This window comes from Strongylocentrotus purpuratus, unplaced genomic scaffold (genome assembly GCF_000002235.5).
Source record: "Strongylocentrotus purpuratus isolate Spur 01 unplaced genomic scaffold, Spur_5.0 spur5_scaffold_10, whole genome shotgun sequence".
In the NCBI taxonomy this organism is placed as follows: Eukaryota; Metazoa; Echinodermata; class Echinoidea; order Camarodonta; family Strongylocentrotidae; genus Strongylocentrotus; species Strongylocentrotus purpuratus.
In genome coordinates, this window is record NW_022145595.1 from 11,623,494 (window position 1) to 11,679,839 (window position 56,346).

Below are 56,346 nucleotides of genomic sequence, written 5' to 3' on the forward strand. Positions count from 1 at the left end.
TTGTTTTTCAATACAGATCGATCAATCGATCTTATTTACTGGGTGTAAGCCACAAATATGTTTAATAAAAGACAAATTATGTACACTGTATTAAGAAATTCGAACATGATTTTTTAATAATTTTCTTTAGTGTCATTGATCAATCAAGATTAGATACAATATTTAACAATTAACATGCCATATATATTGAATGAAAATGGGATTGTTATAGTTAGTTCAAACACTTTTTGAAAGAGAAACATGCAGCCAATGAACTTACTGTAATTTTGAAACGATTTTAAAACAATGTGGTCCAAAATATTTCTCTACATGTTATTTTACAATGCCATTAATTTCATCAATTTGCTTTCTCTTCTTCTTCTGCCTCTTCTTCTTCCACTTTTTTTTCGTCTTCCTCCTCTTCTTCTTTCTTCCCTTCTTCACCTTCTCCTACTTATCTTTTTTTTTTTTTTTTTTTTTTTTTTTTTTTACTTCTCTTTACCTCTTCAGAGGGACTTTATTGTTCCATTTCAAAATACATATATATCATTTACAAAACAAGTAAAATGAAACATATGAAAAGTATATACAAGATCAACATCATTTCTTAAAATGGTCATTTTTAACATTTCTAATACTTTCTTAACTTCTTCATTATCGAAGTATCTTATATTTTCTTTGCATTTCAAATAACATTTTATAGATGAAAATAAATTATTTATTAACCTCTTTGGATTGGTTGGTATTTCCCCAAAGTTCCGCTTTACGTAGTCTTTGTATATCACCAGTTGAGCATAATTTATCAAAATTATAAGTAAAGTAAATTTTATCTCTTTTATATCCAAATAACATTTTCATATCAATTTTAATTTCTATTTTAAAGATGAAATATATAATTCTTGAGATAATTTTCCAGAAAATTCTTAATTTCTTGCAACGAAAATATAAAATGTTCAATAGTTTCTTTTTCACGACAAATTTCCCATTCGTTAGACTGTACGATTTTCCATATAAAGAGATTGTCTTAAGTTGGCAATATTCTATGAATTAATTTGAAATTATATTGTTTGATATTATTGTCTCTTATCTTATTAAATTTAAACTGAAATACATTTTTCCAAACAAATGTTTCTGGTAGGCCTAGAATATTTTGCCGGAAATGGAAACCAATTGTCTATTTTTTCCTTTCTAGCATTAAATTATAGTAACCTTTCGCTGTAGTACATTCAACGTTTATAACTTCTAAAGTTGTCTCAATGTACATTGTTCAAGTGAGACTTGAAGCTTTGTTTAAACATAAATTTTGTGACCAATATTTTGGGAATGTTTTTTTCATTTTGACATTTTTAATAAAAACAACAGATTCTTTACATCAAAATGGTTATTGAATAGAGAGTTATCTATCCATGTTCCTTGATTTATAACATGTTTGATTTGAAAAAATCCTTCTTTTATCCACGACGGGAAATACAGAGGTTTATTATGAATTACAATATTACTATTATTCCAAAGTATTTCATTGGGAATATCTTTTACTTCACAATTTATTTACATATCGAATTTCTGACCATGTGCAAAGCAAATCCATATAAAACATTTCTTTTTTACATATCATTTTCATGCGTTTAATATGACAATTATACTATAAACATAACGGCATCCCGCCAATTCTTTCAGTCCAAAATGAAAATAATGTCTTCCACATTGCATCATCTGCATTAAATATATATCCAAGATAATCTAAGTGAATTAGCTTTCAAATCAACCATACCAAGCCCCCCCTTCTCTTTCTGACTTGATACAAACATTCCGTTTTACTTTTTCACGTTAAGAATTCCATATAAATGTATATATAGTCCTATGTAAAGCCGTGCATTATGAATAGGCATTGAGACAGCTGTGCCTAATTAGACGAGCTGAGGAATTATCAAACATTTTATCATTATTATTTTTCCATAACAGGTCAGTCGTCTCATTTTCCACATCTTAAGAATATTATTGATTTTTTCAACTCTCCCCTCCCAGTTCTTCCTCCTTACATATTTATCATTTTTTTACCAACGTGAACACCTAAATGTTTAATTGGTTCTTCTGTAAATTCAATATCATATTTTGTCGTATCTAATTCTTTCATTTTCAGTACTTTTGTTTTATTCCAATTAATCTTTGGACCTGCAAAATATTCGAAATCGTCTAATTCCTTCATAACATTATCTACTGATTCCATTGAATTAACAAATAATGTGGTATCATCTGCGAATTGTGTTATCTTTACTTCGCTAACCCTCTGAACTTCTATATCTTTGGTTCATATTGCTCCGATTGTCTCATTTTCGCTCGCGTGAACATTGCCAGCACAAACTACTGACCTCTACCTCCTACACGGATCATCGCCCATTCCCATTCACTATACGTTACGTCTTAAAAGGATGTATTGTCTGACCGTTCATGAATATTCATGTTTTTGCTTACCTCGGCAAAATGTTTGCTTTTACTAAATTGAAAAATTACGGTGGGGGGTTGGATGAAATGGACAAAATGAAATAGGCAGAAGTGATCTATGATAATTCATGCTTTTTATGTTTCGTGTGCTCGACCTATAATCTTCAAATCGCTTGGAAAACTGAGACCAAAGTTAGACTTGTTTCACATGTGTATTATAGGCAATGACGAGCTTGCAACCTATTTTGAAAAATTACGGTGGGTGAACTTTCAAAAGTCAATGAGACATGAGGGCTCCAACGAAAGAGCTAGTGATAACGAACGTCGGGGTGGATGTGCTTTTCGTTTAAACAAAAAAAAAAATGAATTTTTAACAATTTTTTTAAAAAACGTCCATAGGCTAACATGTTAGGCTGCTGACTCTGACCCTGCTCTGACGATAGGGGGCGTTGTGAAATGAGACTAAACGGAGCAATATGGTAATATTTATCCCTCTTATTTTATTGTTTTCTAGAATTTTATTTGCTAATATTTCTGCCACTAAGATAAATAACGAAGTTGATACTGGGCAGCCTTGACGAACGCCCTTTTGAATATACAATCTTTTGTGTATAAAGCTTTAATCCATCCTATAAAGGAAACCTTGAAATGCATACGTTTCAACGTCTCAATAAGAAATGAGTGATTTACATTATCAAACGCCTTTTTGAAATCTAAAAATAAAATGATACCGTCAATATTTTCTTATTTACAATAATCAATAACATCTTGTACAAGTCTTATGTTTTCACTTGCCATTCTACCCTTTACAAAACCTCTTTGATCGGCCGAAATTATACTTGGCATATTTGGTTGTAGCCGTATTGACAAAACACGTGCTGCAATTTCAAAGTCTATATTAAGGAGAGAAATCGGTCGCCAATTATCAGGAGAACCCTCGTTGCCCTTTTTATACAAAAGACTAAGAATAGATTGACCTTGTGCGAATGAGAGCCCTTGCCTCTCATACCCTTTTTTAAACTATTTATCACCATGTCCTTTATCTGTTCCCAAAAACATTTATAAAATTCAACACTTAGACCGTCACTCCCAGGTGACTTATTTAAATTCATAGTAGACAATGCTTTCCAGCATTTCGTCTCTTTTAACAGACCTTCACAGCTCTCTGCTTCCTCTTCTGTCAAAAACTTTACATTTATGAAATAATCATCATAATTTGCTCCACTTTCTTCTGTCTTACTATACACCATCTTATTAAATTGTTGAATCTCTTTTAAAATATCTTCACTCCTACTTATCATTATTATATCATTTTCTTTACTCTTTATTCTATTTTTCTTTTCTTCTCAAATTCACTCTCCTTGTACGTCTCTAGAATGTCATACTATACTACTCCTTTTTCGCCTCCTATATAATACCTTTTAAATTCAGACCTACTATAATATTGTGTTACTCAGTTAAGGAGCCTATACACATACAAGCTATGCTTTTTATTTAGGTTCCTCACATTTTACATTGTTTTTTACCTTGCCTGTCTTATCTATATATTTCTAAATTACGTACTTATTTTCCGTACATTATATTTGATTTAAAATTTCTTATTTTTTAAATATTTTTTTCTTGTGTGAAATCTAGTCTTCTACGCCTGTATTAAAAAAAATTTAAAAGAATTAAAAGCTAATATTCTAAGCAAATAAATGTCCCTTAATTTGGTACCTACGGCAAGCATATGTTATTTATAAGTTTTTCAATTACATAGTATATTACAATTTTTTTTTGGCTACTTGAAATCCTTAATTGAAATGTCGAAAATACCCGCCTCTTTTTGCATAGAAAATCGGCCACGGCGCTGGTCTACTATATATGACATCACGTCCGGGAAAGAGTACATTCACGTACCTGGATGTTCCATAGAAAGCATTGTGCAGAGAGATACGATTTTCTGCTTATTTTGTTTCAAAGGCTGAAAATCCTAATAATTCCTAATTCTATGTACAATTCTTTACCTTTCCCTAATATTTCATAGTATTAATATCAATTCCCCTTTTAAAAATTCTGACATATACATGCCAACGATGTGCTATTAGCCGATATTTTCACTATGTAATTTTTGTTTGGTGTTGAAATCGGCCCAGGCACGGAGTGAACAGTAGCTGTCTGGTTAGTGGACCCATGCACAGTTCATTACCATACAGCGATCTCCCGATGGTTTCTTCTTCCTTTTTCCCATGTCTTTCGCCTTCGATCCTTGGCCCTGAAGATCCTTCTTCTTCTTCCATACTGTGCATTGTGCGATTTACCAATTCTGACACCGGTATTCACTGAGGAGCAGGTCTTTGTTAGTTGGTTTTCTTAGCTGGTAACGTCTCTTTCATTCTCTTGCAATTGTCGATAAACATATACTAGCGCACGTACGTCCCATCACAAGCAAGCCGCGCCTATACAGCAGCGGTCTGGTCTTACCTCCCGATTCTGCTCGCTTCACGAACGTTCGTGCAAGAGCCGCATCACTCGCGGATGAATATCGTTCGATCACTAGACGTTGTCAAAATATTATAAAGGAAGCGCGCTTGCATGATCTCGTTCAATTTTGATATTTTACAACATAAAATGTTTAACTGGTACTGTATCCTTTTTTGAGGCAGTCACACACATCCATGATAAGTACTATCATAGTTCTAGGCCTATTCGTTTTACAAAACTGCTCTAGCTGTACCTTATCTGATGACAAGATAATGCATCCGCCTATTCATACGTGCATGATTTAACCTTGTTTGCCTAGCAGTACACTCGTCTTAAATATCTACCAAATAGGTGAATGTGAGGATATAAAAAGAAATGAGCGACTGGAAAATGTTGCTTCGTTATTCTTCATTCAAATGAAAACAGAAAATCCATCAAATATACTCATTAACAACAACAAATCAAAGCTCTGACAGGATAGCATTTACGTAGGGATATCACTGCATTCACTCTCACTGAGCCCACGAGTCCCGTTCGTGACGTCACGGATAGAGGCCCGACTCTACATGCACTTTCGGGTTTCAGACTTAGCTAGTTTGGTAGAGTTTACTCGCATAAATTCACCATTCTAAACTTGTTTTTGTCAGTTGGACACCATTTAGTGTTATTCTGGGGGTTAAGAACTTTCTATTGATGAAATTATCTCAATATTTGGGATTGTCTTAGAATATCAACTTTAAATATAAAATGTGGAATAAATAAACTTCAATTAACCAACCAGCATCGGGTCATTGACTGTCCTCGGCATACTCGACATTCACAATAAACGACCCCCATCTTGGACCTGGTGTCCCCCATTGCCTACACACATTTATGATCAGACACCATTCATAATGTGCATTGCAACACCCATTCACAACACACAATGGCCATAAGTTTTCTGTGCTGGTTGGCAAACTTCATAAACTTCCTTTTAAAACTAACTTTTAAGAGCCACCCCTTAATATCTGCATACACCACAACATTCAGTGAAAATTGTGTTTTTATATCAGAGCAAAATGTTACGATGAAAATTGGTGATCTTGGTCAATTTTGACAATTTTCTCGGAGAAAGAACGCATTGTAGTCTTCGAAATTAATTGGATATAATGCAGTAGTGTTGTTAAAGGCCACAAATGGCGCAATAGCAATATTAGAGCCAACACGGACAGGCAGTGATGGGTTAAAGCTCGGTGGTCTCCAATCCCCTACACCTACCCTATGTCCCACTTGCAGGCCCCAAAAATGAAAAGGTTGAATTCCAACAACATTTGAAAGATCATACTAAGTTAGAACTTCCCTTTAAAAAAAGGGGGCTTGAAAATGTCTTTAAGTGGGAAAATAACGACTATTAGTTGTCAAATCGACTTAAGAGCTATAGAGCCAGTAAGTAATAGTCTGATTTTCAGACCATTGTACCGAATTGTCGTACATTTTATGCTGCGCAAGATTCAATCAATTTAATTTGGACCATTACAAGTAGTGGGTTATTGATGTAGACAAATGTTCATGTACTCCTGATTTTATTTATGTTATTACCAAAGAAGAAAAAAGACAGTCAGTCACTCAATAGTGTCTGACAGTGAAGTCTAGCAAGTAAATGGGTTTCCTTGCATAATTTGAATATTAGGACACTGCTAACATTTAAATTTCACAGATAGGCATACATGACATATTCATAATTCCTGCAAAGTTCTACAGAATTTGATGTTGGCTGCAAAAGGGACATAGTATCTTTAACAGATTCCTGCATTTGGAATATATGTAGAAGATGAAATACTAAGAATATCCAACCATTTGGATGTTTCGATAGACGTTCTTCTGTCATAATCAATATTAACAGGCCTAATTATGCTCTTCTTTCAGCTTCACCTTTTTTTACGACGTAGAGCTGTTTTTGGCATGAGCCTCCAACCAATATGCCATTGCTAAGTCACTTTAAATCTGCTAAACTGTGATATGCGGATAATATTGGCACTCTCAAGTTGACAAAATCAATTATACCGGAATCGACAAAGAAAAAGGAATAACCCTCATGCTGTCACATAGGCGTATTTAATCTGACATGGACAGTCAATGATAACAGAATCGACAAATCAATGTTATGAGGGATACTATATATATATATATATAAATATGCTTCAAAAGATTGTCGGGACTTGAATAACATGTTTTAACGGAAGTTGTTTCTCTCATTCTGAGATTTTGGGTGGTACTTTGTCAACAAATCTAACTGAAATGGCGATGCTTTCAAAGAGGAAAATATGTCTCGTAATCTTATTCCTGGTGATATTGATTACAAGTTTACTGTCTCATCCTCGGGTCAAGCCGGTTCCCGTCTCACCTCCCTGGTCAAACCTGGTTAATAGCTCAAATCACTCCGATGGAGTGATTCATAGCCTTATAATTAGTACAGATAACAAAACTAACACGTCTGAGGTAGGAACTAATCCACCGTGCTATAAAGTGGTTTATATTTGGTTAGACGAACGTGATACCTTTCATGTCAATCTCCTTTTCGTGCAAGTTGGTCGGTTTACCTGCCCCGGCCTTTCATGTGGTGTACAGATTGAATATGGACGAAATTTGACTAAACTTGCTGCTAGTGATGTCGTGTTTCTGTTTTACAAGTCCGACTGGGATTGGAGCGAACTGCTGAAGCATCAATCAGAAAGGCAAAAATGGGTTTTCTGGACATCGGAGAGCCCACGGCACCCCCCCCCCCCCCCCATCGTGTTATCCCACAGCCAGAATATACCAATACAACGTATGATTACATCATGACATATCGGACGGGGGCAACTAACAAAGATGCTTATCTGTCTGATGGTGGATATGGTAATTTTGACAGGGTAACACCTTCGGTCCAAGAGAATGACACCAGGAACTGGGCGGCGAATAAAACCGATATGGTCGCTTGGGTATCTACTAACTGTCACTCTTCTACGCTGTCCTATAATCGTACAGGCTTTGGTCGTCTTATTAACAAATCTAAAAATTTAAGCGACCAATTCGCACACACACAATGTATGGTATTCGCGCTCGCTCAAAGCAGATTTTAACACGTGAACCAATGGGTATTTCAGCAAGATTTGACTATTTTCCCAGTAGCTGGAATTTTGCCGGGATTTTACTGATTTACTCTAGAACTATTACATACGTTAGGCATTTTTCGTTTATTTACGGGAATGGCTAAAACCAATATTGCTCGTGATCGTGAAGGTGATACTCAATAAGTGAGGTGTCATATGAAAGAGCAGGTTTTTTTCCATATTCCCCACAGGGGCCCACCCCCAAAATTTTTAAAAATATCTTGCTTAGAGTCAGAATAGAAATAAAATCTCAAAGATACACTCATAAAAGACAACCGTGCAGATAAACTAGAGAAAGGCCGAGGTGGTGTCATAAGTTGACACTTTTTTTCGGCATATAAAAGTATTAATGACTGCTTTAATATTCGAGAAAAAGTTGTTTTTATACGCTCTCGGGAAGGTTACAATTGGGCTATTGCCCTCGGCACGCCTCGGGCAATAGCACAATTGTAACCTTCCCTTGCGCATATAAAAAACAACTATTTCTCTCAAAGCAGTCATTAATACTATACTAGTGTCCGAAAGGGACACTAGTGCGTGCCACAGCCACTGGGTCACAGCATGGCGTATATTCTTTTATATTTTGCTTGCCCAACAAAGCAGTAGTCGCCATATTGTGTCCAACTCGAACCGGGTTCTTCTTCTTCTTCTTCTTCCAGTAAAGTACAGACCGCCGTTGGCGTATTATCGTACTTGTGCTTGTCGAGTGCCCAGATGAATAGTGCAAGTAAAAAATCCCACTACAAGTTGATACTATGTGCGGCTAAAAAATAGGAGAGGCTTAACGAAGCCTCATTTGTTGCACCCCCTGCTTGAAGATCACTAAGGAGGTGCTGTCGACTATACTTTGGGGGAGGGAGTTCCATAGTCTGATCGCATCAGGAAAGAATGTCTTTTGATATGTTTGGGTTCTGGCTAAGGGTACTTGGAACTTGTCTGGATTCCCACGTGTAGATGGCCCAGCGGTTGGAATGAGGTGTACGTCAGCTGGAATGTCAATTAGTCTGTGGATTATGCAGTAGACCATACATACTCTCTGTTGTGCCCTTCTTTCTTTAAGTGTGGTCCACTGGAGTTGCTTTATCATATCAGTTACGCTGCTTGTACGCCTAAAGTCTCTTAAGGCAAAGCGGGCATAGCGACGTTGTATCATTTCTAGTCTTGTGATGTTCTTCTGGGTAAATGGATCCCATACCACAGCCGCATACTCCAGTACTGGAAGGACAAGTGTTTTGTAGCACAACACTTTTGTCCTGAGAGGGCAGTCTCTGATATTCCTCTGCAGGAAGCTGCTAACGGAATTTGCCGACTTGGCAATGACATCTACATGGTGATTCCACTTCATGTTTACCTGGAAGTTTACACCAAGGTATTTGGTTTTCTCGGTTTCCATCAGAGGTGTTCCATGGATGCAGTAGAGTGTTGAGTTCTTGAGTACCTTCCTCTTATTGGTAACATGCATAACTTGGCATTTATGCGGGTGAAATTGCATAAGCCAGTCTGCTTCCCATACTTGAAGAGCGTCCAGGTCCCTCTGCAGTTGTTCAGTATCTTCCTCTGTCTTGACCTTTCTGTACAAAATGCAGTCATCAGCGAAGAGCCTCACCGTAGACTGTGCTGAAACATACTCTGGGAGGTCGTTGGTGAAGAGGAGGAAGAGCAGAGGTCCGACCACGCTACCTTGCGGAACCCCTGAAAGAACAGGTGATGTATGTGACGCTACTCCTTCAAGCAGAACCCTCTGGGAACGGTTGCTGAGTAGACTATCAATCCACTCATGGGTATTTTCTCTGATTCCATAATAGTTGACTTTGTACATCAGCCTACCATGGGGAACCTTGTCAAAGGCTTTCGACAGGTCCAAAAGAATAACATCAAGTTGTTTGCCATCCTCAATACCTTTGGCAAGATCATGCACAATTAGTAATAATTGAAATGTGCATGAGCGCTTCTTACGAAAGCCATGTTGGGCATCATTTAAAATGTTATGGTTGTCGAGATGATCAAGAATACTACTGCAGACAATATGTTCCAAGGTCTTGCACACAATGGATGTCAGTGAGATTGGTCTGTAGTTTTCCGCTTTACATCTCTCTCCCTTCTTGAAGATAGGAACTACATCAGCTTTCTTCCAGTCATCGGGAATGATGCCTTGGTCGAGTGATGCCTGAAAGAGGATAGTGAAGATGGGTGTAAGCTCCATGGCAAGCTCTGGACCATCTGGACCAGTAGCCTTGTGTAGCTGCAGAGTTGATAGCAGCTTGTACACTCCAGCAGGATCGATGTGGATTTTGTCCATGTCTGGATAAGGGCTTTGTCCCTTGTCTTTGATGGTGTTCATATTTTCATCCTCGTTAAGGACAGATGCAAACTGATCATTCAAGATGTGTGCCTTGCCAGATGGTCCTTCCACTTTGAGCTTTAAGAGGTGCTACTCCAGTGTTGTCATTCCTCTTGCTGTTGATAAAGCTCCAAAAGCGCTTAGGATTTGGCCAAACTCTCCTAATCAATGGCACTGGTGCGTACGTCCATGTGGTGCCCTCTATATATACCCAAGCATGAGCAACTTTAAAGTGATATAAACGGATGAACCTTTCTGCCTGGTGTACTTTCGTACAGCGCCATCTCATGGTTAACTTACCAACAGTGCGCGGCTTAGCGTCAAATTTAATTTGGTACAGGGCTTCCTTAGGATCTACTGAACGATATTAGGGTAGGAGCCGGCGGCAAGAATATCATATAAGGGTGTGGGGCGGGGGTGTCGCCTCATAGCCCACAAATAATGTATATAGGTAATATAGCATTGATTTTTTGTTGTACAAACGTCATGGGGCCCCCAATCACACTATGAACATGACTGACAAAGAAAGCGGACAAAATATACAGTTCCTCAGGTAGACAAAGGAACATCCCTTCACTGCTATTATGTACAAATGTGTAGAACAGGTGTCACATGCATATTCACCTTTTAACATAATAGCGGTGAAGGGATGTTCTTTTGTCTACCTGAGGAACTGTATATTTTGTCCGCTTTCTTTGTCGTCATGTTCATAGTGTCACACATATATGAATATCTATGCCGGGGGCTCCTACCCTTCCATCGTTCAGCAGGTCAAAATGAAACCCTGTACCAAAAATGGCGTTTGTACAACAAAAACATTCAATACTCTACTTTGTCAATGTACTCTGTAAAGTATAATAATATGTTCATTCAAAATTAAAATATCCATTCATTTGCCACTCATCAAAAAGACCATTTTCATCAACCCAATGTAAGACTTACTTCTTTCACTAAATTCATTGAATATTGCTGGCGTGAAGGAATGGAATCAATTACCCACTTCTATAAAATTATGTTTAACTCTATCCTGTTTTAAAAAGCTTTGTCGCAAATACCTGTGTGAAAAATGGTAACAATGCAGTATTTCGTGCATGTAAGGATGTGATTATATTTAAAGGTCTTTGGTGTATGCATATACAGTGTGTATTTTTGTGGGTGAACGCGCGCGTGTGTGTGTGTATTTTAACAGTGAATTGATACTTAATTTCTGATGTAATTCTTCATAGTTTACATCCTTAGTTTTTCTTGATGAAGGATATAAATCGAATGTGGCACGGGAGTGGCACTTCCCGTAACTTGCGCAACTCTAATGACTATTCAGAAATCAAATGCAAAAATGAGCGCACTTCCCTTCATTGTTGATTGCTCGTTCTTAAATGCTAAGCATATATGTAAATCAAATTGTTATCTTATAGATGTGCTTAAATGAAAAATTTAATTGTATACTGAAGGTACGTGTTTTTTTTTAATGGATGATATTAATCTCAATATTGCACTACCAATCATCTCTATTAGCCAATAATAGGAAGTGAAACTATAATTTCACCCTCCATTCGACTTAGGTGAATTATATTTCCCTTTTGTTCTCCATATACATGTTTGCACAAAGGGACAATAGGCCTACTTTGAAGCATGCAGAACAGATTATTTCTTTTAACACTGATCATACTTTATTCAACAATATATTCTTCCTACGAATTGGCTTAAGTCATATCATAAAACCTTTATTTTTCCACATCCATTACCCACTTCCGTTATCCCAACCATCAATATCCTTTGATCAAAGGTGTACCTTTAATTGCTTGTTATGAATGTACTATTTTCAATTACTTTTGAAATACTATTGTCTTTTGTGCAGTATCCTTTTACTGCACTTATGGAGTTATTACTTATGTAAATTGCACTCAATTCAGCCGCTAGCCTGCCATGTACAATGCTTTTTTTTTTATGCCACAATAAATATAAATGTCCTAGGCACTCTTTTCGAGGCACCTGTAAAAGTATGGCTGGTCTCTCAGAAAGTAGTGCTAAGCCAGTCACAGAGAATTTATGATTTCAACTGAAGCCTCTCAGTGCATCGTATATTTGATTTTTATTCACATTTCATTTGGAAACTTTCCATATTTGATCAACATAGTGGATGGTGGATTGATTGTTGAAGCGATAGATGCGGTTAGCAGCGTTTGTGTTTATAATGTGGATTCACCGCATTCAGTTTTTTTTTAATTATTGGCTGCGAATTGAATCATATTGAAAAGGATGCAATTCATAGTTGTACACGATAAACATGTACTCTTTATTTGTAGGTAGGTTTGATACTTCACTGTATTATCTTATACGGAATGTCTACATATACAAGTTTAGGCTTTGTACTAAAGACACAAACTTGTATTAAGTTAGAAACATAGAATAGTATGTAGCTTAAGTATATACATTTACCTGTATTCAATCATTCATATATATACATATATATATATATATATATATATATCCACAAATTGTTCAATGTTAAGATACTGTTATTTAAAGGTACCAGACATGATTAGCGTTTTGTGCTAGTTTCTGGTCCCCATTATTCATTCGAGATATTTGTTAAATATACATTTATTATTGTTAGTATTGTTAATTTACTGTATTTGAACGTTTGGGTAATAAAACTTGAACTCAACTCATCTCATGAGTCTCAGTAGACATATTCTCTCTCTCTCTCTCTCTCTCTTACATAAAGAATATATGAATATATAAATATATGGCCGTGATTAAGACAAATTGAACAATTTATCAGTATTGAACAGGGGAAAGAAATGGGGAGGAAATGAAGCATAACGAACATTTAAGATACCTACTACATGTTCATTCGTGATGGATACGAATGCAGGTAGGCCTACATTGAAATGTGAAATAATTAGTTGTAGAGCGATGATACATCAATTCTTTGACGTTGATCGATTCGTTCAAATTTAAATGAATTTGGTGACTTTTCGGTTACAAACAGCAGGCTTCGATATCTACTCAATCTATCAAACAATACAAAATCTATAGCTGTAGTAAATACACAGACAAAGAAAAAAAAAAGGGAAAAGCCAGAATGACGACATTGACGATGATTAAAAGGTTGGATAAAAAATAGTTAAAACAATTTGTTCTGAGGTCATATTGTTACACCCCAATAAACAGAACACTAAAAAATAACCTCTTTTGGGAGTGTATTTTATGTGATTTTAAGTATGGTGCCTTTTGAACTAGATTTAAACGTTATCGACACGTGCCTTCATTTTAAAAAAAAAGGTACTCCTGTTCACGTTTTCATCTCACCTAAAAACCACCAATTTATCACGCGACTGGAGTAACGTGATTCCACTTACCTCTGTAAATCAAGTGTTTATGACCAAATAACCACTTGACCAAGCACCGAGTTTTTTATCCGTTAACCGATGGTGGTGATAAATAAGTAATTATTTGGTCTTTTAAGCACCTTTATCGATTGGTTTCACAGATTATCCAAGGTTGATGGTAATAATCACGTTACTTACACCGGCTAATCGTTTATTGCTCTATCCGTGAATCTCTGGTTGTATTAAATTAGTAATTCTGAGGTGTCTTACACAACTCTTTTGAATGGTTTCAAAGTTACCGTAACTTTCTTGCTGATGATAACGTGGCTCAAGCCGATTACTATCTAAGCTGTGAATCCGTGATATTTAGGTGTGATATTTAGGTGTGAAAATTAGTAATTATTAGGTGTCTTAAAACACCTTTTTAAATGGTAGTCAAGGTTGCCATAAGTTCTGCGATAATGATCTCGTGACTCAAACGAATTATTAATCTAAGCTGGGCATCCGTGATCTTTAGGTGTGAAAAATTAGTCATTATTAGGTGTCTTAAAGATAAAGACCAGTTATGGTCATGCGATTGCATTGTGAAAGAAACGTTGTGGAATCGATCAGAAAAGGTTGATCATCTAGCATATAAGTATTGGTGTCAATGGTGTGTACTGCAAGGTTCTGGAATCATCAAAATGATAAGAAATTTGGCCCAGTCTTCGTAAAGTTACAAGCCCTGTACACAGAAAGATGTATATGGGACTACGCACACGTGCGCGACACGTGCGTTTATCTCTCACAGTCCAATAGATAAACTAATTTACCAAATATATCAATTAGTAGGCGGTTTCCCGGCAAATTTTTTTATCATCATGTATTAATTAGTCAAAACATATTCTTTCACATGATTGGTAATAAAGAGCTTCCATTTCATATTTTGAAATTGGGGCGTTTCCAATACTGGTCTTTACCTTTAAAACACCTTTTTAAATGGTTTCAAAGTTACCATAACTTTCTTGGTGATGATCACATGGCTAAAACTGATTACTAATCTAAGCTGTGAATCCGTGATATTAAGGTGTTAAATTAGTTATTATTAGGTGTCTTAAAACACCTTTTTAAATGATGGTCAAAGTTACCATAAGTTCTGTGGTAATGATCTCGTGACTCAAACTGATTATTAACCTTAGGTGTGAATCTGTGATTTTTAGGTGTGAACAATGAGTTATTCTTGGGTGTCTTGATGGTTTCACAGTTACCATTTAAATTCCGTGGTGAAAATCCCGTGACTGTTGGCATATTTCTATTTGCACCAGTTGATAACTGACTGTTGGCATATTTTCATTGTACAAGTTGATAACTGGTCTGTGTGCATATGTCCAGTTGCAGCGGTTGATGACTGACTGTTTGCATATTTCTAGTTGAACCAGTTGACACCAATTAATTTGCATATTGAATATGGGGTGCGTGCAGATCTAAGTTTTTTTTTAACAATTTATCTGAATTTACAGCATATTTCTTAATTACTGATGATTTATTTATTTGCAATTCATTTCTAAAATACTACAAATATAAATTACCAGTTATTAGGACATTTCGCTACTTCGTATCAATTACAGTTAATTAAACATGAGGGAAACATTAACTATGAACTAAAATAATCTCAATAAAATACAAGTATATGAAAAAAATTGCAATTAATTAAACTATGTAAACCTACTTATTACCAATGCCTTTACATTCGAAATACAGACGTACCAGTATTGAAGTGTTGTTGCCGTTCAACTGGTTGGAAGTTTTACCAAAAGGTTCTAATGGCTCAGCTAGACTTGTTGAATTCTAACTGGCCTGGATCAACTGGATCCTTTAGCCCATTTCAATTTCCAGGGTTACCAGTTGGCATTAACTGGTTCATCCACTGGACCAGTTGCAACTAGCTTTAAGTTCTTCTGGGATGTTTGCACCCCCTGTGAATGTATTTTAACACTAACAAATTACAATATACATTATGTTAAAAAAAGAAAACGTCTCTGAGGATTTTGTAAAATCATTTATATATAAAATAAAAAGCAGGGGACCCAAAAAAGAAACTTGAGGTACTCCACACGTGACGGGTAACATATCTGAACAAAATTCGCCGAGCTGCACAAATTGCTGTCTGTTGCTAAGACAACTTCTAAACCATTCGAGTTCAGGTCCTCTAACCCTATAAGAGAGTTTGTGCAACAAAATATTATGGTTCACCGTATCAAAAGCTTTGGAATAATCCAAAAATATACCAATCGTATGAAGGTGTATATCAAGTGCCGAAGATGCTTTTTCTGAAAGACATAAAACAGCATGAGAAGTTGTGTGTTTCTCGCGAAAACCAAACTGAGAATTCGAGTTTTTCCAAAATCTTAGAGAAGACAGTAGGTAGAGAAATTGGTCTATAATTACCCGTTTCTACAGGGTTCCCTTTTTTAAATATAGGCACAATTTTAGCTATTTTCATTTTTTTAGGAACACTTCCATGCATTAAAGACAGGTTATAAATGTGAGTGAGAGGTATGACTACAAATGAAATTACTTCTTTTATCAAATCATTAGTTATACCATCATATCCAGGGCTCTTCTTCCTTTTCAAGCCACTTACAACATCTATAACCTCAGAATACACTACAGGAACAAAAAATAAAGTCTTTTCATTTGGACTGGCTAAATAATTTCCATGGGTTTCCTGTATATCAGGTACGGAGCTAGACAGAGTAGCACCAATGTCTTGTCTTCAGTAAGGCCATCCTTCCAGGTGAGTTTTGTAATACTCTGTAGTTTAGGATTGGGTTTCAAGACATTTCAAATAACTTTCCATGTTCCTTTAACATTGTTACACGTAGACTGGAATTGAAAATGATAATAGCCTTTCTTTGCTTGGCGCAGAGCAGAAGTCAATATATTTCTATAATTAGTATACCTTAACTTGGCTACACCAGTCTGCTTTGCTTTGTATCTACAAAACAAACGGTTCTTTTTATTTATTGACCTAAGTAAAGAATTAGTGACCCATGGCATTTGAGGTACTCTTTTCTTTGCACCAAGGGAAAGCATCTGTCATAAAATAACACAATGAATTTATCAAAAGACTTATCAACTTCTGTTTCACATAAAACTTCGTCCCCTTCAACAGTTTCCAATTCTCTCTTAAATTTTGCTATATTTCCTTGAGTGAATGAAAAATAAAAGGAAAAAAGAACAGAAAAATAAAACAATGTCTCAAGAAAGGAAAAAAAATGTGACATAAAAATTATCTTTCAGTTTTTTGCTTTTAATTTAAAAAATCGATAGCACATAATGACAACCACCCCAACTCCTAGAATCCCGTGGATTTTCCACGGGTCCTGCTAGTACTAGTAATACTTGTCATATGTGCTCTGATCTGCCTGGCTGGTTTCTTTGGACATTTCTTTGGACATTTTCTTCCTTTCAGGGGAGACATTATTGCTTTCCATTTTGCTTGAGGTCCAGGACAACAGAGATCGTGGGATCATTCCTCTGAGTGGCTCGTAGTTCTTCTGTTGTTAGTTGGGGGCAGTCCTTTTGAACTGTGAATATTTGCCACTTGAGCAGAGATCGCTTCTGAGCCTGGAAGAGCCAGGTTCCAAGGTACATCCTCATTCACCTGAACCCCATGGTGTACTGCCTGTATCACTGGTCTGGTGATTTCCTGGCCTGGTGAGTATCCCGTCATGGCTGGAAGAGTGAGGGGTTCTCGCGATAAGGTATCAGCATCTCCGTTACTCTTCCCTGGATGATACTTGATGCTGAAATGAAAATCAGCCAGTTCACCAACCCACCTCATTCCTGTGGCGTTCAGTTTCGCAGACGTCAACACATATGTTAGTGCAGGGTTGTTGTCTGTGTATACGACAAAGGGAGAAGAGTAGAACAAATAGTTCACAGATCGCCCACTTCAATGCCAGGAACTCCAGTTTTCCGGAATGAAGATGGTAGTTCTTCTCTGCGGGGGTGAGGGAACGAGAAGCGTATGCTATTACCCTCAACTTACTGTCCTGCTTCTGGTATAGCACCGCTCCAAGTCCTTCACTACGAAAGGTTTTTCGAAGTCCGGGTAGGCCATGATGGGAGATGTGAGAAGACTGTCTATCAGAGATGAAAGGGCTGATTTATGACACTCTTTCCACTCTATGGGTGTACTGGAAGAAAGGGAGTTGGATGACTTTTGTTTGGTGGATCTCTTCTTGACAGGCTTGGGTTGAGTCTGATTCACTGACAAGAATTGGTACAGACATGCAGCTCTTCGGGAGAAGTTAGGAATGTATCTGCGATAGTATCCCACCAGTCCAGGCACCTTGTGAAGGTCTCCCACGGTAGCTGGTGTCTTATCCTTGAGCATACGAACTGCTTCCGTATTGTTTGGGTCAGCCCGATGTATAACAATATTTATTACAATTTTAGAAAATTTTATCCACCAGCATGTTGTTCAACACTATATATTCAATTTTATGCCCAAGGTCACTGCGGTGACTGTTCGGTAACGAGCAGATGGTCGAGGCAGGCTTCAATATTCTATAATACTAGAAGCTATCTGGAGAGTACTTCAACAGAAAGCTGGATAGAGACACTCCGTCACATCAAGGCGAGCTACGAGAAAGTACACAATCATCTAACAGAATTCTGCTCGAACACCGCATCGAAACCAGGTAGGCCATACAGGTTACGTTATGTTATGCCGGTTGCACATGAGACGTCTTTCTGATAGCGTCAGTTTGTAATGTATTTATAATGATATCGATTATTTAGGAGCGCTTAAACAAAAAGTACACTTTTCGCCTAAAAAGTAACAGAATGTGAAGATGGAAACTTAAAACTCATAAATTGGTGAATCATACTTTATTACAGAGGGAAGAAGTATGTTCTAAGTGATCTTTTGAAAGTGGTATTACGTTTTCTCGGATGGAAAGGGGAATATTGTTCCACGTTTCCGAAGCAGCCACTGTAAAATGTTTTTCGGTATAGTTGAGAGTCTGGATTTAGGAATAATAAGTGTAAATTCCGTTGTTGAGCTTAGTTCTGCATTTATTCACCTCTTGTGAAGCGGGCTTTTAGTGCACATTAATCAGGAGCTTTGCTTTGGCAACTCTGACGGGTGAGATGGCCCAGTGATCTCGTAATCGGGAAGTCCCGGTTTCTGGATGTATAAAATATTTTTACAATACTTTGCAATACTTATATTTAGGTTGAATGTATGATTGAACATTTTTTAATGGAATTTATAAACTGTTAAAGTATTTTAGTACAAGGCCAATGGGAGATGACCTCACAACATACGTCATGGAGTTGTCAATTATTTTGTGTTTGATTGATTGCATCTTCAAAAATTCATAACTTTCTAATTTTTAATCGGTTTTTGATCAAACTGTCACTGACCCGTTCCTCTCATGTTCTGCTTTTATCAAAACAAACTATATATCAGGGTGGACTACCCCTTTCAATGAGTTGGGTAAAATGTTACAGATATGAGGTAAACAAAAAACATACATGTTTGTTGGGGAAGACTTTTTAATAATAATAATAATATTTAGCTTTTATATAGCGCTTATCACAAATGTCTCAAAGCGCTTTACGAATATACTATTACCCCGGTCATTGGATTCAGTGCTTGCCTGCACACACTGTGTGCACAATCTCCACTCCATGTGGAGCATTCCAGCATTCCATTCCAACACTACGTAATGACTAACCAATTTCGGGTACATTTTACCAAGTAAACGTGCTCAAATTATAATGGCTCATACTCAAGCCTGATTTTGAAACAATTAATATTTTGAAAGCAATTATTAAATTTGAAAGGTAGGTTTTAAGGTAATATGTCCATTTGCAGGCCAACAAAATAAAAAGGTTAAATTCCAACGGCATTTGAAAGATAATACGAATGTAGAACTTCCCTAAAAAAAAAGGGGGGGGCTTGAAATTGTCGTTAAGTGGGAAAATAACGACTTTTAGTTGTCGAATCGACTTAAGAGCTATAGAGCCAGTAAGTATTTTAGATTTTTAGACCATTGTACCGAATGGTCGTACGTTTTATGCTGCGCAAAGATTCAATCAGTTAATTTTGGCTATTACAAGAAGTGGGTTATTGATGTAGACAAATGCTCATGTACCCTGTACAGCTCATTTTATGTATACCAAAGAAGAAAAAAGCCAGTCAGTCACTCAATAGTGTTTGACAGTGAAGTCCAGCAAGTAAACGGGTTTTCTTGCATAATATGATATTGGCTGCAAAAGATACATAGTGTCTTTAAGGATAAGCTTGAGTTCTGGTAAATATAGAAAATAAATGCTCACAGAATCCAACGAAACTTACACTGAATGTACAAGATTACAAATAAATGTTATGTGCAAAATAATTCTGGTAGAAAATGTATAGTGGCTGAGTAATGAGCATAATTACGAAGATAAGGAAATCTCCTGCAGGATAAACGATAAACATTCAAGAATATATCATAGCTATTTTCTCTCAAAATACGATTCCCATACCAGAGCTCACTGAATTAGCCTTAAGTTAGCGTGAGTAATGTTACAAGGTGGTGTGTCAAGTACAGATCATTCATTAAATTCAAGTTCTTGATATTTTCCGTGTCATGATAGCAATCTAAAGGCATTGCATTCTCCTGCTTCTATTCTTTGAAAATGAAACTATGCGTTGAATATTAATCATCGTATTGTCAAGGAGGGTGGGGGTAAAGCCATTAAGGCACTGGCAGTCACGTGTGACGTCCTTTTAAGGCACTGGCAGTGCCTTAAAAGGACGTCACACGTAGCAGTCCACGTTGTCTTCGCGCAAATCTAAAGGTCCCTAATATGATTAATGTAGACATTCCGAAGCCTTCCGCCTTGCATTTATTAGAACAAATCGCAATTCCCGTATTTTCTGGCAGCCTGTCGTCTCGAAGCCCGTTATTTTGGGCTCAATTTGTTTCTTCAGTTTCCATTATTAGTAAATATTGTCTGATTTTGGCTTTCTGTACATTTTTTATGAGTGTTAAAAGGAAAGTTTCAGTAAGTCAATATTATATGCCGACATTCTTAATTGTGTTGCAATGTAACCGTAGCTTTGACCAAAATGCTGTATTCCATGTTCATTCTATTTTCCTTAGACTTTGAAAATGGCGTCAAAAAACATGATTGCTCTACTCTTTCTGATTGCCTTGGCCGTGGCAGCAAGTGCGTTGAATGTCGAGGAAAACGGGCCCCACAAGGGAAGCAGTAAGCAATTCATTTCTAATATTGTCAACCAACTACACGAATACGATTACAAAACAACTGACCAAGCAATTTTAAGAGTCGTATATATATATACGCTTGTGCGGTCACCTATTGAAATTTGCCAACATTTCATTGATGTTTCGACATAATCCGAAAGATTTGAAGAAATTTTGCGCTGACAAGAAAGATACTTTCTATCACTTTTTATCCTTGCCGATGATTTTTCGTGATAAATTCAGCTACCAACCAAATTTTGTTTTATTTGATTTGTTGATTTATTATTGTTTCGATCATTTTCGTCTTTTATTTGTTTTAGTCGAGAAAGATGAGATCGACAATTCTAATGCGTTGAATGTCGAGGAAAACGGAGGTGACGACATTCCCCGCAGCCGGAGAAAATGTAAGCAATTCATTTATAATGTTGTCAACCAACTAAACGAATACGATTACAAAACAACCGACCTGTAATTCCAAGAGTAGTCTAGAAATACTTGAGCGGTTACCTATTGAAATGTGCCAACATGGCAATGATGTTTTTACATAATCCGACCAGATTTAAAGAGAGTTTGCACTTTTAGAAAGATACTTTCTATCACTTATTTTCCTTGCCGATGATATTTCGTGATAACTTAAGTTACCAACCAAGTTTTGTTTGATACGATTTGAGTTATTGATTTCTTATTGTTTTGATCATTTTTTTTTTATCCTTATTTTTGTATTCAGTTTGTAGCAAGCAGGGTGGAAAGGCAGGGAAAAGACAAAATTGTCCTGGTAAGTCAAGTCAAGTATGAACAATTTGTCAAAATCTAAAGAAAATGCATAAGAAATAGAATGCCCCTGCTATGAATGATAATAATCCACCTCTCAGTTTTTCGATACAACACCTCTATCACAAGTTATGAAAATGAGAAGGTCAAGGAAGACAAACTCGAAAAGTCGGCAAGATATATTTCTCTCGCTGTATACCACCTCTGTTACCAGCCTCAAATTGATCAATGCCATTGTTAACGTAATGATTAGGTTAATAATATCAATACTTTTAACGCTGATATAATGACCCGTGGATGTGCAGTACAGACATTTAATTTTAAAAAAAATATTTACGATGGTCATGAATACCAGCATTACTTCAAAGGAGTACTCAACAATCATGACACAAGATGGCTATTAAGTGTGCGTGCATAATTTCGATCAAAAAGACTTTGCATAAGATTTTTTTTTTTAAATGATGTAAGGCATGTTTATTTCCTACAAGTCAGGCTTTTAAGTGTGCATAATTTCGATCAAAAAGACTTTGCATAACATTAAAAAAAAACATTATGTAGGGCATGTTTATTTCCTACAAGTCAGGCTCAAGCAACCATCGTTGTCATTTGATTGATGATTTAACAATACGATGATTAAAGGTAATACAAAGTTTTGGGACATTTTGAAAATTGGGTGGATAGTGATTCTTTACAATTTTGATATGTTTAGATGTCCCTGTGGATATTTTATAAGCACTAAAAAAATTAGCCCCTTAAACACTTCGGTTTTCGAGAAAAATTGAATATAAAAATTTACCGGTGCTCCCGGTGAATTTTGATAAATTTCAAATAGCGCCGATGGCCGTACAATGGTAGCTGCGACCATGAAAATCTCAGAAAATGTACTTGTGATATATAATTTCCAAACGGGAATAGCTAATCGGTCGATTTTAGTCAAGAAAACATTGTTTCATAACTAAATTAATATCTTGACCTTGAGAGGGAGCTATACAACATAAAGAGTTTATTATTTATAATTTCATAACTTTAGACTCGATTTCAACCGCGACAACGATCAATGAATATTGTAAGAACGCATATGCTTCCAGTATGTTAATTTGAATAAAATTCATGACCCCATACCAAAACTTTGTAATACCTTTAAACAACTAAGCACGACATTGTAACTTCCTCTGTTTAAGGATTGCCTTTTCGTATAGAAGGCACGGAGTAATTTCTGATTACCTAAAGTTACTCATATTTTAGAGAATTATTCAATCCATATTTTTGCAATAAGTATCTTCATAATTTTTAAAGGGTTGGGTAAATTTTTTACTCATAATAGGGGGGAAAAGGAGCCATCCATGTTTATTTGGTAAGAGTTTAAAAACACTGGGTAATGCTTGACCGAGGTTGGGTGCATTTCATCCAACAAACATGCATATTCCTATTTTGACCTCTTATGTGCTAAATTTTTACCCAACTGGACACTGCTTTAAGAGTGAATATATACACCTCTTCATTATCCCGCTAGCAGAATCACACCATATCACATAACAATACTGTTTCTGAAATGCAATCGGTGCATGCACATTGTCAGTGATACAGCAACAAAATACCTTAGAATTTGTTTTAATATTTGTTTACTAAATCTTTATATTCTCTCTTTTCTTTAATTCAACTGCAGGGAAATAGTAGCATCGAGAAGCTTGAGAAGCATACTAGCTGGATCTTTTCCATGTGCCTGTGGTCAGACGTCTTGTCTGTTTCTTGAGACTTTTGTCAAATTGATGCGAGAAAGAAAAAAAATCATCGGTGATCAGTCATCACTGACCTTAAGCCTAGCCCCAACGAATTCATAACCTTGCCTCTAAAATATAAAATTTCAATAAATATGTATAATGAAATTTGAATCTCGTTTTAAAAGTAAAGTATCAATATGCCTACATGTAGCCCAATATAGTTTTGTGTTGACAACAGGTTAATCAATTCACTGGAAATGTTATTGTTTTGATATAATGCACTGAAGAGTTCATTCTTGAACATGTGCTTAATAATTATGTAGAGAAAAACGTGCAAAGGAAACCATTGAGGTGTATACATTAATAGAAATCAATGATCTAAACAGTATGTTCCGATTGTCAATTTTTTTAATCAGCTGCTTTATTCTCTGACACATTGTGCACAAAACTGTCTCATTAAATGGAATGACGTAATCATGCTTCCTCGTGTTATTTATTCTTGTTCATGTCGTGAGAGGGGGTAAAACTATATGTAAAATAGAAAGGAGAGAGAGAGGGAGAGAAAGAGGGAGAGAGAGAGAGAGGGGGAGAGATACATTGTAGACAGGGAGCAGGCATATCAGAGAGGTAGAGAGAGAGAGAGAGAGATTGTAGAAGAGGATACGAGAAAGAGAGAGAGAGAGAGAGAGAGAATAGAGGGGAGGGAGGAATAAACATGGAGCAGGCATATAAATAGAGAAAGATGGAGATCGAAGCAAGCCTGTATAGAAGATACGAGAGAGAGAGAGAGAGAGAGAGAGAGAAACAGATGAGGCTGGGAGATTATGTTCAGTTAAACACAAACATCTCCAGAAACTATATATATTAATACCCGTCCATTGGTCTCTCTCATTACGTTCTGTTAATGATGGTGATAATGGTTCTTTTGATTCAAGGACGTAATCATCAAAAGATATAACAGATGAAACTGTTGATATTGATTGTGAATTAAGCAGACATTTTTTTTATGAAGACAAAATTGCTTCAGTGTGTGTGTGAGTGTGTGTGTGTGAGAGAGAGGGAGAGAGAGTGAGAGAGAGAGAGAGAGAGAGAGAGAGGGAGGGAGAGGGAGAGAGAGAGAACTACTTGTACATCATACGTGTACACGTCAAATGTTAGTTGCGTCTTGGTCTTTGGTGGCGTTATCACATCGATTAGAAAAGGAAATAGTCCAGATGAATACATGTTTTTCTTTCAAATTTGAAATGTTTCTTCTGAGAACCATTCTGAGCGTCAAATTCTCGCCTCCATACTCATATTGTAGACCCATCTTATAAAACAAATAAGAAATGTTTTAGCTCGTGCATTAGTGATATGAGACGGACTCGACAAGTCACGTTCATTACATGTTCATTCGAATTTACATGTGGTCAATCCTCACACTACATTAGCCCAGAAATCAATCAGACACAGAGGTCCAGATGTATGGAATTCTTTACCTAATGATATTCGAAATATAAAATCAACAAACTCCTATAAAAGAGCACTCAAATGTATTATCATTTCACAGATGTAAGATATTAGTTACATTATAATCTATATATCAGCTCTAATTAAATCTAACATAATTGTGTCACTAGGCTTAACGAAATCCTTTGTTTTCTTTCTTTTTTTAACTTTGTAAAAAGTGTAAATAGTTCACTACAAAACTTTAGGAATTTTATTTGTCATATATTATATATTTGAAAGGTGTTGTAACGATTCAAGCTCTATTTGCTTATGTTTCATCACCTTTGTGTGTTCATTCTTCAAACTGTATATTAGTCGCAAATTGTCTTTGATAAAACAATGTTATATTCTTTCTTTTTTTCATGCGAAGTTAATTCAAAAGGATTGTAAAATTGAAAATGATTTGTTATATTATATTAATTTTTTATGTGATGTTAACTTCAATGAATTGTGAAATTGTGAACATGCATAAATAAAAAATAAATAAATAAATAAAATTATCCTACTGTGACTTAACCTGCGTGCAGTGCACATACCCCAATGTACTCGCAAACATGTATTATTTATAAAATCTATGACCATTTTTATTATTATTATGTGATTATTATCATTATTATTATTTTAGAGAGAAAGGTAGAGAACGCTAGCTACATGGAGAGAGAAAATCAGAGAAAACTGCCGAACACACAGAAAGACAGATAATACAGGTGACAGAGAGAAGGGAAAATAATCTTTAGAGAATATCATTACCATCATCAGTAGTAGTAGAAGTAGTAATAGTATTTTATTATCATTATCAAAGAGAGATGAGGTGGAATAATTGGCGACATAAAAAGAGAAAATAAAGCTATTGCGAAATATACATAGAGAAAAAGAGAGTTCTGTGGAGTCGACATGAAAAAAAGAGAAAATTGCAACATAAGAACTGAAAGAGAAAATAACAGATACTAGCAGGGGCGGCGATCCCGGAGAGGACACGTCCCTCCCCCCCCCCCCCCCTCAATTTGAAAAAGTGCAAACAAAATGTATAGCAAATACTGACTTAAGACTGCAACATGTTTAGGCTCTGGAGGGCCCAAGAGTGCAGCGTTTAGACTAATAAAAATGCAAAAATCTTCTCGCCCGGTCGCTACGCCCTCTCTCGCATAATATCCTTCACTTTGCCCCCCCCCCCCCGCCCGGTCATGAAAAGAGATCACCGCCCCCTGGATACTAGAGAGTGGAAGGTACAGATTATTTAACTTTATCCCATTCCAAGTTTAATATGTTCCCATGAATATCGCTCTTCCTTCTTCAAAGCACATCAGTCTCCCGTCTCTCTTAATATTTTTCTCTCATATCTCATTTTCGCTTACTCTCTCCTTCTCTTCATTATCCCCCCCTTTGAAACAAAGACGCCGAGTGAGTTTTCATTATTTTTGTTGAAATCAAAATATATTTAATCAGGATGACAAGAATCTGATATAAATACATAGTCTGTTTTACATCATGGTCCAAGTCCCGGTTGTATAAGACTTAGCATTGATCGTAAGTTTGACATTAATGGTAACTTCCATGGAAACCTTGATAATAATAATAATATAGCTCGTTCTTATATAGCGCTTTTCAGGACCGGAGGCCCTCACAAAGCGCTTTACAGATAAGTATATTATTACCCCGGTCATTGGATTCAGGCTTACCCGCACACAATGTATGCACATTCTCCACTCCCTGGGGAGCATTCCAGCCAGGCGTCATTTTTACATGCGCACACTTGCTAATCTAACCACATAAGCTTTCGCATCCTACCGGGTAGGCATTTAACACCTGGGTGGAGAGTGGCAAATGTAGATCAATGTCTTGCCAAAGGATATTAGTGCTGCGGCGGGACTTGAACCACGGACCTTGTGATCCACAGTCCGGCGACTTATCCACTCGTCCACAACACCTCTACTATCCATTATAGTAGTAAATATTGATGGCAAGATTACCATCAGTGGTAAGTTTCATACACTGGGGCCCTGAAGAAATATACACGTGAAACACAAAATCTCAAATATAAATTAAAAATAAATCATTTTTTGCAGGAGACTATTAATCAAGAACAAGAATGTTAAGAGAAAGAGATAGAGAAGTAATGAATGCAATATTATTTCATTCTTTCTTTGTTTAATTTTAATCAAAGATTTGTATTCATTTGTACCGTGTTTTTTGGATAATTTCGGATACAACCTCAACGATACATTGTTTACTTTTCAGGCAACATGTAAATGCAGATTAGAAAAAATAATAATAAAAAAACAACTTTCCAGACACGACGTGTCATTAAATACAACACATACAACTTGACAAATAGAAAACCTTCTTAAAAATACAAAAACCAGAATAATTCAGATAGAATGGAATGGAATATTGATACATAAATATATAAATATAGAAAATCAATATCATATCAGTATAAAAAGTACAATTTTCACAATAGTTTTAGTCAGAAGGAAAAGAGAGTAAAAATGTATAAAATGACATAAATTGCGTAAAACAACTGAAGCACGAGTACCGTATTTCAAAATATATTAAAATTTTAGCTGCAAGCATTTTATCTTTACGTATTTACATACCTTGATGGTTATTATTCCTCAGACTGAACTGACATTACTCTTTATGAACACAAAAATAAGTAAATACAAATATAATTTTTGTTTAAAAGTTATACCTACTCTGTTTAAAAAAAAAAAAAAAAAAAAAAAAAAAAATGAATTTTCACTCTATTTTCACTTTCTTGGGAGTGACGTCCGTGATCACTTGTTTAGGAGTGAATATCGATTGATTTTAGAGTGCTCTCTAAGAAGAAAAGTGTGAATGTTCACTCTATTTTCACTCTCCAGAGGAGCGACGTCAGTGATCACTCGATTTTTTTTTAGAGAGTAACAGGATACGAGAAATACAAGAAGCTGTACCCATTAGTAGACCATTTCGGAGGTAATCCAGCTTGAATAAGACAAAGATCACACAGAGCATTAAAACATGGAGAGGGTTTTGCTTTGTAAATTTGAGGGAAAAGTTTTACAGAATAGCTTAATAAAAATAAACATTTGACCACGCAAGTATGCTTCCCAGACCACTGTTTGTGAAGAAACAATGAATAAGTTACAACAGATCTTTCAAAAACGACCAGAACACATACACAAAATCTAAATCCCACTTCAATTTTCTGAGTGCAATCAATAATTTGCTCATTTACAAATGAAAAAACTGTGAATTTGAAAGTCGAAATATACATCAAAAAGTAAAGAGCAAAAGTAAAATGCAAACGTAAAAAAGAGAAGAATCAATAAAAAAAAAGTATAATTAAGCTCATAATCAAATTTACCCTGTTTTACGTCCCCTAAAACAACTTGCATCGAGGTCGCATACTCACACAGACGGATCTCCTGATCAATTGTCTATTAAAAACATGATCACAACTACTTCAAGATATTTAAACATGGGCAATTTCAATTGCATATATACTGTAGACATCTACACAATAGAAATTAGGTTCTGCTCCTGGAAAATGTCGTTGTAATGTTCGCCTGTTCCAAAAGCGAAGCACAAGGCTGTTAAAATTAGTTTAGATATATTAAAATGTCTTTGTAATCATGATTTGTAATTCCCTCAAAAATTCCCTTACAAATGTCTTAACAAAGACACGTGAACATATTACAGAAATACTGGATCATGTACGTCAGAAAATTAATTCAGTTCACTATCCAGAGCAATTTAGTACATTATGGTACATAAACAAACATTCAAAGGCATACAATGTACGATTAAGCCTACTGAGTCTGATATACTATTACAACGTGAAACCTCTTTGTAAGTTCCAAGCGTGGCGGGAATAACAATTTCAGAGAATTTTCAATTTTGAAAACAAAGAACATTATAGACAGTTTAATGAAAATGTATGAATAAATGATATGATACCTCTTTGATAAAACATAGTTACATGGGTGTCGATCCCGGGGGATGGGGGGGGGGGGGGGTATATCCCCCCATTATTTCAGATGGGGGATGGCCTGTACAATCATCCCCCCCCCCCCAATAATTCACCATAACAAAGAAAAAAAAAATTAATGATGAGAGCCCGATGAGAGTAGTTCATGGTTATAACTCGCAAGATGACCATCAATATACACATTTTGCTATCTCATTTTCAGAATACATACATATTTACGAAATAAATGAGACAACCGTATATGGGGGGGGGGGGGAACTGAATTAAGACAAGGACACGATACAACGAATCGTCTTCCTTCTCTAATAATTTAATAAAACGGTAACGCTTTCGCGCTTCGCGCGAGATGAGCGAAAATGAATATAGACAAGGATTAAGAGTAATAATTTATTGAACCGTCAAAGCTTCCGTGCTTTGCGCGGGAGGGCGGGGGGGGGGGGGTTGCACTCTTACTTAGTCGGTAGTCAGTGGATTAAACCATGGACTAAAGTTAGTCCGCTTTCGAGAATACCACCCTAAGGCCTACTTTGACTTCTACATGTAGGAGAGAAGGTGACAACCTGGAGAAGATCATTACCAAAGGTCATGTTGAGGGTCAACGAAAACGTGGTAGGTCAAAAGTTTGATGGGCTAATGGAATAAAAGATATTACTGGCATGAACATCTACACAGTTCATCGCTATGCCCAGGACAGCAGTGGTTGGAACGTCATCATCAATAGGGTCACTAAGGGTCAGTCATGACTCGTACGATGATGACGACGAACTTGACTTCAACCCTGATTACTACGTCAATTAAATTCATTGCACATACATTCATCAGCCATGACAACGTAACAGCTTTATAAAAGCAATATATTTGGCATATTTAAAAAAAGACCAAGGATAAGCGTGTTATGTAGTTCAAACTTTACACCATCTCATTCAAACATAAAACCATGATAGTTCATATCACACACTTTTTAAAGCCCATCTGCACTAGTTTGGTCAGGAGGGATTAGAACACCCAGCGTGGTCACTGACAGGTGGTTATCTCATCAAATCAGCTCTCATCCAAAATAAGAAAAAGGGGACCATGGGGGACCAGCGGTCACCGATTAGGCATTTTTTGCTATATAGAGGGCGCAAGAAGCTACAAGTAGTGCAGTCCCGCTTTAATATCTGTATCCAAAACATAAAACCATTGAATTCATATAGCAATAATTGTTAATATCCGTATACTTTTTTATCCTTTCAAATCTATGGTCAGGTTTCTCAATTTAAAAAGCAAAAGGGGGGGGGTGGGGGGGGGGGGTAGTGAGCACATTTTTTTGTTTTGATCCTCAAAAAAATTTCAATTTGCACCCCCCCCTTGAGCGCCAGGGGGGGGGGGGCCCAACCCCCCGGGCCCCCCCCCCCCCCTGGATCCGCCACTGTAATACAGTTAATATTTAAATTCAGTTTGAATTGACTGCACTTTTGTACATTAGCGACTCTGTGTCACAAATCTTCAAAGCTTTTAGTTTCACTCCATTAGTCAATCTGAATATTTTGCACCTTAGACTTTTACCAACATTGGGCATAGCATGACCCTTTGAAAATTGAAACAATATATAATAATATCATTTTGAAAGTTCATAATAATAACATGAATATTCAAAAACTATTACTTGAAACTGAAAGTTTAAAATCTACCATTATTGTAACATTCATGTTTTTTTTTAATCCAATTACCTGGAAAATATTAAACTGGAAACTGGAAAGCACTAAGGTCAGTTATTGCAACTGGAAACACATCATATAAAAACAAATCAATAAATTATTATCATGATTATTATTATTGAATATCTTAGATTTCAACCTCATTAAAAATTCAATAGAATGTAGTGGAAGCCAATAGGCATGGAAGATCATAAATATCAGACCAGGGAGGTGCTTCACAAAGATCCTACATGTAAGTCAAACTTAACTCTAAGTTGGACTTAAATATTATGGAGAGCCATTTGTAGCCTTAAAATGAATTATATTCAAATCACAAATAGAAGTATTTTAGACTTTTCATAAATTACACAATACACATCAAGAACATGAAATCTCCTTGATAATAGAAAATATGAATGATTTGAATTAACATTTTGTGCCTTTTAAAATAACTTTTACAAAATATTTTCGAAGATGCTAACGGCTTTCCATAATTTTAAAGTCCAACTTAGAGATAAGTGCAACTTAGGATCTTTGTGAAACACCCCCAGTACAATATCAAACTGGAAAGCACTATTATCAGTTATTGTGACTGAAAAGGGATCATACACTTTTAAAAACAAAATAATTAATTATCATGATTTTTAATATCTCTACTCTCGACCTCTTTAACAATCTAATACTGTAGTGAAAAACAAAAAGCATGGAAGTTCATAACTCCCTTCACAATCATATATCAGACGTAACAATCACATGTGACCCATATTTACATGTACATCATTTGGTCTAATGATTATTGACTTTTTAGGCCAATAGTCATTTGGTCTACTTACCAATGGGTTTTATCGCCAATAAGTCTACTACCCATTCGGTCTATTGCTCATTGAGTCTAATTTCCAATAGTCATTTGGTCTACTTACCAATGGGTTTTATCGCCAATAAGTCTACTACCCATTCGGTCTATTGCTCATTTAGTCTAATTTCCAATAGTCATTTGGTCTACTTACCAATGGGTTTTATCGCCAATAAGTCTACTACCCATTCGGTCTATTGCTCATTTAGGCCAATAGTCATATGGTCTACTTACCAATGGGTTTTATCGCCAATAAGTCTACTACCCATTTGGTCTATTGCTCATTTAGTCCAATTTTCAGTTTGTCTACTACCCATACGATTTCATCATTTAATCATAAATAAAAATAATCATTGAATGATTATTAGGCCTTATGGATGGCAGTTTCTCTAATGCCCATTTCATCTACTATTCATAAGGATGTGATTAAAAATAGGAAAGTTATGAATTTTTGAAGTTGTCGTTAAGTTTTACACAAATTGGCAACACTATGACATATCTTGCAAGCTCTTCCTCAATTAGCTCTGTACAGAAAATTTCATAAACTTTCATATTCTTAGTTATTGATGACGGGATACATGTGTTCCATACAATGGCTGTAAAAATCATACTGGCAGTAATTATATTTAGGGTGAAATAAAATGTATTATTTACATTTTGGGTTGGAACTTATGTGATACTTCACAGAGTTGCCAATTTGTGTTTCACTGATGACAACATTAAAAATTCATCACTTTCTAAATTTTAATTGCATTGTGCTCAATCTTCCACTGACCTGTTCCTCACATTTTTCGGCTTTTATTAAAACCAACTCAATATCAGGATGGACTTCCCCTTTAATACAGAAACCAACAGGCACAAATTTGCAATGGGTAAAATTTGGATCATCAAAGTGTGTCACATGTCACACTACATAATGAAAGCACATAGGAAAGGATCTTTAAAGGGAAAGTTGAGTTCTGGGAAGAGGTGAAAATTAAATTGTGAGCATTATCATTGTTATTATGCAAGTGTGGAAGAACCAAAGATAAAAAATGTTCTGTGAAAAGCATGGCTATTTAAATGATTTCATATTATAAATATGGCATGTAACAACATAAAAATCGGAATGGATTTCCATGGCTCATGTTCATGTAGCCCCATATATTCTGTGTACAGTGCTTGTAACTTTACCAAGACTGGGCCAAAGTTCTTATCATTTTCATGATTGCAGAACCTTGCAGTACACACCAATACTTGTATGCTAGATTATCAACCTTTTCTGATAGATTCTGATACCGTTTCTTTCACAATGAAATTGCATGACAAGAACTCAACTTTATCTTTAAGCCCATAGGAAAGAGAAGCATTCAGTAATTAATTGGGTTGGCACTCCCATACACATATATACCTCAGTCACATTGACGAGACTGACAATACACTTAACAACAATAAACATTATGGCAAATGGTCAACAGTCGGTCCGTTTGGAATCGGCTCGTCAAACTGACCGAGGTCACACCAAGAGGACATCGAGAATGACCATTAGACATCAGACTGACCAAGGTAATACCAAGAGGACATCAAGAATGACCATTAGACATCAGACTGACCAAGGGGCAATTCCACGGTAACGGAAGGACATTCAGACAAGATTTTTGAACTTCAAGTTCATACTACAAGAACTGTTTTATTAGTAAAAGATGTGAAACAGTACAGATATAATACCTATACAAGTGCCTTTAATTCTCCCAAAAAAAATTGTCATTATAGTTGAGTGGTATAAAAATATGCATATCAATTACCTCGGTAACGGAAGGACATAAAAACGGACATGGTTTTTCCAGTTAATTAGTTTTTATCCAAACTCTGTGAAGTTGATGAAGCTTTCCACTTGACTGATACACATTTTGTTCCCCATAGTTTAATATATACATCACCTTATTTCACATTAAAATATATACATTGGTATGTTAATTACTCCATGTTTTGTCCGTTAATGTCAGGTAACGGAAGGACGGTAACGGAAGGACGTAAGGATATGTACATAAACATGTACAGTATATTACTGTCAACAATACAAATACAAACTATGAATTTGTAATGAACAAGGTAATATCATTACACATGAGTACTTTTCTCATAATTTCACACCCACATGTACACCTACATGTATATAATTTGTAGATACAGAGGGATTAAAACTTAATTAGATGTATTTACATAGTAATTAAATCATGTGCACCAGTTACGTTGAAAATTATTCATTTTGTTTAAAAAAAATTGCCATTTATAGTAGAGAAATGGCCCTATCTGAGTAAAAAGTGTAAATTTACAAAAAAAGAAAAAGAATTACAGTGACTTGATGTGAAAATGTATCATCAGCTTAGGAAATAATGCAGTTCACTTTATACAATTGTAAAAGTGACATAACTGAGTTTTAAACATCCAAACAAAGTTGTATTACAACAAAATTACAAAAACAAAACAAGTCTAGGCATTTCATCTGACATCTGTCATCTTAATTTGCTTCTAAGATAGTTGTAGGGAAGTGAAATCTTCCCCTCTTATCAATTACTGGTATTGGAAGTATCTCCAAAATTTGTTTCTGGCTAACCACAGCATACTTATCAGTATGATCTTTTGCCTTAAACATGAGGCCCTTTGTGTCCCCCTTATGGAGATGCATTACATGGAAGTCTTCATCATTGATTCTGATAACTTGGGCAGCATATTTGAATTCTTTTTTGAGCTTGTTTCCTCCCAAGTACTGAACAAGAACAAAATCTCCAAGTTTTGGGATAGGTTGCTTATCAGGCGATGATGATGGTCCAGGAGAAGAAAGTTCAGTTGAAGTGAGTTCAGAGGAAGAAGGCGTAGGTCCAGATGTGGAAGGTTGAGATGTCGATGGTCCTGATGTTGAAGGTCCTGATGTTGAAGGTTCAGGTGGCTCAATATCCTGGTCGTGCTCGATAGCTTGAGATGATCCAGTAGCTCCAGTAGGTGGTGTATTTTTACAGGCTTTCATTAGTTCAAACTCCTTGTATGAGTCTGAGGTGGCATACACAGCATATGAAACAATATGCTTCCTCAGAGGGACAACTACATGAGTATTATGAGTGTTTGGCAATGCACTGACATTAGCCCACCTGGCATCAAGAACATCCTTCCTATCATCTACATCTGTGGCAGGGACGAACATCACTTTGATTTTTGTTGTATGCTTTTTAGCTTCTGTAGCGAAAGACTTTGGATCTGTGATGAAAGCCCCTGTTTTACACGCAGTAAACACCAGGCGTTTGATTTGTCCCCCAATGCCGTCAACACTTCCCTTCCCATGGCTTGTTGCGAAGAAGTTCCATGATGTCTGTATGCTATACATCTCACTGAAGTATGTCAAGTTTTCAAATAGAAACCTCTGTTTGAACTGACTTGCTGCACCATCTGAAAAAAAGGATACTGTTTCCATTTCAGGGCAAGATTTCTTCAACTCCATTATGATGTGCTCTAGGAATGTGGCCACTTGGTATTTCCCATGGACCAAATCATCACTCACAATGGCAAATGATTCTACCTTTCCATTACCAATGTTAGCACATCCTGTGAATATGGTTACTTGTTCATGGTTCCAGTGACCACTTTGAATTTCATCTTGGTGGATGATAGAGTAGTTTTCTGCGAAGTCCACCTGTACAACTATGTGGCGTCCATCGGCTTTGTCTTTCTCTCTCTCAAAATGGGCGCTCTGCTTCCTTTTTATGAAGGTATGGATGAGAAACCCGGGTAGTTGCTGGCGAATACTTTTTATGCATCCACTCAAGGTACCTCGCTGAATGCTTTTCGTTGCCTTTCCCTCAACAGTAATCCACTGGATCCATTCAGCCTCATCATCAGCCTCTTCTGGGAAGCAGTAGGTGTCATCAAATTTGGAACGACAGGCAGAACATTTCCCAAACATGCAGTTCTCCTTTTCCTGATCACATACCACTGTTGCAATGAAGTCACGGAAATGTGTTGGAATCTTCCTTGCAACAGACTTGTCAATACACTCCAACAGAAGCTTGATGTTTTCATGATATTTGCAGATGCAAACATTATGGGGGAAGTCACGTGAGAGGAAGACATGGCAGGGCCGCAGGGAACAAAACTTTGATAAGCCAACAGATTGATCAGGATTTTCTTCAAGGTATAAGTTGTGGCATTCTTTTAAGGTCATTATAAGAAAGCGCTTTTGGATGTACTCTTTTGTACCATCTTCTTTCCTTGAAATTACAACATCTTTCCGGTTTGGACTCTGCCAGGAAATGTCATCGCGGCAGTAGAATGTTGAAATTGCCTCGCAGAGTTCATCAGTTACTTTGGTGGGGCCATTTTGTGAATAATCACTATCTTCTGTAGGAACTGCGAATTTCCTGGCCAGTGTTTTGATGACCCTGCTCCTCTTTCGTGGACTGAGTGGAAGATGCTGTGATGCACGCTTCACAGCTTTCCCCAAACTTTGAGGATTTTTGTAGCTCTGCTCGTTATTGTTTGTAGTTGCTGGTGTTCCCTTGTCATCGTTTGCCCTTACCCGTCTCTTTCTTTCTCTTTCCTCTCTTCTTAAGGCCTTTAAACCAGCTGTTGACAAGCTTTTCCTCTTTTCTTTCTTGCGGACTCTGTCTTTAGCTTTCATTTCTTCGTGACTGCCTTTTCCCTTGCACCGTTCTCGATATCTTCTTTGCTTTTCTGCAGCTGACAGAGGCATATTGACATTCTGTAAAATGGAAAAAATATCTCAAAAATTTAAAAGGTTGAAATTAAAAAATGTACAAAGAATTTGTTTAATCAGACTCATCTAGGCTCTTAATGTGACAAATGCATTCCAAGTATACATGTAGGCATATATGTGTCATTAAATATGATCACATTTGAACTTTGTTGTTGCCCAGACATAGTGACTAAAGTCACATACATGTAGAACCTGTATGTTCTGAAGTCTTGACTATAAAATGGTTGCAATGAGAAAATGATATTACCATTTAATTACTCTAGATAATATTTGTCTCAAGATACAAAAATATATTGGTATTTTACATCAACTTGAAAATAGAAATAATTGATACCAGCATATAAAATCAAAATATAATAAAAACATTCAAACCAGAGGTAATGCACTATTAAGCATTATGATTACAGATTTTACAAGTTAGGTACTCATCAAAGAGAAAGGAAAGAACATACACTTACCAGCTCAGAGGCAGTTGGAGTGGCTTGAAAAAAAAATGTCTTAGCGATAGCTGCCAAATGCTCCGTAAATCTGCTTAATTACAGTATTAGTATTCATTGATTGTAACAAATACTGTAGAAGAATGAACTAAATATTCAGTACTTAAGAAATCAAGTGATATCAATGTATATTAGAGCAAAAGGAGTCACTCTACATCATCTCAACACAAGCTCTCAGGGTGTGGTCAAGCATGCACAAAGCACAGAGCTGTATGTATTGAGCACTTGCTTTCTGGATCGAATAGTTGGTTCTTGATTTATTACACAAATCACCTGGTAAACATACCACAGATTTATGTAGATTTATCCAAAGGATAAGTGCAGCTACAGAAACATTTTTTTCATCTTCCTATTTTAGGCTCAAAGCAGCATATGACTACATGTAATGTCCTTCCGTTACCACTATTTGTCCTTCTGTTACCAGCTTTGGTAACGGAAGGACAATTTTTAATTCATTTTTATTAATTAACGAAGGAGGATTTTTGGACTACATGAACACTAAATGGTAGGCCTACCTAAACTTGCTTTGCATTGTAAATTTTAGTGTTTATCAACTACTCTTTTTAATACAATATTGAAAAAAGACCTTTTTTAGGTAACGGAAGGACATTTTTTCAAGGAGGAAATAAAGAAGTCACTGAAGTGGAACAAACAATTGAAATCAATAAAAAACATGAAATTCTTCATTTGTTATATCTTATAGGTTATAAACATGATTGTTATGACATGTGCATGTTACATGTTATGTGTAGGACATCAACACTTTTGTGTGATAATTTTTACTTTTGAAGACTTAATTAGGGTAATTAAACAATCATAATTTAGACCACAACGCTCTCATTAAAGTAAATTTTTTCCATCAAATCTGAAAAATATAGACTTCATGCTTTCATTTGAAACTAAAATTGTGTTGAAATGATGACTTTGAAAGTTAAGGTGTCATGTCCACTTTGGCATGGAATTGCCCCAAGGTAATACCAAGATGACATCAAGAAGAATGACCATTAGACATCAGATGCTGTTTTTGATCCGTTGCAGTAGTGCCACCCTTTTCACTCAACGAAATAGTAGATCCTATCCTCTTGATGTGACCGAGTAAACTCTCCCTGTACTTGGAAAATGTATACCAGAACGCCCCGATGATGTTCATGGATATGCCCATCATCATGTACGTCGTCAAGGTAACGCCCCCAAATGCAAAAATGCCGATGATCGTTGTCCCAACACTCTTGACCACACCTACAATACTTGTTGTGAGGGCAGAGTTCATCGTGGTACACAGGAACTGGGAGTAATTGAGGACGCAGCCGGCGGTCACCACGAAGACAAGAGTCAGATAAACCTGCATGGTCGCTGATTGAAAGAACATGAAACATTGCTGGAATTCGGATGTCAGGAGGGAGAAAACGACGAGGAATGGAAGACAGTTGATGCTGTTGACGTAGAGGATGCCGTTAGTTGACATCTCGTCCTTGAGACCGAGTCGCTGAACCAGGGTGAGATAGATCCCTTGGAGGAACATACTACTAATACCAAACAGGTACGCTCTCGGTTCAAACCCTAAATCTCCAAACCCTATAAAGAAAAGAAAAGAAAAGAAAAGTGAATAAATAATATCTAACTCCTATTTCCCAATGTCATATCTGGGGGGTGTTTCACAAAGATCATATAAGTTGAAATTATCTCTAAGTTGGACTCAATAATTATGGAAAGTTTAAAGTTTTGTAAAAGTTATTTTAAAAGGCATAAAATGTTGATTCAAATCATTCATCATTTCTATTATCCTGGGAGATTTCATAATCTTGATGTGGAATTTATGAAAGCTCTAAAATACTTGAAGTTTTGCTTTTGAATATAGGCTACAAATGGCTCTCCATAATATATAAGTCCAATTTTGGATCTTTGTGAAACACCCCCCAATTGAAATTAGCACTAGTTAAAATGAAAACAAAAAGGATTGGGACTCTTTGGGAGGTAGTTTACTAGTGACATCCCTCTCATAAAGTCCTATCTCACATGATTTGATCTTGGCTGCAGTTCCTTATGATTCCTACCAACAACAAGTTCAAAGTTTTCAGCCATCTCAATGCCTTTTTAGTCAAAATGCTTGTTCAATCTACCAAAAAATATAATGCACAAACGAGACATGCTAGAATTCCATGTACTACTAGTACAAGTCAAATTAAATATATCACAATAAAGCATACTGTAATCATTGCTATGCTCAAATATTTTCAGTTTTAAAACAACAAAAGAATTTAGTGCGAGGCATTGAAAGAAGAAATTAACTATAAAAGCCTTGGAGGATCTATACTCGATTATGGCAAGGTATCACAAGAAATCATATCACTTTTTAGAAACCCATAGTATACAAAGATGTAACTGAAAACAATAAATGGAGGGGCTCCGTAGAAGGTAGAAAATAAATTCTTTGAGGTACATGTAAATGAAGTGTGAATTACTATTATTTTGTTATCATCTTTCTAGTAAAACTCTCACTATGAACATGACGTACAATGAAAGCGGACAAAATATACAGTTCCTCAGGTAGACAAAGGAACGTCCCTTCACTGCTATTATGTAAAAATGTGTAGAACAGGTGTCACATGCATATTCACCTGTTCTACACATTTGTACATAATAGCAGTGAAGGGATGTTCCTTTGTCTACCTGAGGAACTGTATATTTTGTCCGCTTTCATTGTCCGTCATGTTCATAGTGTCTATGGAGTCTCTTCTTTCAGTGTTTAGTAGGCCCTATGAAAATATTCTTAATTCTGAGCACAACTGTATACATACTCCATACATTACACTTATCAAGTATGTACAGTCACTACAGTGTATATAAATAGTTGTGAGTACTAGTTGTGAGTATTAAAGGTAAAGACCAGTATTGGAAACGCCCCAATTTCAAAAAATGAAATGGAAGCTCTCATTACCAATCATGTGAAAGAATACGTTTTGACTAATACATGATGATAACAAATTTGCCAGGAAACCGCCTACTAATTCATATATTTGGTAAATTTGTTTCTCTCATGGTCTGTGAGAGATATAGGGTAGTCCCATATACATCTTTCTGTGTATAATGCTTGTAACATTACGAAGAATGGGCCAAATTTCTTATCATTTTGATGATTCCAGAACCTTGCAGATGCTAGATGCTAGATGATCAACCTTTTCTGATCGATTCCACAACGTTTCTTTTACAATGCAATCGCATGACCATCACTGGTCTTTACCTTTAAATTAAAATGAAAGAATAATAGTATAGGCTAGCTCTATCAAGGTTCCCTGTTGGCTGTTGCTTCCATGCATTGTGAACTTAAATGGCAAGGTCAATGTAATCAATAGGTGACTTGGCATGATGTGCCTTTATTTTTCTCCTGGCTTATATTTACAAAATTTCAATCACTGCCAAAATGAATGGCCAATTTCATCAATCATACTGTACAGTAGTTGCTATTTTTATGATTAATTATGATTATTCATTCAAAGAAAACAGGGATTTTTGGCTTAAATTTAAAACTTTCAATTTCTGCCAAATTTAAGGCCAATTTCATTAATCAAACTATCAAAGTTGCTATTTTTGTATCAAATTGATGATTCATTCGAAGGAAATATAAATACTTAAATCCATTTAAGATCTTATGATCAGTGATTTACATTTGGTAATTAAGGCATTTATATGAATCAATCTAGGAAAATTCTCATGCCAAAATTATTGATTGTTCTTGTGAAACATAAGATACATAATCATAATCAATCATAATTATTATATATCATTGATTCCAGACATACATGTATTACTAAATATTTGAACACTATGGTCGTTTTTCCTTGCCTCTCTACACGGTCACTCATTCATTTGCCATCCATGCAACCAGCGCTCAAAATACACGGGGGCGATGGGCGATTCGCCCCCGTGAGCTCCATAATCGCTCCCGTCAGGTTGCCCACGGGGGCGATTGCAAGATAAAAAATTGCCCCCGTGGAATTATAAAAAGAAGATTATCTTTTCTTATATAACTTTAACACAATATTGAGTATCAATTTTCAAACCTTAAACCAATGAAATGGAACTTAGATGGCGCTTTCCCTCCCATCTCTATGAGTATTACCGATACAAACAACGGAAGCTCGCAGTGCACAGCTACATGTAATGCGGCCGTCATACTGTGCCGGTAGTACCGGTGTGCACGCTGACGCCCAATATCTGCTGGAGCTGGAGACGATCGCGCAAGGACTGAAACATGGAGAAGTTTTTCGTTGTGAAAAGTGTGAATCCTCTGAAATCTGGTTGTTCTAAAAGACCAGCAAATAATGTAACTCGACCAATAAATCAATATTGAGAAGAAGATCAGCAAAGATGTTGCAGGGGCGGATCTAGGCGGTTTAGGGGGTTTAATCCCCCGATCCCCCTTGGGCTGCCAAGTGAAAATGTGATGTGCATAGAAAAATGCTATCATGTGTCCAGACCTACACAGTAGAAGTAGATTTCAGTAGATGCCAGGAAAACATCACTAACGGGGGTTCAAAATAGCACCAAAAAATCAGGCCCTCGGTTGGGTACAGGGCCAGAGCCCCGGAAGCCCAGGGATTTTAGGCGTTTAATTACGGTTAATACCTTATTTTGTTGTGACACTGGCAGTTAACAATTTTTTCTTACTTGCTCTCTTTCTTTCCATTTCTCTTTATATACTATTTTAAAAAAGTGGAGGGGGGGGGGAGGGACCTCAAGGCTCCCAATCCCCGCCGTTCCGCGGGCCCTGACGGGTAGGCCCCTAGGCATCTCAAGAAGCATATTTCTTGTCTGGCTGTAAATTTAGGAATTTGTCCTTCTACAACAAACGCATAAAAAAGTATAATTTCCTAAAAAATCTCGGAAAATTATGTCATTTCAGCATTATGTGTAAACCACCGTTATGGAATCAGAAATAAACCACGTTTGAATTTTATTTCCCCCGAGCCCCCTCCCCAATCAGTACGCCAGTGCCCCCCCCCCCCCCTGATTTACACTTTGTTGGCAACTGATCTCCCCTTCGTTTTTTCTTCCTCTTTTTTTTCTTTCCCTTTCTCTCCTCTTTCCCTTTCCTTTCCCTTCCTTCTCTCTCTTTTAGGTTTTCTATCTCCCCTTCTTTTCACCCTTTTTTTTCTTCTTCCTCTCTTTTGGTCCCTTTTAGCTCTCCTTTTTTCATTTTCCTTCCTTCTCTCTCTTTTTTTTTAGCGGGGGCGGGGGGAGGCGTATGGGCTATGGTTGGAGCGTTGGATGTGTTGAACAGCGTTGGTGTATTATGTGGATTTATCATACTCATATTCTGAATATTTTCAGCGAATTGAATAATATTGAAAGGGATGCAATTCATAGTTGTACTCGATAATTCTCACTTAACATATTCTCTCTCTCTCTCTCTCTCTCTTCCTGTCTTGCATAAAGAAAATATGAAAATAATATTTTGCCTTGATTAAGAAAAATCGAAATTTTATCAGTATTAAACAGGAAAGGAGGAGGAAATTAATCAAAACAAACATTGAAGAATCCAATTCAGTGTTCTTTCGTGATTCATAAGAATGAAAGTACATTAAAAGGTGAAATAATAAATTGAAGAGCGATGATAAATCAATTCTTTGACGTTGATTGATTGAATAAAAAATAATGAAACAATATGGTCTGAAGGTCATATATCTTCGAATATTAGAAAGTTTCATCCACCATTGTGTTGTTGAACACTATTTGCAATTTAATTTTAATGCGGTGACTTGTCGGTTACGAGCAGAAGGTCATTTCAGGCTTCTATATTCTATAATACTATCAACAGATATCTGGATAGAGACACCTCGTCACATCAAGCTACGAGGAAGTATATCATCATCTCACAGAATTCTACTCGAACACCGCATCGAAATTCTTTTCACCCCTTTTTTTTTTCTTCTTCCTCTTTTTTGGTCCCTTTTAGCTCTCCTTTTTTTCTTTCCTTCCTTCTCTCTCTTTTTTTTTAGCGGGGGCGTGGGGAGGCAACAGCCTGGGAGGCAAGGCCCTTTCGCACCCTCCCCCGATCTCCTTCTTCCCCCTTTTCTTTTCTTCTTCCTCTTCTTTCTTTCCCTTTCTCTCCTCTTTCCCTTTCCCTTCTTTTCCTTCTCTCTCTCTCTCTCTCTTTTGCCGAAGGGGGGGGGGGGCAAGGCTCGCTCACCCCCGCTGGATCCGCGCCTGCATCTACATTATATCTACTAACGTTAGACCCTAATAATGGATCTAGAAGATTGATTGACCTGGTCTCAGTGATGGGTAAACTTTTTTTTTCTCAATTACTTGGTCTATAATCATGAAAACCGTCTAATTTTACTTTAGATTTTCAAACAGTAACAGTTACGATCTAAATTAGGCCTAAGGCCAAGGGCTGTGCTCAACATTTTAATAAAAAATTTAACGTTAAAGTTAGACTTAACTTAAACTGTTGTTTCTCTGTGATACAAGTGGGATGGGCACACTTTTTTCAACAGCAAAAAAAAAAATCTTTCCCCTTTTTTTTTCCTTCTTTTTTTTCCCCCCTGGATCCGCCACTGATCACGGGGATAAAAGTATACAGCTATGTAACAAGTAAATTTCTAAGAGGGAAAATGCTGACTTAAATAAATGATAATGATAAAATACCAAGGAATTTAGGAGTTTCATGGGTACCAACTCAATGGAAATTTGTATTAAAATAAGAGCCCCCGTCAGCACTAAAAGAGCCCCCGTGAGAAGGCTCACGGGGCTCTTTTTTGGGGGGAAGAGCCCCCGTGGACAAAAAATTAATTTGAGCCCTGGAACTCAGAGCAGGACAACAGGTAACAATTACAGAAGGATTGCTTTGTGCAATAAAATGGCTTGCAACATTACCCATTTCTTGTTGTGAAATTAGAGCTACATGTAAATATGACACTGAACCCTTTTTCAGTGCAGATCTATTGCACTAAGAATCTAAGATTATTCTTGCATAGGAAACAGTTAAATAATCTTGAAGTCCTTAGGTGTAAATCTACATGTACATGTACAATGTACAGTGTGCATGATCAAATCCTCAAAAAAGTTCTGCAATTCAAGTTTGAGCATTGATATCTCTCTTGTTGCTATATTGACATTGATATCATTGACAAGCCTGTATAACAATGCATTTTGTAACATTTTCCTATGACTTGGCCCCATGTTCAGGTGTACTATTGTAAAGGGCAATAAAACAAGCTTTTCATTGATAGCAAAGTATAGTAAAATAAACATGAATAGTAACAAGCAATACTCAAACTTGAATTGCAGAACTTTTTTAAAGGAGTTTATGATAACTATATATGGTAAACAGGGAGATTTTTTAGTGTGGCATTTAAAGAGTTAAAGCCCCTCTGCACTAGTTTGGCTAGGAGGGATTAGATCACCCAGGGTGGTCACTGGCTATATATATATCTCATCAAATCAGCTCTCAATTAACATAAGAAAAAGGGGATCATGGGGGACCAACAGGCACCGATTAGGCATTGTTTGCTATATAGAGGGCGCAAGTAGCTATAAGTAGAGCAGTGGGGCTTTAAATGTAAATATGGACGAATGAGGAATGAAAGACTTACCAGCAACAATACATCCACTAGTTGTCAACACTACAGCTCCAATGGTAGAGGCAGACGGCCATCCTTTCTTTAGTATACACACAGCTAAAAAGATGTAGAACAATGGCCCAGTCCTCTTCAAAACATTGTACATTGGAATATTCATTCCGCTGAGTGCGCTCAACGCAAAGGTGGAGTTCAGGACGTAGAAGAGCGAGGGAAATAAACAGAGTCTAGCGTTTTCCCTGGTGTAGTTCGGCAGATTGACCTTACCCAGGAGGTGCACAAGTTTGAGGGCTGCCACGGTAACGCCCATCTGGGCCAGCATGATGATCTCGGGGTAGTTGAAACCGTAAGTATTCATGGCCAGTTTGTTGATGAACGACATGGAACCCGAGCAAACCCCGTAGAAACAGGCCGCGGCTAGACTCATCCTGGCAGGTCAGTCTCTCAAGACCTGTAACATTAAACAATGTGTATGACATTATTAAAATTATTCTGGTTTTGGAGCAACTTCAGAACACCCTGGCCCACCACAAAAAAAATATACCAGACATTCGTAGGTTAGCCAACACTTCGTCGCCTGGCTGGCAGGAGGGCGTTAGCTCGAATTTCAGGTCAATAATGAAACTTTAAGCAGAAGGGCATTAGCACTAAATCGCCTCAAACTTTATAAAAACTTACTTAGATCTATTTCCGAGAAAAAAATTGTGGCTGTGTTCTACTACAACATTTTTATTAATCTTTTATGTTTCAAAACCAATTTTTCAGGACCGAAAGCAGTTTAAATATAAAACAAATGTTTAATTGCGAATAATTCAAAAAGTAGTTTTTGATTCGCTCGCGCGCTCACGCCCTTCTGCCACCTGGCCGACGACTTCTTCAATGTAGGTAAATCTAAAGTCCTCCAAAAAGTCCAAGAAGATAGATTAAAGGCCGTCTGTACTAGTGTGGTCAAGAGGGATTATCGTCTGTTGCACCTCTTTGGACTTTTTAAACAGAAGGTGCAACGCATTATTGCTCCGTTGAGCTTCAGTCCAGACTGTTTTTAATTTTAGCTCCACATAAAATTCTTGTAATTTAGTTGTGGAGCCTTTTTACTTGCACTGTGACTGTAGTATTGGCACTTGACAAGCACAACTGCACAAGGTACGCCAACGGCGCGGCATTCTGTACTAAACTGTTTATTACTGGAGGAAGAAGATGAAGAAGAAATACATCTTACCTTGATGAATCGGATTGGACTTTGGAGCTGAGCTGAGCTGAGGCCGAGCTGAGCACTCTTAGTTGTTGAGCGCTTGACACCGTCGTCTCACCCCAGAACGTCTCGCGTACCACTTTCTAGTAGTACCGTATACAAGTACACGTGACGTGGCAATAGAATTAGAAAGTGATTGTCAGCCGGTCATTTCAAAACAGAAGCCAACAAGTCTAAGCGAAGATTCTCAATGAGAACGAAATTCAGAAACCGAGTTAGGTGACAAAAACCATGCAGATTATAAAATGGAAGATATTACAACACATTAGACTCACTGTAGCTCTTGTCATTCAACGGAAGACATCTAGGCCAAGTAATGCTAAATGCTTTTTATATTTATTCCCAAATCTTCGTCCATAAGTTACCATGCATGATCATGAACAACATCCGTTTACCGTTACCGGATTAACGTAACGGTACATGCGTGGTATAGTCTAGTATTACTAACCTTTGTTCATTCGTACACTATTAGACTCTAGTTATTATATTCAAGCCGTATTGTGAGTTCAATTGCAACTTTATGATGATATTTTCCATTAAAAAAAAATACTTTTATACATGAATTTTGATATTTTCAGAAATATCACCCCAAAATCACAATCGAACGATTTCCCGCATTTTAAGGTCTTAAAAAAGCGACTAGGTCTAGTCGTTCAGATGCAGACAGAGATCACCTGATAGTCGCCACTGCACAGCTGATTGAATAAACGCGGCCGTGGTCAACAATACAACTTCCAGCAGTTTGTGCACGTCACCTGTAAATGCAGTATAATCTTTAACATGTATGGGTACCAATGAATCATGGCAAACGTAGATGTCAGGTAACTATTTAGTCTCGTTTATTTTTAATAACTTGTAGAACTATTTGGTACTTTGTTTTACTAGGTTAGACATTACATTGAAGCCTTCAAAATCATGCGTAATACTTTAGACTAGTAGTAGTAGCTGTACAGTCTAGACCGAATGTTCTGTCTCTTTTGAAGTTTTGACTGTTTTGTTCGTTAAGCCTCTAATTTGGGTAGGGTCGGCTCCTAACGAACGAAAGAGACGGAAAATTCGGTCTATCGGCACTGAGCTGACATAGATCTGTCAACCTTCCCCATAGAGTTGGCTGGCAGTCAGTGGGGCACGGTTTAAAAATATAAGAGATAATTGTCAGAGGTAAAAATGGCAAAGGTATAGGGCCTAGACTATGTCAGAGGTAAAAATGGCAGAAATAAAAATGGCAGAGGTAATTATGGCAGAAGTAATTATGGCAGAGGTAAAAATGGCAGAGGTAAAGATGGCAGAGGTAAAAATGGCAGAGGTAAACATAGCAGAGGTAAACTGTCAGAGATAAAAATGTCGGAGGTAAAATGTCAAAGGTAAAAATGGCACAGGTAAAATGTCAGAGGTAAGAATGGCAGAGGTAAAAATGGCAGAATTAAAAATAGAGGAAATAATGGCAGAGGTAAAAATGGCAGAGGTAAAAATGACAGGTAAAAATGTCATAGAATTTACACACGTTTTATATGCATTGCTTACGTATCTTCTCCACACATATTGCGTTCAGAGTGCGCGTACAGCTGACCCCTGACACAATGATGTCATAGACGTCAGGTCGGTTACTGTAACTCCCTTATTAATCAAGATTCTGCATGTTTTTTGATATTTTTGTTCTTCAAGCATTTCGTTTTCCTCCCAGGCCTCCCCTACATGCATCCCACACAGACCACAATATGCATGTCTCCAGTCTCCACTAATCGAAAATACTACCATCAACAAGTATAAATGAAAGGACTGCCTCCATTTTAGCGAGGATGGTGTGTTATTTGCCCAACGGAATAGGCGCATCTGTCTTTCTCAAACTATCTTTTTCTATTTCTTTAAATCTATCTCTTTCTCTCTCTCTCTTTCTCTTTCTCTCTCTCTCTTTCCATATACATATATTAAGTGTACCGGTATATCTATATGTATCTCTCTTTTATCTCTCTCTTTCTATCTTTCCTTTATCTCTCTTTTTCTATCTCTCTCTCTCTCTCTTTCTTTCACTCTTTCAGTCTCCATAGTTTTCATTCTGTCTTCCTTGAAGTTCTTCCCTCCCTACATCTTTCCTCCCTCTCTACATTTCTCTCAACCTAGCTCCCCTCCAAATCTCCCTCCCATGCATTGTTTCCCTTAATCCCTTTCATTGTTTCCCTTAATCCCTTTCTCTTTGGCAATCAGGAAAAATCATTATGAAAAATATTATTTTCACCCAGTCCAGGTAAAATTGCAGGATTTGGAATTCCACTTCTAGATTTCATAGCGGATGTAGATGACAGATTACTTGATAGGTAAGTTTCCATACACAGTCGTCTGACACCAAATCACAGTGAAATTACCGATTCAGCCATTTTTAAATTCCCATATATGCGTAGCCGTAGTGATTACAACTTTAACAAAATTAACAACTTTTTTATTTTCCGTTGGATTTCGTTCAAACTCTGAAATTTCCATATGCATATAGGTAAGTGATAACAACTTTTGAAAATTACCAACTCTCTTTTTTGGGGTCCAATTTATTTGTTCAAACTCTGAAATTCTATCTATGATAACCGGTACAACTTTGAAAAAATAACAACTCTCTTTATTATTTTCTGTCCGATTTTGTTCAAACTCCCACCAGTCTTCTCTTCTACTCATTCTGCATTCTTTTAGTAATATCGAGGTTAAATTTTCTGTTGAATCTGTTTCATTGCCTTTAATAGATACGGTCTAGAATGTGACAGTTCAAACCAAGCCACCGAAGAACAGAAAGTATTATACGATGAGCTTTCACGTCATCCTAGAGTACAGGTCATTCCGGGAGGAGCTGTCCCCAACGCTCTTAGAATTGCCCAGGTATGCTGTCTACGGTTGTTTATTTATTTATTCATTTATTTCTGACATTTATACAGGGTGGCACATTTCACCAAGTATGGTGGTCTTCCATGAGGTCCTGTTTGGTAACAGTGCTATTCAATAACAATCATTAATAAAAACAGATGGCAGCAACAAAACACAATAGAGAAATAAATACCCACATATATATATATATATATATATATATTTATATATGTGTGTGTATATACAGTGCGTCCCAGAAAAAACGAAACCAAGAATTATCAATGTTTTATCATAACTTAATCACAATTATAATTAATAAATGACACATATTTGGAAAGCTTAGATCTTCTTCTTTCATTTGATCCAACTCAACTCATATCTCACGCATGAGTGATGAAAAGCAATTTGAAGAGAGGAAACCAAAAAGTCATTTGGCGGGCGGTATCTGAATTTCAAAGATAAAATCACATTTCTAAAAAGTTCATTTTCTGCCCTTTCATATGACACCTCAATCAGGAAAAATGAGACAGGAATAACAAAGTTCTGTTTGTTTAATGCTTGAATTTCGATGATTTGATTAAATAATTTTTTTTTCTCACTGGCTGCCTGTCGTAGCGACAAACGAGAGTTGACAAAAGACTGAACTCCGTTTCATTGACGATCAGCCATTAAGTACTTTGGGTCTAGAAAAGCTTGTTTAAAATTCACAATTGATTAATTTAATGTAAATATCAAGTTTAAGGTAATGTTACCCAGTCACTTTAATGTTGGGTTTTCCTTAAAAGGCCTGTCTAATCATGTCTCCACACAGTGGCTTCTAGGTATTCCTAACATCACCATGTCATTTGGATGTATTGGAGACGATGCGTTCGGCAAGATACTGACCGATAAGTCACAATCAGAAGGAGTGTACGTCCAGTATCAAGTCCACCCCACGCAACCGACAGGAACATGTGCTGTACTTATTACAGGACAACACAGGTGAGGCGCCTTGATGAAAAGTAGTGCCACGAAAAGACGCGTCTGGAACTCAAAAGGCATACATGTAGTTACTGATATTTGCTTAAAGGTAATAAAAAGTTTTGGGAAATTTTGAAAATTAGGTGGATAGTGAATCTTTACAATTTTGATATATTTTGATATCCCTGTGGATGTATTATAAGCACTAAAAAAATTAGCCTCTAAAACACTTCTGTTTTCGAGAAAAATTGAATATAAAAATTTTATTGAATATAAAAATTTACCGGTGCTCCCGGTAAATTTGGATAAATTTCAAATAGCGCCTATGGCCATACAATGGTAGCTGCGACCATGAAAATCTCAGAATATGTAGTTGTGATATATAATTTCCAAACGGGAATAGCTAATTGGTCGATTTTAGTCAAGAAACATTGTTTCAAAGCTAAATTAATAGCTTGACCTTGAGAGGGAGCTATACAACATAAAGAGTTTATTATTTATAATTTCATAACTTCAGACTCGATTTCAACCGCGACAACGATCAATGAATATTGTAGGAACGTATATGCTCCCAATATTTTAATTTGAACCGAATTCATGACCCCATACCAAAACTTTGTAATACCTTTAATTGAAGTTGTTCTTTGTCTGTTAGCAAACTTTGCAGCAACCCAGCATCTCTCATCAGATTTCAATTTATTTTGTCTGTCATTCATTCAGATGTCTTTTGGCAAACTTCGCAGCAGCCAAGAATCTCTCATCATATTCTAGGCCTGATAAAACCCCGATTTAAATCGGTTTCCCAATTTTTTTTTTTTTTTTTCCTGATTTTTTTCTTTCATCCCGATTTAAAAAAAAAAAAAAATCAAAAAAATTTTAAAAAATTTAAAAAAATAATTTTAAACCAATTTTTTTTTCTTCCCTATTTTATCCTGATTTTCCTGATTTCCCTCTTATTTTCTCTATTTTTCCATATTTTGCCCTATATTTTTCCCAATTTTGTCCCAATTTTCTTACTCGAAAGGGGAGAATGTTGTTAGATGCCATTTTCCCCCGCGAATCCTCTTTTTTTTTTTACTCAAGGGGGGCGTGGTTGAGGGGAAAACAAAAAACCTATTTTTTTTTAGTGCTCACTATCACCCCTGATATTCTCCTTTCTTGTGGTCTGTCATTCAGATGTCTGTTAGCAAACTTTGCAGCAGCCAAGCATCTTTCATCAGATTTCAATTATTGTTGTCTGTCATTCAGATGGCAGCCACGCATCTCTCATCAGATTTCAATTTCTGCTGTCTGTCTTCCAGATGTCTATTAGCAAACTAAGCAGCGGCCAATTTGAATCTCTCATCAGATTTCAATTTCTTTTGTCTGTCATTCAGATGTCTGGTATCAAACTATGCTGCAGCCAAGCATCTCTCATCAGATTTCATTTTCGAGGATGAGACTTGGAGGCATATCAAAAGTGCTTCATGTTTCTATCTAGTGGTAAGATGTGTGAATTCTTCAAAAACTTTTTTTTTTTTGTTTTATCCTTATTTTGCAAGAAGTATCCCATAAACTATTTCAGTGCTGAGGCCAATTTAAAACACACAATTTGTAACATTAAATACTTTGGGTCTTGAAAAGCTTGTTTAAAATTCAAAATGGATTCATTTAATGTAAATATATTAAGTTTGACATTGTACACTACAGGGTACATGTATTTATATCATTGAGTCTGCACAATGAGTGAAATAATTGCAAAATGATTGTGATATGCTCTTGTGTCCCAAGAAAGAAAAGCCAATCAGTTGCAGATAAGCATTGTGCTAAATGAGTTATGCAATAAAGTATACTACTACTACTACTACTACTACATGTACTACTCTTATTATCATTATTATTATTTTTGTGCAAATTTATACTCATTATTCCTGAGGTAGCTAAGCGAAACGTAGGGGTACGTAAAAATGCATCCGGAATACCAAATGCCAAATACTTGTGGTCACTGACAGGTGGTTATCTCATCAAATCAGCTCTCAATTAACATAAGAAAAGGGGGATCATGGGGGACCAGCGGTCACCGATTAGGCATTGTTTGCTATATAGAGGGCACAAGTAGCTATAAGTAGTGCAGTGGGGCTTTAAACCTCATCAAGATGCATTTACCAGCTCCATGTCCTAACGATGTGGTTTTACCTCTGTGTGATGAAATAATGTATTTCAACAATAATAATAATAATATTGGATATTTATATAGCGCACATATCCACCCTGCAAGGTGCTCAAAGCAGTCCAATTTAACCCCGGCTCTGCTGGACTACCGATTTAAATGCTCTCAGCATTCAAGTAATTCCTTCCTACCGGTACCCATTCAACACCTGGGTGAAGAGTGGCAAATATAGATTAATGTCTTGCCAAAGGACAGGTAGTCAAAGGACATTACAATAACACAGTTTGTGTTCCGTACACGTCTTTTAGTGCCACTGCTATCTTACTATGCTTTTTATTTTCCTTTTTTCCATTCTAGGGTTATTTCATCCACACATACCCATCCATAAGCAGGGAGTTGGCCGACTTTGCGCGAAGAGAAAACAAAGTATTAACAATGAACCTGTCTGCAGTGTATGTGTGCGAACAGTCATCTCAACTCTTAACGCAGATGATAGAACATGCACAATATGTCTTCGGAAATAAAGCAGTAAGAAATAGTTTCTTCTTTTTATTTGTTACTTTAAAGGCTTGTTCAGGGCCCCGGTAAATTTTTATGTTAAATTTTTCTCAAAAGGAGACGTGTTTTAGGGGCTAATTTTTCTTGTGCTTATAAAACATCTACATGGGTATCCAAATATATCAAAATTGTAAAGAATCACTTTCCACCCAATTTTCAAATTTCCCAAAACTTTGTATTACCTTTAACAGAGTTCACCGACTACAGAACTGTTAAGATGTTTTACAATGGGTTATCGTGGATGAAACAGAAGTATTGAATATCAATCTGTAAATATTATCCTTAGTATCTTTTTCACTTATGGCATTTATTGATAGTTATCATGACGAGACTAGTAAGTAAGTAAGTGAGAAGGCTCACAGGGGCTCTTTTTTTTTTGGAAGAGCCCCTGTGGACAAAAAATTAATTTTGAGCCCTGTGTATGTAGCCCTTCTCTCTCTGGTGATGAGAGTTAGAGTATATCATTATTATGTCGCAAAAATCGTCTTGAAGAGAGATGGAGAGAAAGGAAGGGAGGGAGATAGATATAGAACAGAGAGATTGGGAGGAATCTCATTGGAATATTTGTTTTGTTTATTTTATCTATTTTGTCAATATTCACACTATATAATTGAATATTATGAAGAGACTCATAGTTTCTCACATCTCTGATTCATTGAAATATGTATAATTTTCTCTTTTTATCTAAAGGAACTTCAAGCATATGCTAGTGCATTGGATTGGCAAGTGAGTGGTTTTAAGTGAATTGAATTGAATTTATTGATTCATCTTTGAAACAACAGAAAATTCTTTTTCCATTGGTTAAACAATAACGAAGATCATGTCACAGCAGAATTATATATAAAAAAAGAAGTGTACACTGACAAATTATCACAATTCGTAGAAGAGAATTTTGGTAGAGTATTTTCTTTAATTTTATACGTATTTTAGTATATTTTCAATCGACAGTTTATATGAACATTTTGAACAATAAAGTGTCCATTTTCTTTTGTTTTGCTGAGTGTATAAAATAAATATGATTCTGTCTGTTTTCTAGGACACGGAGGAATCAGTGATGATGAAAATGAGTAGAATTCCATCAAAAACAGAGAATCCTACAAGACATGTCATAATTACTCATAGTTCACAACCCACTCTATGGTGCAATGGTAAGCAAATCATAAATTCTCACTCCCTTTTAGGACAGGATTTATTGTAGTGCTAAATTTATCTCTCAGATTATTCTTCAAATTGGCAACAATAAGATTTTTTTTTTAATTGCTACTTTCTTAAAATAAACTGCAATATCTCTGAAAACAATACACATGGGCAGGAATGTTGTCAGCAAGTTCAAAATTTGCAAATTTTGATTTAAAAAACAATGATTTTGAATCTCTAAACGTGCTGCCAAGTTAATGAGGGAATTATACTTGCTAGTAGACAACTTTTAGGCCATGTGAAGAAAATTACTTTATGAGGAACCAGGATAAAATCTTAATGAAAGATTTGTCACCTGCTCTTACTCTTGAAGCTATGTTTATTGATCAGATATGCAATGAAATAAGAATAAGAGGTGCTGTGGTCTAGTGTATAAGTCCACTGAACTATGGATCACAAGGTTCATGGTCCAAGTCCCCCCATTGCACTAATCTCCTTAGCCCTGGGCAAGTAGAGGTGTTGTGGTCTAATGGATAAGTCGTTGGACTGGGTCACCGGGTCCGCGGTTCGAGTCCCGCCACGGCACTAATGTCCTTTGGCAAGATATTAATCTACATTTGCCGCTCCCCACCCAGGTGTTAAATGTGTACCGGTAGGAAGGAACTCCTTGAATGCTGTGAGCGCCGAAATCTGCTGCCTAGTAGAGCCAGGGTAATAGTTGGTGCGCCTTGAGCACCATGTATGGTTGATATGTGTGCTATATAAATATCCAATATTATTATTATTATATTTAATCTTCATTTTCCACTCTTCACCCAGGTGTTTTTTTTTTGTTTTTTTACTGATGCAGGTACCGCAGTGAGATCGCTTGAAGTGCCAAGGATTGCGGAGGATAAGATAGTTGATACCTGTGGTGCAGGTGATGCATTTGTTGGTGGTGAGTCTATCATAAAGGTTTTTGTTCATGTTCAGTTGTGTGCCTGTGAAATGTTGTTAAACTGTGTAAGTTTGATTTTATGGTTAATACTTCAGTTGTTCTTTGCCTATCTGCATGGTCACTGGTTTGCCACCCATGCAATTGAACAAAACATTATACACCAGTTGATAGAAGGATTGGTCTTGGCAACACATTGATTTTCCAATCTTGATAAGCTCCATGACAACCATTTTAACACCAATGTACATGTAGAATAATTTTGTACTGGAAACAGCAAAGTAATCTTGAAGCCTTTGGTATATCTATGCCATGATAAATACAATGGGGGAAAAGGAGATTACTTTTGTGGCATACAAAGACTTAATGATATCCAGTTCACCTTTTACTTTGGGACAATTTTTGTAATGAGTGTAACACTAGAACATGAAATGCCCTTCAGTTGTCACAAAATGTGATATAAAATTTAAAAAAATCTTTAAATAATCTATGAAAGTATTAAAGATAGTCATCTAGGCTATGTTGTGGATTGGATTTTGTAATTTAGGCATTTACATTTGTGGCTTATAATCTTTCCTCTCAATTATTAGGTATATTTTTCATTTATTTTGTAGGTTTTCTGTCCCAGCTAGTTCAGCACAAGACCATTGAAGAGTGTATACGATGCGGTCATTATGCAGCTGGACTGTCCATTCAACAGAGAGGAATGACCATTACAGGGTCACCTAGCTTTAGATGACCATTGGACATTGAAAGACCATTACAGGGTCACCCAGCTATAGGTGACCATTGGTCATTAAATTAATATTAAAGGGTCACCTAGCTTTAGATGACCATTGCTCATTGAAAGACCATTACAGGGTCTCGTAGCTTTAGATGACCATTGGTCAATGACTTTTAATGGGTCACTCACCTAACTTTACATGATCTTTGCTCATTGAATGATTATTACAGGGTCACCTAGCTTTAGATGACCATTGCTTTTTCAATGACTATTACAGGGTCACCTTGCTATATAGATGAACGTTGCTATTAAAATGAATGACCATTATAGGGTCACCTAGCTTTAGATGACCATTGCTTTTTGAATGACTATTAAAGGGTCACCTAGCTTTAGATGACCATTGCTCAATGACTTTTAATGGGTCACCTAGCTTTGACCGCTGCTCATTGAATGACTATTACAGGGTCACCTAGATTTTAAATCACTGTTGTTCATTGAATGACTGTTATAGGGTCACCTAGATTTTAAATCACCATTGTTCAATGAATGACTATTACACAGTCACCTAGCTTTAAATGACCATTGGTCAAAGAATGACTATTACAGGGTCACCTAGCTTTAGATGACCATTGCTCATTGAAAGACTATTACAGGGTCACCTAGATTTAGATGATCATTGGTCATTGGATGACTATTATAGGGTCACCTAGCTTTAAATGACCCTTCCTCATTGAATGACTATTACAGGGTCACCTAGCTTCAGATGACCATTGGTCATTGAATGACTACTACAGGGTCACCTTGCTATAGATGACCATTATTAAATGAATGACAATTATAGGGTCACCTAGCTTTAAGCATGGTTCAAGCAAGACTACTATTGCATAAATAGTATATTTTGAAAACAACATCACCTCACAAAAAATATATGTATAGCTGTATAATCAACATGCCCTACCCCAATTTTATGATCTTGGCATCATTTTACTTGGATAGGAATTTTCTACACAATGAAAAGAAACCAATGTCGATGATATCATTTGAATTGCAGGTCTCTGGTTGTGGATTTATGTTTGTCCACCCTGTACATGTCATCATTGACCATGCCGAGAGTTGCTTGCTATTATCTCATCTACCTCAAAATATTTACACATTAAATTCCAGTAAATGTCAACATCTTTATTCTTGCTTTCAATTTATTAAAGATATGTTACTATATTTGCATACAGACCGAGTCAGACTACATTTGTATTTCTGCCTTGTGATGCATTGAGTGCTGACGTTTGTATTCTAAAAGATACTCTATAATCATTTTATCAAAGTAAGCGAGTTACAATTAATGATGAAAGATGAAGTTGAGTTCTGGTCATGCAATTGCATTGTGAAAGAAACGGTACATGTGGAATCAATCAGAAAAGGTTGATCATCTAGCATATAAGTATTCGTGTGTATTGCAAGGTTATGGAATCATCAACATGATAAAAAATTTGGCCAACTATTGGTAAAGTTACAAGCACTGTACACAGAAAGAT

The 56,346-nt window shown here is 36.5% G+C and overlaps 2 protein-coding genes across 3 annotated transcripts; one reads left to right on the forward strand and one right to left on the reverse strand.

The window, feature by feature from the left end:
• Positions 1-32,916: 32,916 nt before the first annotated feature.
• LOC578420 (UDP-galactose/UDP-glucose transporter 7) lies at positions 32,917-45,858 on the reverse strand. 2 transcript variants are annotated; one of them, XM_030979504.1, is made up of 4 exons: positions 45,781-45,858; positions 44,269-44,704; positions 37,643-38,245; positions 32,917-33,023 (listed from the first exon to the last, which is right to left on the reverse strand). In XM_030979504.1, exons 2-3 carry the CDS (start codon positions 44,678-44,680, stop codon positions 37,659-37,661), a joined length of 999 nt encoding a protein of 332 aa, XP_030835364.1. In that variant the 5' UTR covers positions 44,681-44,704; positions 45,781-45,858; the 3' UTR covers positions 32,917-33,023; positions 37,643-37,658. The 2 variants fall into 2 exon arrangements, with proteins under 2 accessions (XP_030835364.1, XP_030835363.1); XM_030979503.1 differs by having other exon boundaries at positions 45,473-45,858.
• A 341-nt stretch (positions 45,859-46,199) lies between these two features.
• Positions 46,200-56,038, forward strand: LOC764505 (adenosine kinase 1). The gene is made up of 10 exons (XM_030979505.1): positions 46,200-46,326; positions 47,746-47,820; positions 48,235-48,367; positions 49,164-49,333; positions 50,689-50,794; positions 51,819-51,989; positions 52,710-52,745; positions 53,056-53,167; positions 54,007-54,093; positions 54,705-56,038. The coding sequence occupies exons 1-10, from the start codon at positions 46,307-46,309 to the stop codon at positions 54,827-54,829; spliced, it is 1,035 nt and encodes a 344-aa protein (XP_030835365.1). The 5' UTR covers positions 46,200-46,306; the 3' UTR covers positions 54,830-56,038.
• The last annotated feature ends 308 nt before the right edge of the window (positions 56,039-56,346 follow it).

Coding starts and splice junctions, on each gene's coding strand:
- LOC764505 (XM_030979505.1), top strand. CDS start 46,307: ATGGCAAACGTAGATGTCAG. Junction 50,795..51,818: donor CTTCATGTTTCTATCTAGTG/GTAAGATGTGTG, acceptor TTTCCATTCTAG/GGTTATTTCATCCACACATA. Junction 51,990..52,709: donor ATGTCTTCGGAAATAAAGCA/GTAAGAAATAGT, acceptor TTTTATCTAAAG/GAACTTCAAGCATATGCTAG.
- LOC578420 (XM_030979504.1), bottom strand. CDS start 44,680: ATGAGTCTAGCCGCGGCCTGTTTCTACGGGGTTTGCTCGGGTTCCATG. Junction 38,246..44,268: donor TAGTGGATGTATTGTTGCTG/GTAAGTCTTTCA, acceptor TTTTCTTTATAG/GGTTTGGAGATTTAGGGTTT.